The following is a 72,089-nucleotide window of genomic DNA, read 5'->3' as shown; positions in this document are numbered from 1 at the left end:
TTGTCATAAAAATATAAAAAACTTAGCCCCTGGCAAAGTATGGCCTCATGCACACAGGACATTAAAAAAAAACCTCCTAGAAGCTGTCCTCTGACGCTTTTACAAGTGTTTAGGCTCATTTACAAGTGACAAGCACTTGGGCGTTAATTCATTTAATTGGCCAGAATGATAATTTATTCTAGACATTAAAATTAAGTAATGCTAAAGCGATAAACACAACTAGCTGCTGGATGCACTGGCCGTGGGTTTTTGTTTTTCTGCTGGTAAATGCTACTGCTACTAAAAGCTTCTAAAATTCTATGTGTGCAGGGACACAGGATACCATGGAGGGCTGTTTAGAAGCAGTAAAAAAAAACGCCTGACACCCCTAAAAGTGGCTGCAAAAATGCCCTGTGTGCATGAGGCCTAAGTGTGAGAACACTTAAAGCTGAACTCTGGGCACAAAAGTTTTTCCAACTCTGGGAATTAAAAGAAGAAAATGCCCACACATGTGCTGCAGGGGTTAAATGGTCATTAAGTCTAGGAAATGAGAAATAATAGGGAATAAGGAATACTTCCAGTTTGTGAGCAGTTCTTCAGTATCATCACGTACAATGCAGGACTACTGGCCCTACATTGTATTGAATGATGGCATGGAGTGACCAAGAACACTTTATAAAAGAGGCTTCAGGGGTCTAGGGATAAGGTTCATGTTCTCCAGGAACTGTAGTTGCTCACAACTTGCCACACTAACGCTTTGCTTGACCTGTGAACAGTGGTCAGATGGTAAAGTATGGCCAGTACTGGGACCTGGCCATAAAAAAGCCCCCTGTCTAAAAAGTCAGCTCTCCCTTTAACCTTTTGTCACTGTGTGCTGGAGTTGGAGTAGCAAAAGACAGCTGCCAGTGACTGGAGGGAGAGATAGGTAATGGTATGGTACAGTACAGTGCTAATGTACTACTTACAGAGCTATACATTGCTATATAGTCACAAAGATTGCAACTGCAACATTAGTGTACCCCTATATTCACTGCACTGTTCAGTATACCGTTACTGTAAATTTTATTGTGGTGTCCATTTGTTATAGCGTTTTAAGGATGGTGTTTGGGATTTATGTTTTATTTTATGTATTTATTATTTGTTGGGAGGTATATTTTATTTCTATATCATGTTAATGAAACTTTTTTTTTTTCTTTTAGGATCAGCAGGGTAAACTGGCTGGTGGCAAAGGTAAAGCTAGCAGCACTTTATTGCAAACGATTGTGGTCAAGTTTACTGCACCAAATCATCAGATTTTGCTTTGCAGCAAAACATCACGTCCTAAATTCCACTGATACCATAGCTGTGAATGCAATTAGGCAATTCCCTGTTGTTGTCATGCATGGGAGGTTCAAAGGGAGAGGCAGAGGTTGTTCATGCACAGCTAGGGGCGGGCAAACAAGTTCTAAAAGCACAAACCAAAGCAGTGGCCGTGTCGCAGCTTTTGAAAGGCAGGACACATCTGGCCTAACTTTCAGATGAAGGTGGTGGAGTGGATAACCAATCTTTCCTCATCCTCCTTCTCCCAGGCACAGACTAGTGCAGTGTCATCAGCAGCTCTTCTTCCTCCTTGTATAGTTAAACTCCACTAACTGGCATTGAGAAATTGGTTGAAGCACACCATCAGTAATTTTCTGCAAAAAGACAAGCAAGAATTCATTTTATCAAATGAGGAGGAGGAAGAGTGCACCAATAGCAGAGGGAGGGGACAAGAGTCAGGAAAAACAATTGATGTTCCTGCAGTTGCTGCTTACTGTCAAGAGGTCTTGAGCGATAAGGATGGTGGGGATGATGAGGTGGCAGATCATACCTAGGTGCCCGAAACTGTAGTAAAGGAAAGTGAGGGATAGGCACAACATTTGTGAGGCAGAATGTCATCCTGGGGGAGCTTGCAGAAGAGTGGAAGGTGCAACTGCTCTATTGCACTGGATGGCACTGCTCCATGGCCCTGATATCCACGAGTCTGCTTTGCAGAGCTTAGAATTCTGAGCCTTTTTGCAGACCTTGCCTGCAGCGTAAACCTACCAGTCATTTTGGTAGCACATGCATGAGCAGACACATGACTGTGTATCATAAAGCTCATTGGGAGCAGCACATTCATGATGAAAGATCTCTTCCCCTACACCACAAGAATCTCGATCTGCATGCACTGAACACGTTAGGGATGGAAGTCTGACAAGGGATTTGAGAGGCATAGCTCATGGAACGTCAAGCAGAGAAGAGGGCTAGCATGAGGCCAGGCTTTGTAGGACCAGGCAAAGGCTTCAGACAATCTTTTAATCCTGCCATCTCAGCTACATACGTGAGCAGATAGGTGACTCTTCTTCATCTGCTAAAGAGTAAAAAAATATATTATTCCGGTCACCCCCCCATGCCAAGCATCTCAATACCAGATTGACAAAATTGCTGGCTTTACAGCTGATCATGTTCCAACTAGTGGAGTCTGCCCTGTCTGCAAATTTGTGCTGTACCATAGTGGAAGGTACCATGGCATTTTTTTTAGCCCGAAGGCAATCCTTGCCCTCCAAAAGCATATGGAAGGTAAGGTCAATGTGTTGCTGGACCATATGGTCAATGCTAGGGTCCACATGACACGCACCTATAGTCTAGCAAGCATGGGCAGTGATGTGGCATCTCCTTCATGACCCACTGCATTAAGGGAATGATGCAAGATAGGACACTGCACTGGAGCTGGTAGTGCCACCCTGGCTTCTGGGTGTCTGAGTTTATTTTTCATCATTTTAGTGGATCCTCATTCAAGATGTGTGTACTGTGGATGTGACTGTTCAAAGATTTGACCAGAATGAACAGCTGCATGATAACTCAAGCAAACAACTGCTCGAGCAAACATTGTATGATGTAATAGACTGAATACTGGAGCCGGAGCACAAGGAAAAAAAAGGAGGAATTTCTGCTGTCTCAGGGCCTGCTTTATCCTGTACTTGTGAGGTCGCACTGGCACAGGAGGAGCATGAGGAGGAGGTGGAGGGTTCAGGTGACAGCAGAGAGGAACAGGAGGACATGGGGTAACTTTTACCCCTCCCAAACAGCAGGAGTTGGTTAAATACACTGTTGCTCTCAGCAACATTAAGGATTGGGGTTCCTCTTCCATGGGTTAATTCATGCTGCAGTGCCTGTGGAAAGACAAAATGATTTGGACCATAAAGGAGAGGGACCATTATTGATTGGCCACCCTTTTGGCTGCAAGAGGAAAGCATCATAACTCATCCTGCCATGACAGAAGAAGTAAAAAATAGGACATCTGGTAGAGGTGCTGCAAAACAACTTCTTAACTACCTTTCCAGTGAGTGGCAGGATCCCCTTTCATGACCAATGTGCCTCAGATCCTCAGGTTGGCAAAAAGAGGAGCAGCAGTGGATGTGACTGCCTAAGTGAGGCTTTCAAGTCCTTTCTCATTATGCATCAGCTAGGCCTGGCTGTTGCCTAATCAATGATTATATTGGATCAAGTTTAAATGTGGACACCTCTAAAATGGACAATTCACTTACCTACTGAGTGTCGAGGATGGGTCACTAGCCAAAGCTTGCCCAGTATGCAATCAAGCTGCTAGCCTGCACTGTAGCAAGAGTTTTTCACAGTGGGCAATTAGGCCCATGGATGATTTTGTGAAAAAAAATAATCCATCTGTCCTAAAACACAGTTGACCGGTTAACCTTTATAACTATGAACCAGTCCTGGATCAGCAATGGGAGCCAAATTCCTGCAGCTGAAGTTAACAATTCAATTTTTTCTTTGACTTTGGCCTCAAAAACATTATACTAAACAGCATTATGATAGCCTACCACTGCTACTGGCCATTACCATCCTCTGCCACCTGCTTACGTGCCATTCATAACTATTTCCTGCCACCTATGCAAGTGTGTCAACAAAACTATCTTGTGCTGCCTCGACAGCTTTAGTTTGGTTCTTCGGCACTGAGAATGTGCCGCACCTAATTTTTGTACAGTTGCACCTCAACTGCCATCTGTCGCACGTAATGTTTCCATAGCTGCTCTTGTTGTAAAAGTTATAGTATTTGCTCTAGGCTAAATCGTGCTGCTTGTCTCTTATTTTCAGTTTATGCCAGTACTCTGTTATTCAATAATATTTGTAGCTATTGTCTCTCTGAAATAATAGTCTAACAGTGCTTTTACTTTAATTAGAACATGCCTTGTCTCCCCAAAATAAACTGTGGACTGGTAAACAATATTACATGCTGTGCACGTGGTCTGTAAAATACTTTGACCCTCTTTTGATCAAATCATGTACTCTCATTTAGATATTTTGCTACAAGCTGCCTTTGTGTATCTTCTGTTCAAAATGCAGACTTTTTTTATTATTGTGTAAGGAGTCAGTTGCATATTTTGCCATCTTTTTTTCTTGGGAAATAAATACTCTAAAGCTTTTTTCTTTTATTAAAAGCTGACTGGCCTCCATTTTGTTTAAAATGCAGTCTACTATTGGTCTTAAAATACTGAGGTTGTTGAATTATTTCATGTGAAATACATACATTTAAATGTTGAATTTTGGGATGCAAAACTGTATGTGGTCTGTCACATAGCGAACATTGCCCACTGCCTGCTGAGAGCTACTGTATATTAGGTAGATTGTCCAATACCTTTCTTCAACACTTGAGGAAGGGGATCCAGGAGGCACGGAAAATATTTTGGAGTCATTTGCTCAGGAGCTGTTGTAGATATTATTTTGCCATACCTACAGTTCTGATAGTTATTTGGAACTTTTTTACATCCCCAGAGGCATCTCGGACAAAGCTACTGAACCCTGGCTTTATATATTTCTGGGAAATCTGTAGACATTTGCACTTATAAAATTATGACACATGACTTCACTTAGTTGATTTGGGTAGGAAGCTTTCCTTGGTCAGGTATCTAATAATATGTGAGATTGGAAGTATATTAGCTTCTATACTGTACTCCAGTTATTGCTGTTATGGTAGACTGTCTAAGCTACAATAAGAGGGCTTAGGAGGAAAGGAGGGGCACGGGGACTGTTGACATGTCCATACAAGACAGAGGGGCTTCTGTATACCTGGGATACTTAGGGAAGGACTATTACTCACTGTGTAATACAGGGAAGGCACCATCCCAGACAGCCCTTACTAGTATTGGAGGGTGTATTCTTTCTTTGAATAACATAATGTGGTGTTTGTGAGCAATTATATTCTAGTCTTTTAAAACGCCTCTTTTATTTCTTGATAATACATGGTCTAGATTTGGACTGGTTCCCAGACAGGGCACACATACACAAACTATGGGGATGATATGAGACCCCACCTCAATATTTCTTGCATAGCAATTTGTCCCCTTTTAGTCAGGTAAGTAATAAACCCTCTAGATCATAGTTGGGAAACATTGTGGGGATTGGATCTTTAATATAAATTTTTTTGGACCTTTTAGGTGGTCTTGCATATTCTAGGAATTTCATTGTCAATTTTTTCTATGGAATAAACTATAAATATTTTAAAGGCAAATTTGTCTTTATTATTTTGCATAAATTTAACAGACATGGTATAAGATGTAAACAGAACATGTACAAGTAGATAAACGACAAAAAAAACATCACAGACGATATTATGATCCATATGGATGTAAGAAGAGGATGTAGTAAAATTGCCGTAGGAGAAGATCAATATTTTAGCAGTAATCAATATAGATGGATCATTACTGTATCTCTAAAGTCCCATGAATTACTCTTTCCTTGGAGTCATTTTCAAAATGCATATTATTCCAGCTGATTACATGCTGACTGTACAATTTTTCTGTCTGAATTTTAAATGACTGTGGAATATGTCAGAGACAACACTTGTGGCGTATATCTGTGTAATATTTTTGCCTCTTGTCTCTGACATAATCCACTATAACTTTTAGTTTATGTTTAAACCTGCTTAATTTCAGTTTTTAAATGCAGAAAACTAAAAAAGCTTACATTATATAAAGTGTGTCTTTATTAGATTTATTCTCCATGTTTCAGGCATAGTTCACTATGGTTTTTATTCTTCTTTTCCTCTTCTAAAAGCCATATTACAGCTTCTATGAATGACACAGGATCTCTGAATGGAGCGGGCAGAGCTACCAAAGAATTTTTCCTAAAAGAAGAATAATAAACACAAAGGGCACATCATACTAACTATACATTATGCCCCTTGTGCTGATTTTTATATTTTTATGTTTAGCTAAACTTGGGATATAACTATGCAAGGTGTATCTGCACTACCCAGGGGCAGACTGACAACTCATGGGGCCCCCGGGCAATAGGGGATCATGGGGCCCCTTTGTCCTTGCCCAAACTCAAAAAAGCCTATGAAAAAGGTACCGGGGCATCTCATGGGGCCCCCAACTGACCCCGGGCGCACGGGCAGTGCCCGAGTTTCCAAATGGTCAGTCCGCCCCTGGCACTACCCATACCAATTTATATTTCAGAGTGAAATGGAAACTAGTGCAGGCCTGCACCTCATTAACAGAAGGATGCAGCAGTTTTCCATAAAAAAAACTGCATATAGAAACTGCTGCAGATTGCATCAGGGCTGACCTTGCGGATGGGATGTGAGATGTAAGCAGACAGCTCACATGCCTCTCTGCCCATGCAGTGATTACAATACATGAGCAGAGTCTGCAAGGTTAAAAACCCTCCTCCTCTCTCCCACTCTCAGCTGAGCAGGTGATGAGGGCAGGCAGAGAGGTTGGAGCATCCAGTTCTCCTATTTTCTGTGCCTTGTTACAGCCACAATAGAATGGAGAATGAATCTATTCTAGTTATAAAAAAATATAGCAGCAGCTGCTCCTAATTTACAAACTTCTTTTTTTTTTTTAGTTTTGAAGAGTGCTGCAAGCATTACACGTACACCACTCTTTATTTCCTCCCAATGTATTAATTTATGTGCCATAATTATGGTGCAAAAAGAATGGTATGGAGTGCACTAATAAGCCTATTTGAGAGAATGCTCAGGCCTTGTTTGCCAAATTAAGTAGTCTGACTAGTACACCAATATATAAAAGTGTTGCATTTTACGTACCAAATTAACAATAGTCAAGCACATTGTTTCTTTAATAGCAAACCTAGAAAATGCAACAGATGCCAGCTGGTGTACAGAAATGAGAAGCAGAGTTTCATCAGGTGTTCTAATTTGTCTAAGAGTTTTATATTTGTCAGTTGTTTTATGATTTTCATTTTGAAAAAAAAAAAAATACATTTTGAACAAGTTTTTTTTTTTTATTCTGATTATTGAAGTTTTTGAATAAGAGTTTAAATTTAATAAAAAAAATTATTCAAGTGTCACATATAAATTTAAAAAATGCCTTCACTTCTACTTTAATTATATACCCCTATTTTATTTATGAGTAGGAGAGGTTCCGTTATACTGTATATCATTTTTTGGTTTTTTTTTGAGGGTGCATGTCCCTGAATGCAGACAGTGTGAGTTCAGGGACACATTACCACACCCACATGGATGTCAAATTGGGAGCAGTGGCTGTGTCCATACAGCCCCTGTGTTGTGTTGACATGAATTAGACTGTCTGCACAGAACACATCTCATGTGGGCAGCAAGGCCCTTCGCACAGGTGTACACATAAAGCAATTAAACGGTTTTAAAAAAATGTTACATTCCAGGCATGCTGGGAATGTAACTGTCACATTTGCTTGTTCTCTCCATCAAACAGTCAAGCCATCAAATGACCAGTGTCATAACTGATCACATGTGCAGCACCATGGCAGCAGCAGATCAAAGCAGGTTCCTTGACTGAAAAGGATGAGATGGATTAGTTTGGCTTTAAATACGCCTGTGTGAAATAGACCTAAATGAGATTGCTGATAAAATATTAAAGCCAGTGTATTTGTAAAGGTACAGAACATTATATTCTCTCCAAGAGTCTTTGCCTGTTCTAACTAAATCCTTTATGGAATTTGAAAATACTAATTTGCTATTACTATTACATAGCTATGGAGGAGCAGCATGGTCAACCTAGGACAAGACAGTGGTGTTCTGCAGTGACAACAGAGAGCACAAAGAGTTACCAGTTCACCGGATTTCTGTCAGGATCAATCGATATTTTTCACTTAATGAACAGATATAAAACCACTTTGGTATATATACACACCACATAAAAGGAGCACATAAGAGAAGGTCATTGTTAGGATTTATTTATGAGGTGGTATCAAAATGTTTTGAGACTAGCTCTATTTACAAGAAAGTACTTTATTTATCTACGGTTAAACACTATCACCTTCACAATAGTCCCCTTGCACATCAATACAGCACTCCCAGCATTTCTGCCACTTCTGGAATGTGTCCTGGAAGTTTTTTTTTTATTTGACGCATGTTAAGCACCTTCTACTATTTGCGCAGGATCTCTGCAATGTTGCAACCTGAGGACGAACTTGGCAGCAACATGGCGCATGATCAAATCACACGTGCCTGGACTGTTCCGTATGACACACCGACAATGGCAGCAATGTTGTGGATTGTTCTCCGATGATCATCATGCACAAGTTGCAGAATGGTTGCAACATTTTGACATTTTTGGGGGTTGAGCTCACTGAAGGTCTTCCTGATCTCTCGTCCTCCAGTGATGTTCTTCTGCTATTGAAGCATGTGTGCCACACAAAACACCTCAAATGACTCATTGAAGCATTGCCATAAACTTGCTGAATCATATCCATCATCTCTGTAGCAGATTTATCCAGTTTCACGCAGAATTTCATGTTTTCTCAAGTTCTAACTTGTTATCCATGATGAAATAGCAGATGTGGTAATGCATGTGGTCAGAATAGCACCTGTTGCACAGCTCCCCATATACCCAGGATAATGTCTTTTGGCACACTGACTTATGAAGGTTGGTGCTTCCTGTGACTGTGCATGCAGCTTTGTGCTGCCATCTGTTGGCGTGTTACAAAGCTAGTCTCAAAACTTTTTGATACCACCTATACTTTTAAAGGATAAGTTCACCTTTGGAACATGTTACATGCTCCACCTGTCTTTAGGGTAGAACAAGTAACATGTTCCAGCTACTGCCCCCTCTGCACCTGATCCCCCACCCCTCCCTGTGACAGTGGGCAGAGAATCCTCTCCCTGTACCTGTTGTCAGAATTTAACAGTAGGGCCATGAGGGACTCCACCCACTGGTGTATCATCCATGGGTGCAAGGTGTTCACTGCACATGGGCCCTGAGGGGGAGGGGACCCACTGTGCTCTAACCCACAGGGCACCCATGGATGAGCCGCATCTGTCATTCTCTGCCTCTTATCAGCAGCGCTTCATCCTGTTGCCTTTGCCTTCTCTTGGTGTTTCTCCCTGGGAGCTGGTGGTGGGCGCAATGAGACACACAGGATCAGCAAAGCAGAGAGCTACATGTGGTCGCCAGAGAAGGCTGAATCTGCCCAGCTCCAGACTCCACCCCCTGACGTGCCGCACTGCCAGTGAAAGGCAGATTTGAGCAGCTTTTAAACCTGGCTTCCTGAACCTCAGGGAGAACAGCCTGGGGCCATAACTGGGGAATGCAGGAGGCACAGCTGCCCTGCTCCAGGCTGACAAAAAGCAGAATACAGAGCTAGCACTGTCATCTATGGAGCAATCAGAGCAGAAGACAGCAGCAGGCTAGGTGGGAGAGGCACTACTGCCAATGGGAGGAGGGGCAGGGCCAGCCTCCGCAGAGCAGAGGATCACCTTCTTCTTTACTATCTGGCTCCTGTTAAAGTGTTACTAAACCCACAACAGTAAAATCAGTAAAGCATGCTTGTTATACTCACTGTGGAACCTAAGGGGTTAATCCCCTGCATTGTGTAAAGAGGCTGTTTGATGTATACCTGATAAGATAGACTAAGCCATAGTCACATGCACATGCTCATTTTAGTGTGTATTGCTAGAGAGGTTTTTTTTCTTGGGAGAGTGCATGCCAACCAGCACTGCCCAGACAGAGGGTCAGGTGTTCTGCATCCTCCTAGAGCAGAAAGAGAAAACTTCTGCAAGCTTTAACCAGTGCTCTGCTGAAGTCACAAGACTGCACTAACTGCTGATGAGAAAAGGTATTTAGTAGTTTATATTTACTAAACAAAAATGGGATTTGCTGCTGCCTTTGCTTACTCATTTGCAACTTTTGTTTTTAATGTGTGTTTTTTTTTGTGTTATCAAAGTCACTTTTCTATGTAGGTCACCTGAGAGCTGTGTAAAATTTGGATTTATATGATAAACACCTATTGCCCCTACATAATATGTTTTGTGTTCTTGGTTTTCATGTAAAACTATGCTTTTCATCAGTAAAATGGCCATATTTGATCTATCAGATCAGCTTAATGTGTCATCCCCTACATTGTACACGAGCAAACCTTAACAATCCATTTAGAATGTATCTGCCTAATTTGTATTTATGAGAAATAAATGTAATATATGAAATTCAATTTGATATACAATTTGTGTGTGTATAGGCTAGTATACACCAGCATTACCCTCTGAAGAGTGAGCTGTGCTGGATCGCTCTTCAGATGGTGTTTGGCAGGCAGCGAAGAAGCATTACCTCACTATCTTTTTCCACCCCTAAAAGCCTGCATGCAATTGCAGGGCAGTTGCAACAAGGTCGCAATCACTTAAATGGGCAACAATAGGAATAATTTTTGCTGTTCCACAATGCAAACCGTCACAAATGCAGCATGCATGTACACCCATACAGCTGCCTTTGCAGCTTAAGGGGAGCAGTTGGGAGGCAGTAAAAAAGCATCTCAACTGTGTGTTTTCAGCTCCCCTGAACTGCAGGTGTAAACGATCAGGTGTATACATCAGAGGAAGGGGGCACAATTTGGCATCCTTGCCCTGGGCACTGGATGACCTTGTGCAGGCATACTGAATACACTGTACCCATCTCCTGCACATACCACCCACCGCCATACACTCCGCGCCCCTCTCCTGTGCATACCACCCGCCGCCATACACTTCGCACCCCTCTCCTGTGCATACCACCCACCCATTTTATCTTTCTCAGTGCCTAGGGCCCACTTTTGGTCTTGCACACCGTCCCACTGCTTTCAAGGATACGATCCTGGCTTCGCCAACATGGCCACATAATTCATTCACAGTTCTGTGAATGAAAGTACTACAAGTACCATCCACTACTGTGGCTGACGGCTTGTAGTTATCAATAAATTACAAGGCACTGGTGAGCACTCTCGTATTTCACTGATTCTTCCTGCAATTCAGTAACTCACTGAGAGTCTGACAGAGGCTAGCAATGCCTTACAGGCTGCAGAGTAAAGAAAAATAATAAATGCACATTTTTTTTACCTTCAAAAATAGGTGCATTTATTTATTTTCTAAAAGGTGAACTTAGCCTTTAATATTCCACCAATCTGATATCCCCCTCTCTGTCATGTCAGCAGCCTATGGGTAGATTTATAATAATCAGATATTTTTCACATTTCATATCCTAACACAGCCCTTCCATACTCCGAATGCAGCATAAAGGGGCTCAGAGAAGGTTGTGGTGAAGGTGTGGAGGTGTCGGATCAGGTCACACATAGCCCAAAAGGAGATCCACCCAGCCTCATAATCCAGATAGATCCTGACTCTGTCACTGGGATAACTGTCATACAGTTGAATCTCTTCACTATTATGCATCACCCAATATTGATCATTAAATCTGTACAGACCCCAAGACTTCTGGTTATATCCAATCCATGACTGCACTCCTGTCCTGTCTATACTGGGATAGCACACCCCAACTCTCCACCACTGTGACCCCCCCACATCCACTTCCCAGTAATGTCGCCCGGAGGAGAAACAGCGACTGCTTATCACCTGAGGATAAACCTTAAACCTCTCTGGTGTTTCTGGCCGATTCTGCTTCGGTAAGTAGGATGCCATTTTTCTGTCATCTGATATACGTAGCTTATTGCAAGCCGTGTTTACATCCAGTATGAAGTTTGCAGGTTTGTCCATAGAAAAGCATACATTTACCTCTGTTACTATATCAGATAACCCTGTTTGTAATGCGTGAGTGGTCCCGGCTACATCCAGATCCCCTCTGTCATGGAGGAGATCATCAGGTCTCTCTCTGTCCTCATTATCTCCATCCTCAGAATCACACAAGTTACCTGGGACTGATTCCTGTAGGACAGTCAGGGGATCTGTGATTTTACACAGCTCCTCAATGTGACCCATCTTCTTGGACAGCTTGTCCTTCTCTATTTCCAGCTGGCAGACTAAATTATTGAGTAATAGCAAGATTTTCTCTGTCTGCCCAGAGATTTCTCTCAAGATTCTCTTCTCCAGGTCTTCCATCCTTCTCCTGAGCTCTCTAAACAGAGTAGTGACTTTCTTTGCTTCACTATCTGCTTTTTCTTCTACTTTCCTCCTGCGCTCCTGTAGCCTCTGGACTCTGTTCTCCAGCTCCCTCTTCCTTGTAATCAGCTTCTGCAGACCATTTGTCAGTTTCTTCTTCTTCTCCTCAAAGGCCTCATCCAGGGACTTCATTTGGTGTCCTTTGTGTTTCCCAGTCAGACAGCAGGACACACAGATACAGGCAGAGTCCTCAGTACAGTAATATTTGAAGAGTTCCCTATGGATGGAGCATGTTCTGTTGTTTGTGGTAGTGATGGGGTCACATAAGACGTGTTCTGGTGCCTTGCTGTGGACTCTCAGGTGTTTATCACACAGAGAAGCTTCACACAACACACAGGATTTAACAGCAGGTACAAGAGATTCCAGACAATAGGTACAAAAGACCCCGGAGTGCTCCTGATCTGGCTGAGAAGACAGGAAATTCTCCACTATGTTACGTAGAGTAATGTTTCTCTGCAGTGCAGGCCGATCCCGAAATTCTTCTCTGCATCCAGGACAGAAATAACCTCCAGACCTCTCCTGGGTATTCAGCACACACTCAATACAATCCCGACAGAAGTTATGTCCACATTGCAGCATTACAGGATCAGTGTAAATACTCAGACAAATAGAACATTCCAGCTCCTCTCCTATTCTAGCAGACGCCATCGCTGCCAGCAGGAAGTGAAAGTGAATTTGGCCAGCCTACAGGGAGATGGATGAAGTGCAGGCATTTGTAGCAGCGATGAACAGTAGTGGTGCATGCTGTGTATTATACAACTTTCAATGCATTTAGTGCTCTGTGAACATATGAGGTAAGCCACGTACACCACATGGAAACCAGTGTATATGTTCAATGTTCAGCATGCAGAGTTATTGTGCAATATTAAGAAGCAGAAATATATATTGTCTTCTTGTTAATGTGTGGAAGCTGTCATGTGCATTATTCCAGTTCTACAGCCACTGAAATAGCAGATTATATCATGTTAGCCATTAATCGGTGAGGAGATTATGAGTTTAACCCCTTGACACCAACATCACACAAATATGCGGTCTCACAGAACTGGACTTTTTTCTGTGGGGCCGCATATTTGCGTACTTGTCTTTGTGCTGGGAACGCACCACACAGCACACTCCCAGCACAAAGACGGGACTGTCACTGAGAGCCCCGGGTCCCGTTCTAACGATCGGGACCTGGGACGCCCGATTCTGGGTCACATGATCGCTCTGATAGGATATCACAGTGATCAGTAACTGTACAGCCCGGCCCTTGTTTTTGTTTTTTTTTCTCTCTATGAATGGAGGAGAGAGATTGCATCTCTCTAACTCCTGGCATAGAAAGGGAAAAAAATGTTTGTTAAAAAAAAAAAGATAAATAAATATTCAAAAATAGAGACAAAATACCTAGATCAAGGTTTGAACTACCGTATTTGCCGGCGTATAAGGCGACTGGGCATATAAGACGACCCCCTACTTTTCCTGCTAAAATGTAGTGTTTGGGCTATACTCGCCGTATAAGACTACCCCTCTTCCAATGCACACCAGTGGGAGGAATAGTGCCCCATCATCGGTGTCAGTGGGAGGAATAGTGCCCCATCATTGGTATTAGTGCCAGAAATAGTGCCCCATCATTGGCATTAGTGGTAGGAATAGTGCCCCATCATTAGTATCAGTGGGGGGAATAGTGCTCCATCATTGGTGTCAGTGGCAGGAATAGTGCCCCATCATTAGTATCAGTGGGGGGAATAGGTGCCCCATCATTGGTATCAGTGGCAGGAATAGTGCCCCATCATTAGTATCGGGGGGGGGGGGAATAGTGCCCCATCATTGGCGTCAGTGGGAGGAATAGTGTCCCAACATTGGTGTCAGTGGGAGGAATAGTGCCCCATCATTGGTGTCAGTGGGGGGTGGAATAGTGCCCCATCATTGGTGTCAGTGGGGGGGGGAATAGTACCCCATAGTTGGTGTCAGTGGGGGGAGGAATAGTGCCCCATCGTTGGTGTCAGTGGGAGGAATAGTGCCCCATCGTTGTGTCAGTGGGAGGAATAGTGCTCCATCATTGGTATCAGTGACACCAATGATGGGGCACTATTCCTCCCACTGACACCAATTACACTTGCTGACTCTGTTCTAGTATGGTGCAGCTGCAGCCAGCATATGTGGTTGCAGCAGCACCTCTACACTGAACACTTACCTGCTGCTCCTGCACTCGATTTTCACGGGGCCGCTCGGCTCCGCCCCCTCGCCGGTGATTGGCCGCCTGTGTGCCTTTCCTGAGCTACAGTTCTGTCGGCCAATCACCGGTGAGGAGGCGGAGCCGAGCAGCCGCGCGAACATCCAGTGGCCGAACTGAAGGAGCAGCCGCGCTTCCTGGACCAGATCATCGTGGGACCGGAGCCAGGTAAGAAACAGCCCCTGCCCACCCCTGTACTTAGTGTCCCTTCCGTTGGTGTCAGTATGCCGTATACCGGCGCATAAGACGACCCCCGACTTGAGAAGATTTTCAAGGGGTAAAAAGTCGTCTTATACACCGGAAAATACGGTAGTTCAGGGCCAGGGTAAGTCTTTGGTTCATGGGTTGAAGTCAAAAGGTCAGGATTTGTTTTTTTTTTTTTTAAATTGGTATTAGTGTCAGTCTGTTTTAGGTAAGCAAACAAAATGTGCACTATTGTTTCAGGGCTGTACTACAGGTATAAACAACAAATAACATACACATATATGGATATATGCAATCGGCAAGAGCTGGAAAATTTATTTTGGGTTGTTCTTTGGTGGTAGGTTATGGTAATAACAAGAAACACACAGCTAAATTAACAAAAAAAATTTTTTTACTATTTTGGGCCAGTTTTCCTTTGATAAAAAAAAATCAGGAAATATCCATTACCATTCACCACCAAATGAAAGCCTGAAAAAAAACAAGATATAATTCACCTGGATGTACAAAGTAGTTGTGATGATATGAACAGTTTTACTAACATGTCAAAGTTGCAAAATTGTGCTTCGGCATTAAGATTTGTTTTACCCTTAGGTGTGAAGGGGTTAAAACAGCCCTTTGTTGATGAGGGAATTGAGTGATTTGGAAGGAAAGAAAATCAAGCCATCACAGTGTTGATGTGGGAATGCCTCCCGCAGCACTCTTGTGTTCTGCTGGCAGTAATTGATGTAATCTGACAAGCTGTTTATACCCAAGGCGATTGTACCCAAGTTGATCTATCGATCAGCCTGCCCATACATGGATTGAATCTCAGCCAATCCCTGTTAAACTGGACAAACTTTGACCCAAGTATAGGAGATATCTATTTTTGCCTAGCTTAAAATGGATCTTAAGACTGAACATTTTTTACCTTAATGTGTTCCCAGCATCAAGGTAAAAAATGTCCCTGTATTTGTATTGCTTGTATTTGCCCCATCTCGATTCAGCACTGTGCCTTTCTGCAGCGGCTTTCTCTTCTCTCTCTGCTTAAAGAGGCAGCAGTAGGAGCCATTGACTCCTGTTGCTGTTAATCAAATCTTGAGCGGAGGGTGGGAGCAGGGCCAAATTGTGTGTGTCAATAGATGCACACAGCCCACCCCCCATAGGAAGTGGCTTGTTATGGTGGCAAACCAGAGAGGGGAAACCAGAGTGTCTGGGGGGGGACCAAAGAAGAGGTTTGGAGCTGCTCTTTGCACTACTACTGCACAGAGCAGGTAAGTATACTATTTGTTAATTTAAAAACAATAGCTTTATAATCACTGTAAAGTATCTAAATCTCAATCCATTTACAATGATGTACTATATAGCAGTTTACCAATCCTTAGATGTGCTGGCTACAATATTTTCTTTTCAGGCTGGAAACATACTTAGGGTGACAACACTCACCATATTGTGTCTATAAAGAAGCAGTGTTATCACCCTAGGAGAGAACTACATAACACCTCTATTTCTCCTTATCTACATAACAATGGAGTGAGGGTGTTTTGCAGTCCACAGAGATAACTTGGAACAATGCAACTTATAAGCATGCAACAGAGGCAGAGAACACAGAATGGTATTAGCGCATAAGATTTTTGGCAGGTTCAATAAGTATATGTTTTGTGCTTTTTGAACATATACAATGAAACACATATACAGGTGAAACTCGAACCATTAGAATATTGTGCAAAAGTTCATTTATTTCAGTAATGCAACTTAAAAGGTGAAACTAATATATGAGATAGACTCATTACATGCAAAGCAAGATAGTTCAAGCCGTGATTTGTCATAATTGTGATGATTATGGCTTACAGCTCATGAAAATCCCAAATCCACAATCTCAGAAAATTAGAATATTACATGCAATCAATAAAACAAGGATTGTACATAGAACAATATCGGACCTCTGAAAAGTAGAAGCATGCATATGTACTCAGTACTTGGTTTGGGCTCCTTTTGCAGCAATTACTGCCTCAATGCGGCGTGGCATGGAAGCTATTAGCCTGTGGCACTGCTGAGGTGTTATGGAAGACCAGGATGCTTCAATAGCGGCCTTCAGCTCTTCTGCATTGTTCGGTCTCATGTCTCTCATCTTTCTCTTGGCAATGCCCCATAGATTCTCTATGGGGTTCAGGTCAGGCGAGTTTGAACCAGGTTTTGGTGCTTTTGGCAGTGTGGGCAGGTGCCAAGTCCTGCTGGAAAATGAAGTCAGCATCCCCATAAAGCTCGTCTGCAGAAGGAAGCATGAAGTGCTCCAAAATCTCCTGGTAGACGGCTGCGTTGACCCTGGACTTAATGAACCACAGTGGACCAACACCAGCAGATGACATGGCTCCCCAAATCAACACAGACTGTGGAAACTTCACACTGGACTTCAAGCATCTTGCACTGTGCATTCTTCCTCCATACTCTGGGTCCTTGGTTTCCAAATGAGATGCAAAAAGTTGCTCTCATCAGAAAAGCAGACTTTGGACCACTGAGCAACATACCAGGTCTGTTTTTCTTTAGCCCAGGTAAGATGCTTCTGACGTTTTTTGTTGTTCAGGAGCAGCTTGACAAGAGGAATACGACATTTGATGCCCATGTCCAGGATCTGTCTGCGTGTGGTGTCTCTTGATGCACTGACTCCAGCCTCAGTCCACTCTTTGTGAAAGTCCCCAACACTTTTGAATGGCCTTTTCCTGACAGTCCTCTCCAGGCTGTGGTCATCCCTGCTGCTTGTGCACCTTTTTCTTTCACACTTTTCCCTTCCACATAACTTTCTATTAATGTGCTTTGATACAGCACTTTGGGAACATCCAACTTCTTTTGCAATTACCTTTTGAGGCTTTCCCTCCTTATGGAGGGTGTCAATGATGGTTTTCTGCACAACTGTCAGGTCAGCAGTCTTTCCCATGATTTTGATTCCTACTGAACCAGATTGAGAGACCATTTAAAGGCTCTGGAACCCTTTGCAGGTGTTATGGCTTAATTAGCTGATTAGAGTGGGACAATTTGAGCCTAGAATATTGCACCTTTTCACAATATTCTAATTTTCTGAGATTTTGGATTTGGGGTTTTCATGAGCTGTAAGCCATAATCATCACAATTATGACATCACGGCTTGAACTATCTTGCTTTGCATGTAATGAGTCTATCTCATATATTAGTTCCACCTTTTAAGTTGCATTACTGAAATAAATGAACTTTTGCACAATATTCAAATTTTTTGAGTTTCACCTGTACATTGACACTAGTAGTTTGCCACATTCACCTGGACTTGTTCTGTAATGATGAAGATGTTTAGCAGCTTCTCCAAGCCACTTCTTCAGTACTAATGAGTGTTAGGAACATACCCCCAAATCTATAACCACACAAGTAACTCAGAAAAAGTAGGAGTCTGTTTATGAAAAATGCATTCTTTTTCACTGTTGTTCAAATTATTATTTTTTTTTTTTTACATACTTACCTGTAAAGTTCATTTTTTGGAGTACATCAGGGGACACAGAGCAGGTTATTCATGACTATGTGGGTTATATGCCACCTATAGGTGAATGTACACCAGCCAACCAATCCGAGAGGAAGTCCTCTCCTATATAACTCCTTCTACACAGGAAGTATTTCAGATTTGTAGCAAGCAATGAAATTCCAGGAAGAGGGGAGGGACTGCGATGTCCCATGATGTACTCCAAGAGATGGATTTTTACAGGCAAGTATGTAGAAAAAATACAATTTTATTTATCATACATCATGGGACACAGAGCAGGCTATTCATGCCTATGTGGGATGTCCTAAAGCAATAAAAAAAAACTGAGGGGTGGATGACACCATAGTAGCTACCACTATTAATCCTAAAAGGCCTACTCAGCCATTAGTAATATGCTGTTACCAAAGGCACAATCCTTTGTGGCTCTGACATGCACCTGGTAGACCCTTGTGAATGCATGAATCATGTAGTGGCCTTGCAAACCTGAGCAACTGCCACCTTATGGCAGATAGCTTAAGACGCCCCCCCCCCCATTCTCCTGGTAGAGTGTGCTCTCACCCGAAAGGGTGGGACCTTATCCTTCAACCAACCAGCTTGAGTGATTATCTGGCAGATCCAATGAGAAATAGTTGACCTGGATGCCGGCTCTGGTTCTGGCAGCATAAACCAGGATTCCTGACCTATGTCACCAAACTCAAGTAAATCCTGACCACCCGAACTACATTCAGAGTATGCAACAATCTTTCTCCTGCTGACTGTGGACTAGGGAAAAAGATAGGCAAGACACTGTCCTGATTTCAAGTGAAAACTAAAAACCACTCTAGGCAAGAATATGGATGAGGATGCAACCAGGGGCGTATCTGCTGCGAGGCAAACAAGGCATTTGCCTTGGGCAGTATTTTTCAGGGGGGCGACAATTTCCCCAGGCAGAAGGGACCAGTGCCATCGCTACAAAGGGCTGTTCTTGGGCAGGGGGGCATGCTTGTGTGTGCTAGGGCGGGGGGGCATGTTCATGTGTGCTAGGGCGGGGGGGGGCCTGCTTGTGTGTGCTCAGGTGGGATCCTGGGTGCTCAGGCAGGGGGGACAAGGATGGGTGAGGAGACAGAGAACCTGTGGTTTCCGCAAGAACAGCCAAGACTAAGTTCAAGTCCAAAGGACACAAAGGTGGCCTGACAGACGGGATCGTCCATGTTACACCCTGCATGAATTATGAAGCAAGGAGTGAGAAACAACGGTCTCTGGGGAAAAAATGGATAGAGCCGAAATCTGACCCTTAAATGGTACTTAAGGCCAATTTTCATTTCCCCTCCTGATTGGAAAAAGGATAAAAACCTTTTAATCACACATTTCCGTGGGTGCCACTTCATGGCTTCACACCAGGCAAATAAGATTTCCAGGTTCTGTAATGGAAGCTCTCTGGAGCTCAAAAGTGCAGAGAAAACAGGACCCAAGACCCCCGATCTTACCAGACCTAGGCTTAAATAGCCAGGCCTTCAATCCTAGCGATTGTAAAGCAGGACCCAAGACAATAGGTCTGAGTGGACCAGAAGTGTCCAAGGAGCGACCCTTGCCAGATACATTATGTCAGTATATCAAGCCCTCCTGGGCTAGGCTGGGCTACCACTATTATTAGTGTTACCTTATCCCGCTCTTCTGCCCCAGAGAGAATGTGGTTCACCTTTTATTGAACCGTATGACTCCTTTTGCCGCCCTGGTGGTTGATATATGCCATTGTTGTGGCATTGTCTGATTGAGCCTTGACCACAAACCTGTACCTATAACCTCAAGTAACACTGAAGTAGGGATGCAGCGATATCTGTTTTTTAAGACTAAACACAAGTACCTAGACTTTTTGTCACGTACTCACTGATATCAATTACCGAAACCTATTTTTAGTGTCATGTACTTTTTTTTATTAGTTTAAAACTGTCACAAGTACGCGTAAAAATGCTTAGTATCAGCACCAATATTAGTATGTTGCAATGCATAAAAAATAAATAATTGAATGTATAAGAAGAATATGGAGTTAATTAGGGCTGATTGTAGTAAACTAAGGTTAATAAGGGGTTAAACAGAGAAACATTTTATTTAAAATAAAAAAATTTTTTTTAACTTGTCAGGCACTTCATCTACAAATTGAAGTTTTATGCCTTTGATCTGCAAATGAATAAACAGGATGATACAAAAGTAGCAATATGCTACATTGTATCTTTCTGTAGCTCTGAGCAAGTGCCATTTGTAAACACTGTCAGACTGCTTTTTTGACAGCTTAAGCTGCTCACCTTCTCTTTGCCATTGATTAATCAAAGCTGTCATTGCCTTGTACAAATTGCCCTTTAGGCTCCATTCCCACTAGAATTTTTCAATATACGGGGATTGCTGCAATTCTGCCCCCCACAATTTGAAAACGTGCTGTAAAAGTGTGAAAACACACAATTGCGTTGTCAGGTGGCATTCATTTCAATAACACCTGAAAACACAGGGCGTTTTTGCCGTGATTATGGAATGATGTTCCGCATGCCAAACGCACCGCGATCGCGCAAAAAAAAAAAAATCCCCGACACCTATATGTAGACACCCAGGGGTTTATTTACTAAAGCTGGAGAGTCCAAAATCAGACTCCCTTCTGCATAGAAACCAATCAGCTTCCAGGTTTCATTGCCAAAGCTTCATTGAACAAGCTGAGGTTAGAAGCTGATTGGTTTCTATGCAGAAGGGAGTCTGATTTTGGACTCTCCAGCTTTAGTAAATAAACCCCCCAATGTCTGGAACTAGTAAAAATGTTTCCTCCCTACTCAAAAAGATGTGTATACTTGCCCATTTTTAGTCTAATCCAGTCTGATCACATGATCCTGTAGCTCCACCTCACATGTGTCAATGAGCAGTGGCTGCAGGGAAGAAGGAGCACATGACAGTTTTTGGAAATCCGAGCTGTTGTCCAGCACTCCCTTCTCCCCCTTGTAGACGCTGTTTACTGGCCCAAGGGATCAGGTGACTGGACTGGAGCAGACTAAAAATAGGTATGTATTGTGACGAACAGCCCCTGTCAGTTGTGGATGGAGTGTGATTGCTGCGTAGGATTTTGCAGTTCATGAGATAAATGGGTTGTGATGAAAGGTCTGTAGCAGGATGCAGGGGGTGTACCACTGGCCACACCTTGTTCCCCACCTGGGGTATTCATCTTTTCCCTGGGTTAATCAGAGTTGCTGAGGAAGGATACAGACAGCCTGTGATGAAATATGTTGGAAGGTCTGTAGCAGACCCAGGGTGGTCTCACTACTAGCCAGGAGGCTTAAAGTCTAATTTCACCTTTTCAAATAGAATTTAACATTTCATAATAAATCCTTTTCTAATGTATTTTCTGCCCAAGCCATCCTAATGTGCATATCTTTCACTTATCTTGTCCATGGCAGCTTTGAATATTCACCTCTCTGTTTAAAATGAAAAAAAAAAATGCATTCTGATTCCATCACTTCCTGCATAATCATGTGACAATGCAGCAAACTTCATATCCCATCATACATCATACACATAGCAAATAGTCCAATGGGCAGGAATCAAAGGCACCAATCCCAAAGTGCAGATAAGATACACAATTTAAAAAAATAAAAAGGGATTTTTTTAGGATACAAGAACATGATACTAACCAACCATGTAAAATTTCACAATTTATATAAACAACATATAACACCAAAACGTATGGTATTATTAAAATCAACTTTTAGTTACACTGGAAGTCACTGTGACTTTTTAGTGGATTATTGCAGCAGCTTCCACTCAACATGTTTCACCATAAACTGGCTTCTTCAGGACTCTTATGAGTACTGCAATTCTTGTCACTATCAAATACATATATCAATGCAATACAACAAATTTTCTTTGTGATTACACTCGTGTTAGAATTGACAGATATACAACATCATGATTACAAGTTGAGTTCCACAGGGGGCTTCATACCAGAGGGCTTTGAGCAGATCCCACTATAAACAGGACAGTTATCTTGAACCATGCTATAACAAGTCCAGGCATACAAGGCGTATGACATTTTGGCAGAACCTGTGACTTGGTAAGAGGCCAGTAATATTGAACGACTGTGGAGTATTTAGAGAGAGTCACACTACTCTTGGAATGGCTGCCGTCATTGCACCTAAAGTCTGTATGATTTGTCCGATGGATACCTCTGGGAGAATCTTGGTCTTCCTCACCAAGGAGAGCTAGCCATACAGTATACAGATCAAAATTCTCTCTATGCAGCAGGGACCACATGAATTTTGACCAGTATGTAGTTGTCCCTGTGTGCCAGGAGAATGTTGAAAAACCTTTCTTGATCAGCAGCTTCAGCTCTCAGAATACAATGTCCTAGCAAGGGGGACTCCTCTATCCACCTCATTTGTGTGTATGGAGGAATGTGTTAGTTTTTAATGTTCAGCCCACTGGACAAATGATATCTTTTGAAGACATTAAAAGCCCATTACATAAACCAGCAGCCTTTGGCAGATTGTGGGAAAGCACCCTGAAATGCTAGCGTTTGAGGCCCCTTATGCTTGCATTGAAAACCTTAGGAAACGTTGATAACTTGGAAACATGCAGGATGCCTGCCTGCATGTTTCCAAGTTATCAACGTTTCCTAAGGTTTTCAATGCAAGTCCAAAGAGACCATGAAATGACAGGTTTCTCACTGACAAAATGCTTTCTATGTGATATTTCCTGTACAGGAGGAATTTTATTCAAATTTAAAAGGTCATTCTAAATTTTCCAGGGGGTTTTGGACAAGGATAACATGGGATGAAAACATCTGAAATAGTGGGTCCTCTGGAACCTGTTCCTCCTTCAGATGAGACATGCTGTTAATTATGGATTCTGCTTTCCCTTGATGTCCTGGAGGATGTGAGATGAAAAAAATAATCGGGACAGGGGACCTGTAAATTCAAAACACCCATTTAAGGTCGTTGTCCTGTTCTTAAAAGATAAATTTGCCTTAAAATAAATGAATAAACATGTTTTTGCAGGTGAAATAAAAAAGCAGTTTATTATTTTTTTTCTAAGGAGCCTGCAGAGCATTGCACTTGCGATCAGGGAACCACAGGTGCAATGTCAGGCTCCAACAGACTCTTCATACAGCTTGAACCCGTACCTCCATATGGGCTTTCAGTTTCTCAGCTGCAGGAAGAGTAAATGGGACTATGGGTGTTCTGATCAGCACACTCACAGTCCATTGAAACTACAAGTTTGTCCTGGAAGTCCCATCATCCACCACAGCACACAGATTCCTGTGAATAAATGACGTGGCTGTGTGGGCGGAGCCCCACACACGTGTGCGGTTTTTAAAATGTGACAGCGATTACAGGACAGGTGGTATTACTAAGAGTGCAATGCAATGGAAATGATATGGTCTGTGGTGCCCATTCACATCAATGCAACATGGTGCATAGTGATTTTGAAAAGTTGGAGGTGCCTTCTTTGGTGCAGCATAGTGTGTTTTTGGCACCATAGACTTTAGGGGGAGCACATGTAGTTTTTGGTGCTTTTTTTGTAAAGATCATAATTATATAAGCTTGAGCACTTGGAATTACAAGTATAACACTCGCTTAGGCTTAACAATTTTATCCATCAAGTTAGTCTAAGAAGAAAGGAAGGATATACATGCCTAAACTATGCTCAAGCCCACTCCTTCCAGGGAGACTTCTTGTTGAAGAGTGGGGTCGCCTTGCTTTTTAAAGTAGTTCCAAAGGTGCAAGGTTTATTCTATGCACGAAGGTAGAAAACCTTTTCTGTGCAGCATGCCCCTCAATACTCACCTAAGCCCCCTCTCGAACCAGCACTGGAGTCTTGGCTATTCTAGGACTCACTGTTCTCATTGGCTGAGACAGAAGCAGGAGCCATTGGCTCTCACTGCTGTCAATCACAGCCAGTGAGCCAATGAGAAGAGAGAGGGGGGCGGGTCCAAGCTGCAACTCCATGTGTGAATGGACACACGGAGCAGCAGGTTCCTCCATAGCAAACTGCTTGCTGTGGGGGCACCCAACAGGAGGGAGGAGCCAGGAGAGCCTGTGGGGGACACAAGAAAAGGAAAACCCCATCTTGGTTCACCCTTGTGTGCACCATATGCCACCCTTAAACTGCTGACTAGTGAGCAGCAAATTGCCCCAATGACAGCCAAGACACACTAACTTATCCTGGAATCTAAAGCTTGGTTCACATCTAGCCTTATATCTTTTCTGACATGCACAGAAAAGCACTTCTCTGCTTGTCCGTTTTTAACCTAATCCTGCCAACATAATGGACAGATTTGATGTCATGGTCTACTAAGTCAGGTGATGTCTGAAAAAAGTACATGTTGAGCAGCAGTCAAAAGCCATTTTTCGAAAATATACCGTACGCTGTCTTTAAACTGTTACTAAACCCCGGACCCTGCATTTACAATATCTGGTCTCCCACAGTACACAGAAAATGAAAGTGCAATTATTTTAGTAAATATAAACTGCTAAATACCTTTTCGCATCAGCAGTTAGAGCAGTCTTGTGACCTCTGTCAGTGTCCAGCAGAGCACTGGTTAAAGCTTGTAGGATAATTTTTCATTTTGCTCTAGGAGGATGCAGAACCCCTGACCTCTGTCTCGACAGTGCTGATCGGTCCTGTGCTGATCATAAAGCACTCTCCCAAGGGAAAAAAAAAACCCTTCCTAGCACTACACACCAAACTGAGCATGTGCATAGTGACTCCATATGATATCCTATCAGGAGATAAGAGGGGGGCACTGGAAGAAGGGGAGGCTCAGAGAAGTCAGGATCAAACTGTATTTTTACAAAGTGCAGAGGATTAACCCCTTAGGTTCCACAGTGAGTATAACAAGAATGCTTTACTGCATATACAGAAGGATTTTACTGTTGTGGGTTTAGTACCACAAGATTCATTCAGCGGCGTAAAGGATGCACATAGCACAATGAAATCAAGCACACATACAATGGACATTTTACGGACTTTCACTACTCTAACTTATGTGGATTGTTCTGCCCTCTGGTGATGAGGCTAGCAATTTTCCAATCCACCTTTGTATTTATAAATACTGTAGAATCCTTAGAGAAGTAAGGAGGACTTACAACTTCAGACCATATTTTTAATCAATACTTTCCTGTTCCACTGGACTCCAGCATCCTTCATTTTTTATATGGGACTGGGAGAAGGAAAATCTCCCCAATGTGTCACAGACAGGAATTAAAACCCACGCTATTAAAAAAAACAAACAAAAAAACAAAAAAAAATCCCCCTTTTTTTTTACCATTTTAGTACTGATCTCCTCCAGCCACTTTCAGTCACTTGCTGTCTACATGCCATCGCTGCAGCATCAGGGGCACATCATTATTCTGGATTGGCTCTCTGATCGTGACAATGATGGACTATGCCTGCACAATGTGTGTCAGCTCTTTGTAGTCTTCACCAGGGTGACAACACAGGAGCACAACTCAGTGACATGAGGAGAACATAGTCACCTTAGAACAGTAAACACCTGGACAAAGACCCTTATGGTAAGATCACCAAGGATCAAACTTGTAGGGTTGACATTTATGGAATTACATAAAATCTCATCTATAAACTTGAATGTGTTTAATGACTGATATCAGATCTTCTTTAAGACCACTTTGCTGCACCTCTGGTGAGGTTCATAACAAGGTGTTCATTCCATTGAGGTAAGAGTACAGATAATAGAAGAACATGGACATGTGAGGGTGGCTGCAGAGCTCTTTCAGTGTCTTTTCACATAAATCAGTCAACAGTGCCACCTAGGGACAGCCTGTGAAACTGCAGGTATCTCCAATTTTAAATGTGAACCTGTCACCAGCCAAAGTCTGAATCTTTTAGTTGCCTGGCTGGCCAAGATCTTTTGATTTGCTGAGCAAGAACAAATGTGTTGTACATTAGCAACAAAAGTTCCTATCTCTGTGCTGGTTTGGCAACTCTTCATTGAAGCCAAATAATCAACATGACTGCATAAAAACTAGCAATATCAAAAATAGAGGTCAGCAATGCCAGCCTCCATTATTATGTCAAATTTCCTTTAAAAATTGTCCTTATTTTACTAAGCAATGTTCAAATTGCAGGAACATAGTTCACACCAATCAGCCTATTGTAATTAGCGAGTTCTGATTGGTTTCTCTGAGTCTCCACATATCCTCCTTATTTATTTTATTATGTTATTGTATATGTTCCCATATAGGTTTTCTCACTAAAGTCATGCAATGAACAACAGTTGCACTATACACCAATGTGAAAATGCTTAATGAAATCATTGCTTATTAAAAAAATAGGAATTTTGACTGACCTGTAAATTCCATATCCTGTAGTACAGATCCAGAGCACAAGAGGTGATATTAAAGCTGGGTACACACATCAAAATCCAGCCAGTTAGCACTGCAGCATGTCTTCGACATATCCAAGTTATCATCCAACAAGATACAGTGGGGTAAAAAAAAACTACTTGATCCCCTGAAGATTTTGTAACTTTGCCCACTTACAAAGAAATGTAGGATTTATATTTTTTATCATATCAGAAAGACAGACTGGTTCCTCCTTTCCATTCTCATCAACCTGCTAATGATACTTTTGAATAAAACCTTTTGCTTTTCATTACATTCCTTATTTTAGACCCATTGGTGTCATCATTTGGTCTCTGTGCTTCTCTATACAATGCAGGCAGATCATGGCTGGTGGGAGGGGTCAGCAACGTGCTGTCCATAGTTTTCTGAAAACTTCACAGCACCATACCTCAGTACTTCTCGCAAAAGCCCTGATGCAAGCAGTGGGGTGGCGAACATCAAAATTCCTTGATGGGGGGGAGATGTCCGTCTGGAGAAGTGCATGTTCCTTGGCAGACTACTTTTGAGAAGACCACCCAAGGTAATGCTAAATCTCTGCAATTGATGACTGAAATTTGATGAATGAGATGAGCCAAGGACACTCAGGCTGGGAAGGGAAGTGACAGCTGATGCTGGATGTTGTTAAGGCAAGAAATAACAGGATCTCTCTAACCTGCTGCAGCTTTTAATGCACATTTTGAGAAGCTCACAGTGTGCAGTGAAATCAGAGTAAGTAATTTCAGTATGGGAGAGGCGCCTGCACAACTGTGCAAGACTGAAGTTTGGCTATAGGGGCTCTATCACATTTGCGTGCCCTTTAAGAGCAATCCATGTTTAGAATATTAGCAAGACCACAAGAGAAAGTAAGGACGGCTTGAAGAAAATGTAGAAAAAGATCATAAAAAACAACTGTCACTGTAAAAACTTAGCCTACCTTAAAAGCATATACAATGAGTGTGAATGAGACCCTTGGCATTCACTTTCAGTCACAATTTTTTATACGTCTGGAGAGTAAGGAACCATTTGCTAACATATGTCCAGTGATGATCACTGCAGGTAAATCGCTGACTCTGCGAACTGCCTCTCATTACACTGTATGGGCTCAGTCAGAGGTGTATTTACAAGGCATTGCCTACGGTGACATTTTTCAGGGGGCAGCACTGCACCTCGAAAGAAGGGACACACGCGGCATGGGGACCTGGTGGGTTCCAAGAGATGCTGTGGGTTTCATGACGGTGTATGCACAGCCCAACTCTCGTTCCCGGGGATATCCGGCGCTGTGAAGGGGAGTGTCTCTCTCTCGATGTGGGCAATGGTGGCTGGTGTATGGGGGGCAGGGGTAGTAGAAGGCTCTCTCAAGTGGGGGTCAGGGGGGTTGTTGGTCAATGTTAGGCTCTCTCTATGGGGGGGTGCTGATTTTTGTGTTGTCTAGGGCAGAACAAAACCTAGATACATCACTGGGCTCAGTAGCCGCTGCTATTCGCACACAGCTGTCAGTTTCAGCCACAGTTGAAGAATTCAGTAGATTAATGCCACTGGGATTCACAGATGGCTAAACACCTCTGCAAATGATACCTGACTGGTCACCCCAAGTCGTGTACAGGAGTCCATCATAAAGGCAGACTAGTTTTAGGACTGGCTGTCTGGTCTGAGTTGAAGTCCAGCTGGCTAGTTTATGTTCTACCCCCCCACCATGTGCAGAGTGGCAGTGACATATTGCTACCTGTTCTGGCACATTGATCCTACTGGCCTTCCTCTCTCCTCCATTCCAGAGTTATGTCACATACAGGAGAGGAGGGGTGAAGGGGACCAGTTCCAGGCACGTAGTGATGTTGCTTCCCTGTGCCGGTCTGCATATGGCAGAAAGCAGTTCAGAAAGAGGGCTGGCAAAGTAGCGATGCCATCTACCCTTCACCTTTCCACGATTGACGGATTGCTGACCCCCACACTAAAGGATTCCCAGAGAAAATCCCTTTAACCACTTCCCACCCAGCCTATTAAAATAGCCAAGAGGGAGCATTGTTAACTTGGGTGGACTTTATATAACGCGCTCCAGGCATGGGCCATGCAGCAGTATGATCTCTCACTTGTTGTGTCCAATGGAAGACAGATCGTTGTACTGGGCCAGCCCTGGTATCATGTGATCATTGTGATTGATTACATGTCAATTATACACAATTACTTTCATTCATAGCCATTCATTGTGTACCACTGTCATCTCTGCAATTGGTCACAGTGATCATATGGTAGACACAGGGCCAATCACAGCTCACCTGTACCATGTGATAGTTGTAGCCAATCACATCTATCACAATTGTATACATGAATCTCATTCATAAAAAAGGTTGCCTATAACCATGATCATCACTTTTTTTAAATATACTGGCACCAGTCAGTGTCTCTGATCACCACTACACCAGTGTTGATGCTGTACTGCTTTGGTGACAGTATGTAAAAAAAAAAAAAAAAAAAAAAAAATTGGATTTTCTCTACAAACTAACCTGCAAAATCCATTTCTCGGAGAACATCATGGGACACAGAGCAGGCTATAATAATGACTGTGTGGGTTATATGCCACATATAGGTGAATGGACACTGGCCGACCAATAAAACAGGAAGTCCTCCCCCATATAATGCCTCCTACACAGGAAGTACTTTAATTTTTGTAGGAAGCAATCAAAATCCAGAAAGAAGGGAGGGACCTCTGTGTCCCCAGATGTACTCCAAGAAATGGATTTTCCAGGTATGTAGAAAAAAAAATTCCAATTTTCTTTATCGTACATCATGGAACAGGGAGCAGGCTACAATAATGATATTTTTATTAGGCAAAACTTTAAAATTTTGGATAGAGTGGGGGATGGATTAGACCCTGTCAGGTTTTTATTGCTGTATCACCGTTTCTGTTTACAGTTATCATTGAAAATGAAAGAAAATCCCCAATTTTGGGTTGTCTCGGAAAAGTAACAGATCTGAAATCTTTCAATGGGGAAACAAGTTCTGGTGACCTGAGGGTCCTCAAGGGATTCCCTCTCACTTATGATTTGGTGAAGTGAAGGGAAATCTTCTCAATGACATTGTTGTATTTTACATCGGTGGAAGAAAGACATTTATGTGTGCGATTTTTTTTTTTTTTATACCATTTCCATTCAAAATTTGACTTACTACGTGTGTTCTGTGAAGGCAGATTTCCTTTGACTGGTATTCCAGTCACCTCTTTTCTTTTGTCTTAATCCATACACTGCAGGGACTGCACGGATTTAGTGAGTTGGTATATTTCTACAGTTTAATCCACTTTATCTCTTTATTAGCACTAAACACTGATGGTTCTAATCCTTCTCCGCTGTATGTATCCCACTGGATATCACATCATGAGATAAAATACCGCATGGTTTCAGAAGTAAAATGCCTTCCAATTTGCTGAAAAAAATCATGCTTTATTTTAGTAGCGATCATTGTGTGAATTCCAAAAAATTTTGAAAAAAGCTAGGAGTTATTTTATCTCAGATTTTAAGAGGAATTGAGAGCGGTCTCTCTGGAGAGTAAGGCAACAGGTGAGACAGCAAATGACTACCTTGTACCATCAGTAGAAATGCCAGCCGGAACTGTGAAGTCACTAGTCAGACAGGAACTTCTGGTAATTAGTTGAGGGAAAAGGAAAAATAAAAGGAGGACTGCCACTTTTTAAATAAACATTATATTAACATTACCAGTAAAACAGAGTAAACAAGACCATAATAATCAGGGTAAAAACAGGACAAGTGCAGTACCCCATAGAGTTTGCCCTCCAAACTGCTTGTGTGCTTAGCACTGCAGTGTATCTTGCAGGTTAAAAAAGACATAGTGTAGTATCTACTACCTATTCAGGAAATAATCCAACAAAATATTTGTACACTCAGGAAACCTGGTATGTAATGGTTCAAGGAAACCCTGTCTGACCTTGTCCACGTCACTGGCCCCATACAGGGTCCAACGTCACAGTGGGCATATCTCTGAATGGAACTTTAGCGCCTGGGTGCCATTGGAATGGACCCTGGCCCAGGGACTGGGTGCCATTGGAATGGACCCCAACCCAGGACCTGTAGAGCACCCTGCATCTAACTCACTCATTGCACCACGTGACAAATTGAACACCAGAACACATGATCCACTACCCATAGTGTCAGTTGAAGAGATGGAAAAATCAGTGACAAGTAGAAAGAAAGGAAGGTTTTCTCCAACAAAATAAGGGGTCCAACACATAAGAACGCTAGCAAAAAACTGAAGCCTCATGGAGTGGGTGGGGTTGTATGGGTACACCAAGGGGTGGTTCCCATCTAAGCTTTTGCTAGTGTATAATCACCCAAAAGGTAGCGGCCTATAACCAATGGTCAAATAATCAACTCCTGTGTCTTGAACAATACGATTAAGATATACCGTATTTTTCGCTCCATAAGACACCATTTTTTTCCCCCCAAAAAAAGGGGGGAAAATGTCAGTGCGTCTTATGGAGTGAATATGGAGCGGCCAGTCCGGTATTTCCGCCGCCGCCACCATGTCAGAATACTGGGCCAGTCGCTCAGGTCTTCTCTCCTGCAGGACCTTACCTGTTCCTCTGTCGAGCGCTGTAGTCTTCCCGCGCCGGCTTCTGTGACAGCCGGGTGCCCGCTGCGCTTTGTGAATGATCTGGCGACTTCTGGGACACGACAGGTCCCTGAAGGCGCCGAGCCATTCACAAAGCGCAGCACGTCTCGCGCATGCCCAGTGGGCACCCGGCTGTCACAGAAGCCAGCGTGCCCACGCTAAAGAAAGGACAACTTCAGATACCCACTCCCCCTCCCTCCCCAAAGGTCCGCAGTCTCTTGGTCATCCTCTGTACTATGTCCGCAGTCCCTGGCATTTTCCCTGTACTGTGTTCGCAGTCTCTGGTCATCTCCTGTACTGTGTCTGCAGTCTCTGGTCATCTCCTGTACTGTGTCCGCAGTCTCTTGGTCATCCCCTGTATTGTCTGCAGTCCCTGGCATTTTCCCTGTACTATGTCCGCAGTCTCTGGTCATCCCCTGTACTGCGGCCGCAGTCTCTTGGTCATCCCCTGTACTGCGGCCGCAGTCTCTTGGTCATCCCCTGTACTGCGGCCGCAGTCTCTTGGTCATCCCCTGTACTGCGGCCGCAGTCTCTTGGTCATCCCCTGTACTGCGGCCGCAGTCTCTTGGTCATCCCCTGTACTGCGGCCGCAGTCTCTTGGTCATCCCCTGTACTGCGGCCGCAGTCTCTTGGTCATCCCCTGTACTGCGGCCGCAGTCTCTTGGTCATCCCCTGTACTGCGGCCGCAGTCTCTTGGTCATCCCCTGTACTGCGGCCGCAGTCTCTTGGTCATCCCCTGTACTGCGGCCGCAGTCTCCGGTCATTCCCTGTGCTGTGTCCGCAGTCTCTGGTCATCTCCTGTACTGTGCCTGCAGTCCATTGGTTCAGAATATTTTTTTTTCACCTCTTAAACCTAGGTGCGTCTTATGGAGTGCGAAATACATTATATCTGATGACATGTCCACTTATAGAGTTTCTTGTTAACTTTTAAAGAATTCATCTCATGGAAACTCCACAAAAGGTCATGTTCTTATGTGGACCAATAAACCTAAACTACAAAATCTGGTTACTTTAATAACTCATAACGGTTTCAGATATATACCAGTGGGGAAAATAATTATTTGATCCGCTGCACATTTTGTACATTTGCCCACTTACAAAAAAATTAAGTGTCTATAATTTTAAAATACACCTATGATAAAAATGATACAGACAGAATATCAACCAAAAATCCAGAAAAAAAAACAAACACATGATACAAATGTTATAAATGGAGTCGCAGTTCAGCAAGATAAATAAGTATTTGATCCCCAAGCAAAACATGACTTAGTACTTTGTGCATTCCAACAAGGGTTCCTCCACTGAGGTAAGATATTTCTTGTAGTTGGTTTCCAGGTTTTGACACATCTCAGGAGGGATTTTGGTCCACTCTTCTTTACAGATCTTCTCTAAATCCTTAAGGTTTCCTGGCTGTCACTTGGCAACTTGAAGTTTCAGCTCCCTCTATAAATTTTCTATTGGGCTAAGGTCTGGAGACATTGTCATGCTGGAAGTCCCATCCACAGTGTTCTGGCTCAGGGAAGAAGGTTTTCATCAAGATTTTACAATACATGGCTCCGTCCATTGGCCCCTCAATGAGGCAAAGTCAGCCTGTACCTTTAGGAGAGAAGCAGCCCCAAAGCATAATGTTTCCACCTCCGTGCTTGACTGTAGGGATGTTGTTCATTCGTGTCAGTCAGCATTTTTCTTTCTCCAAACACTGAGTAGAGTTAATACCAAAGAACTCAATTTTGGTCTCATCTGACCACAGCACTTTCTCCCAATTCTTCTCTGAATCATTTAGATTTGTAATGGCAAACTTCAAACGGGTCTTTACATGTGTCTTTTTGAGGAGAGGGACTTTGTGGGTGCTGCAGGATTTCAATCCATGGCGGTGTATTGTGTTACAAATGGTTTGTTTGGTGACTGTGGTTCCAACTGCCTTGAGATCATTCACAAGCTCCTCCCATGTAGTTCTGGGCTGATCCCTCACTTTTCTCACAATCATACTTACTCCAAACGTAAAATCTTGCATGGAGCTCCGGACCTAGGGCAATAGATGGTTATTTCGCATTTCTTCCATTTATGAATAATCACTCCAACAGTTGTTATCTTCTCACCAAGCTTCTTGCTGATGGTCTTGTAGTCCATTTCAGCCTTGTGCAGGTCTACAGTCTTGTGCGTGATGTCCTTGGGCAACACCATGGGCAAGACCAAAGGGCTGTCAAAGAAAGATTCTGTGAACAGGCGTCTTTTATACACCTAACGAGTTGTTGTTAGGAGCACCTTCTTAATTGACAGGACAAATCTGTGTACTAACATAGCCAGTTTGTGGGAGCCAGAATTATTGTCAATTGGTAGGGAATCAAATACTTCTTTTACTCACGGAACTACAACTCAATTTATAACATTTGTTGTTTGTCATGTGTTGTTTCTGGATTTTTGGTTGATATTCTGTGTCTATCATTTAAAATACACCCATGATAAAAATTATAGACCCTTAATTTCTTTGTAAGTAGGCAAACTTACAAATTCTGCAGGGGACTAAATAATTATTTTCCCCACTGTATGTGTAAAAGATTTCAAGAGTTTATTAAAATTCAAGATAGCCATAGCTAACAGGGAAGACATTTTCCTAATCTCATGCACAACAATCCCTCATTGGTGGGCCCCTGCAAAAGCCTTTGCTGAGCTTCCTCTAGTCTAGAATGGCTGACAGTGGATAAGCATGTAAGCATCATTCAAGAGTAAATGGTGAGCGCTAAAGAGCTGGAGCTGCTTGCGCTTCAAAGGAAGTGATGAGCCTAAAAACTTACATGTATCAAGCCAGTGCAGTGCATAAAACACTTATTTGCATAATTAGGATAGATATGTGATCCCCAAAATCAATAAATATATATATATATATATATATATATATATATATATATATATATATATAAAGTATTGCAAGTCAATATTAGTACATGAATAATACGCTTTAAAGTGCCAAGTGCAATAATATAAAAAGTCCTTGTAGTGACAGTCCAATAAAAATCTCCAGTGAAAACTATTTCAAGAGGACAAAAAGGATGAAGGAGTCACTGCTGACTGGGCAATCATTGGAGGAGCTGCCACCTGGCATTTTTCTTTAGGCTCCAGGCCGTACTGATATCGATATTGAGGAGTGAAAAACGTAGATTCCTTACTGGGTGAGCTACTGGCCATTAACCAAGTGGCTTTCTGGTGAGCGCATGGTGGTGGAGGGCCTTGCTCAGGAGATGAGCACTATTTAGGATCGAGCACAGCTTGAAATAGTTTTCACTGGAGATTTTTTATTGGACTGTCACTAGAAGGACTTTTTATATTATTGCACTTGACACTTTAAAGAGTATTAATCAAGTACTAATATTGATTTGCAATACTTTATATATTGATTTTGGTGATCACATACTTATTTGCATAACTTGGATAGATGCCGTATGTGCTTCACTGGCTTGATACATGTATGCATCATTATCCCATAGATCTTAGATCTTTTACAGATGGAAATAATTTACATAAAGATTTGAGACCGGGTCGAGGGACTCATTTACATCTTAGTTTTCTGGCCTTTATTTGATGAAAAAAAAAAAAAAAAGGCCTAAACCGCACACGTACAAGAGAGCAGATGGGATATTTAGTGGCACTGGAAAATCAGGTTTCCCCATTTTCTTTCCAAACAAATAATTTGTTAAAAAAATAAAATAGAAACAAACCAAAAAAAAAAAAAAAACTAGTTAAGAAAGATAAAAATTCCCTTCATTGCCAGAGGAATTTATCCACCCCATACATACATTTGTAGTATTATTGTCTTTTTTTTCATAGGAAAAATAAGTGTCTGAGAAGGTGGCAATGATGATAGGAAGTGGCATAGCGCATAAACAGGAAGTAATGCTGAATGAGAACGGGCCAAGTCGCAGCCCGCCAGTTATAATGTCACAAGTTCAAGGCTGCAGGTGGCACCACATGTAAAACAGGTAAAGTAGAAGATATGTAGTTAAAATGTCTCTAGTGCAATTTACAAGTGATGCAAAAGATTAAAGAAACATGTTCAGAAAAAAAAAAAAGCGAGGGCAACGCATGGAAAGAGTCCCAATGCGGCCATCACGGTCACAGTGCGTCGTCCGAAGTAATATTCTCCAGTGCAAATACTTCCAAAAATATGATTTCTGCAGAAATAAAGTCAGGACTAATTTCATAAAAGAAAAGGGACTCGACAGGTGCCGAACTGCATCCCTCCCTGAGAGTACCAGAATCCAACTGCGTCTGGAGAAGTTACCCCCAGCAGCAGCCAGTGTGTCCATTTTTCAAAGGGAGGGCGTGTATTACTGCACATTGTCAGGGTGGGTCCTTTAGTGGATCCACCTCCAGCCCTTCAGTGACTCCAGGCTAGTCGGCTACTGAGCAGGATCTGTCCTTATCAAGAAGGGTCGCCACTTCAACATTCATCCTCCTGATACATTGTCTCGTCCAGCTCCTGAGATTCCAGGTGTTCTAGTCTGTCTGTCCTGCCACTCATTATCTCTTCTGGTGTTTTCATAAACCTGCCAGGAGGGGAAAATGAATAAATAAGAAGGTCTCAGAAGGCAAAGATTTTCTAGGTGATTAATATTGAAGAAATTTATTTTACTCTCCTATTTAAAGAAACCAAAGGGGAGCAAAAAAAGTAAACAAAAACTCTTTAAACTGTATAAGTAAAAAAAACTACCCTGTCAATCGAGCCAAGATCAGCCGCTCCCAGTTCTCCTCTGAGCTATAGTACACATTCATTCTAACTTTTGGAGAGGACAAGGGCGTTTTGTAGTCCCAACACACCTTCTGTCCTATGGGGACAACACTGCTCTTGCATGGATGCAGTACTGTGAGCGGGTAGTCCCCTAGGACAGGAAATGTGTTACTGGCAGGATCACCAGGTAAAAGAGGAAAAAGCTTGAAAAAGAAAAAACTAATACACCACCATATCCAAGGACTGCTAAGCTGCAATACGTTGTGTCTTGTGAGTTGATTTCTTAGCACACAGGCTTTGTGGTGTCATGGCCTACTATACTACCGGAGTAAGGTGTGTGCATTGGGTTTGAACAGCACATGGTATGGGGCCAGATCTCTGGCTGGGGAAGCATCCTTTGTTACCTGAACAGTAACCTCTGTCCTGGCTCCTTGCGAATTATGTTTAGTTTGTAGTAATGGCGGAGTGCCCTTGACATTTTTTCATACGTCATGTTCGTTCTGTTCTGTTCATTAAAAAGAGAATAAAAATGAGCAGTGACGAAAAATAGAGGTTAATGAAGCAAGAGAGCAACAGAGAGAGAAGAAGCCCACAAGAGGGAAAGAGAAGGAAAAAAACGGTCAAGAACAAAAAGGAGAAAATATATAAAATATCAGAAAATAACCTTTGCCATTCATTGCCCCTTGGCCCAACATTGTTCTCCATATATTTCTTAGTAATGGTTTGCAATGGGTAATTAGAACATGAAAAAGTATTAACAAATTAAACTTTTTGGGTAAGAAAAAGGGGGGGGGGGGGGGGGGAGGATTCAGCCATCCCTTTAAAACCCATATCATGCCAGATTGAGGGTGGGATAAAAATTAGCAAGTTAAAAGAAAATGAATAGAAGAAACTTTATAAACATTGGTGATGTTAACAGCAATTCAGATTGTTTGTTTTCAGTTAGTTTATTTTCATAGTAGTCAAAGGAAAAGTGCAAATGAGTGACTGAAACTGCACAGGGCAGCTTTATAAACAAGCAGGGCTGTTGACTCCAAAAGACAGAGGAGGAATAGAGAATTTAAATTTTGGTGCTGCGTACCTGCATAATCAGCTATTTTTGGTGACAGCCTGCCTCATGCAGCTAAATAGATCGTTGTAGAGGAAATGTCAGGAATGTCTCAGATACCTTATGATTCCCCCACAATCTCGCCAGGCCATTGGGGTCCATGATTCGGAAGATCATCGACTCTTTATCTTCCCAGCGGATGAAGTTCTCGTATCTGGTGTCAGACAGGAGCTGGTACACATAATCCCAGAGTAGCCGACAGTCTAGGAAGGAAATTAAAAAAAAAAAAAAAATAGTTTGCAGTGATTAAATCCTCAGCATATGAACTATTTTCTCTAGGTTGCCAACCACAAAAAAATTTGTCTATACACATATCCAGATTAAAATATATTATTAATAATAATTTTATGCTTGCGTTTGTACCAAGATGAATAAAGACTTGAGAATACTGCACTCATTGCAGAAACTTATTTTGTACAGAGTGGAACCTCTTTCTTGCAACTGGCACACATAACGAAGGAAGGCACCTCACACGCATTTCACCCAGTGGACAGATATTCATTTGATTATATTCACTCACACGATTGGGTTGCATATGGCGGCAGTACTGCCTGCCAAACACGACATGAGGTATACATTTGTGACATGGCAAGTGTACAGCCATGAGCAGCTGCATGTTTTCTTCAAGATTGACATTATGGAAGGGGGGAGGGTGTCAATTGTCTTAAAGCTGAACTCTAGAAATTATTTGTATGTCATACTTCATTGATCCAGCTTGGCACACTAAGTATGCATATCTCATACCTGATGGGCCACAGGGGGCAGCTGAAAATCAGTCTAGTAGTTGTCACTACTACAGTAACAGCTGCAATGTTTCAGTTCCTGTAGGATAGGCTGCACCTATGCACACTGACCACAGGGGATTGCTTGCTTACCACCGCTGCCATTCATATAATACAGTGTACTTCTTTCACTGAATACAAGCTGTTCTCTGATTGGATGAGGTGGAGAGCAGGGATATCACAACTTCCAGCAGGAACTGAAGATTGTGGCTATTAGTTTAGAAGTGCCAACTACTATAGGGATTGTCAGCTTCCCCAGCAGCACACAGATATGTATAGTGAGAGCGGAGATATGTATACGTACACTGGCCCAGCTTGTAAGCAAGTATGCAATACAGTTCATTTTTGAAGTTCAACTTTAACACTTTCATGACCAGAGGTCACTAAAGCCTAGTTGCCCACACCAAATTTAGTATGCCTTAGTTAAAGTAGAACTACAGGCAGAACGGTTTTTTTTCCCCCCAGAGAGTAAGGAAAGGTTATAACCAATGACTGAAGGGAATTCCTTGGGGACCTCAGGTCACCAGAACTAGTGTCCCCATTGTAAAATTTTTCCTCTATTACTTTTCTGGGAACAACCCAAAATTTGTTGTTTACTTTGTGTTCACCTTTGATGATAATTGTAACAGGACAACTAGAGAGGGTGAATCTCTCTATAATGGGGGCACAGACAGCAATAAAAACAACAGGTGTTGCAATCTCTCAACTCTATAATAAAAGTTTTGCCTTTAGTTCTACTTTAACTTTACAAAATTACTCTATGACTTAATTTACCTTTCGTAAAGCCAAAACTTTTCTCTTTTGGATAGCGTAGGTAAAAGGTTTCTTTTTTGCCAGTGTCCCATTGGGTAGATTTCGCTTCGCAACAGGAAGTGAAAACATTATTTTTCCATAGTGCATGCTTTTGCCCGTTTGGTCAGTGGTTACCAGAGAAGGTTTTGCCCTTTGGGAAGAGTTCTCTTCACCTCTCAAAAAGCATTCCCGCACCATAATGCTGCCACCTTTTTGTTTATCAGCAGGGACAGGAAAACTGGTAACGAAGGAAAAGATGGATGGCACCAAATACAGGGCAACTCTTGAAGAAAATCTATTTCAATCAGATTTGAAATTGGGTTGGCGGGTTACCTTCCAAGCAGGAAAATGAACCTAAGCATACGGCTAAAGCTACATTGGAGTGGCTTAAAGTGAAACATTTACAAATAAATGTCTTTGAATAGTTTAGTCAAAAGCTCAATCCAGTTAAGAATGTTTCAAGCTAATTGAGATACACCCCCCCCCCCCCCTCCTTCTATACACAAAACGCACACTGGACACTCACCAGCTATTCTCCCTATAGGCATGGACTGTCCCTCAGGTGGAGACATGGACACCATCAAATGATTCATGAATGCCATCTCCTCACGGTGTGATAAATTCATAGGCTTCCCTTCTCTTTGTGGACCATCTTCCATGCCCAGTCGTGGCTGTTTGAACTCCAAGGTGTGGCGTGGGTTAAGAAGCAGGGGGTGCATGATGGGACTAGGCATTAGCTGAATAACCCGTGGGTTTTCCTGCCGTGGGCTGCTTGGTTTTGGCTGCGTTTCAGCGGGGCAATGATTGGCTTCAGCCGGGGACACAGATAAAGGGTAGGTATCATGATTGTGGTGGTTGGTTTCATTCTGCAGGCGGTGGAGACGTTCTGCAGGGGAGGGGCGGCGTACACTGCTCTCCAGTGGTGAGCGGAGTGGGCGAGGTTCAGGATCTGGTGAGGCATGGTGGTTAGTGGGGATAGGGGATAGAGATCGATGTCGTAGCTCAATAGTTGGGGTGTTCTGTGGAAGGACTTCAGAGTGGGCCCTTGGAGGTCGGTGTTGGATATGGTCTAAAAATGAGCAACAGATAATACATATAAAAAAAAAAAAAGACAATCACCTGACAAATGTGGAACATCCTGATGTCTGACAAACAGTATAAAATGCGATTTTGGTGCCTATGCTTTGTGTTCCACAGTATATTGCTTTTCAGAGTGCAGCCAAGTAGCCACTTTTTTTGCTATATGGCAAAACTCAACTGACTGGTAGGCTTTAGGCAAATAAAACCACAGCTCACCTGCCTGTTTATTTCGCCCAACTGACACATCACTGCACTAATCATTATCTGATAAGTCCAGTTAAGTTATTAAAGATTCAAGCTTTTGAAACTCTTTTGGGTTCTTGGTCAGGTCATTATGTTGATGCCTGATGAAATTTGATTAGGATTAGGTTTCAAAACTTTTATTTTTTGCAACTTTAAGAACATTACAGATACCTTATTTTCTGCATTAGCAAAATGTTATAATCTAGCCAGTTTTGAAATAGAACAGATATATATTCATATAATATTTTTTATCATTTCAGAATTCTTCCACATGTGCTTGATGAGCACCTACCTTCTTGGTGGTTGTGGGCAATCATTAGCTCAGGCTGACCATGCAGAGAATTTCCAGTGTGAAAAACAGATGGGTGCACCGCTCGCAGTTTGCGATGACGCAGGATTTGCTGTAGAACCTCGTACAACACGTCACCTGCAGAAATAGGTGCTTGCGTTATTGGATTGGGCAAATAACCAGAGTAAAGCTGTCCCAGGCCCGTTTACACTCTAATATATGCCATATAAAACTGGAATTTACTGATTTTTTTTTCTTGCATTTGTCATTTTCCCCCAATTCCACACGTGGGTAGATATTTCACTAATTGAAACACGTGGTAGGTCCGCCAATTTGGCTGACGGTGCACCTGTAGTCATTTTTGTTAGTCTCCTTAGCACCACCTCATGCAGAAATTAGCCAACATGCTGGAGAATCTCTATGTTTGCCATTGAGCACTTTCAAAAAGGTCAGAGATGCCATGCCGGTTACGGCCTCTGCACATCTTTATGGTTAAATTTTTTTTTTTCTTTATTCACTGCTTGTACTGTGTTGAGATTTGGTTGTGTATGGACACCCTCAAGACCCATTCCTGCTTGTGCGTAAAATCTGCATGTATTTAATTTTTAAGTATTTTTTGAAGTTGCTATGTGGCTTTGTGTAGTTTTACATATTACTATGAAAAAGCAGGAACAGAAACCCTGACCAGAGGGTTATTCTTACTCTCTGTATCCTCCTGCCCCAGAGCCAATGGGAAAAAAGGGGATAAGAGGGAATCAGCTCCTAGTCAAAATTTCACTTTCTGGCCTAGTGAAGAAAAAAAATAAAATAAAAAAAAATTATGACTTTCCCATCCTTTTCTGTCCAATAACCAACAAAGGTCTGATTTGGATTACATTGCATACTGGCCTGAAACTGCTATAATCAGCATTCTGCAGTGCCTAGATGAAACAGGTCACCAGCACACTAACAAGCTTGTTTCAAAGGTCAAAGATCTTTATTCTTGTACGATCGCATTGAAAAATCAATGTTTTGGAACTCTCTGGGGCATGTGAGAAAGGGTTCTTGCATGGTCCCAAAATGTTGTTTTTATGTGATCATAAAAGTATAAAGAGCTTTGTAGTTTGAAACAAGCTTGTTGGAGTGCTGGGTACAGATTTCATCTAGGTTGTATACTGTGACCAGACATTAGTTGTTGCAGCACCCTTTTAGTAACATGGCCAATTCCAGTATGGTGTTGAGAAATATACCACATGTCTTCAGTGTCCAAGCACTAGAACTAGACAGAGCAGCCATAGAGGAGGTACTCACACCCTCACACTGCTTGTTCTCACTGATCTGTGGTGTGTTTGTCCACCCTCACTGTTACCTCCATGGGGTGGTTAACTCCTTCCTTTAGGTGGAACATCCTGATGTCTGACAAAACAGTGGGTTACAGCAGGACAGAACATGGCAAAAGTGATTTTCACCCTGTAATATATATGGCCTGATATTCTGAAAGATTCATATTACTATATATACTATATTGATTTTCTTTCTAGACCCAATTTTTTTGCTGAACTTGCTGTCTTCCCTAGACCTCTTAATGATATCTTCCAGAGAATACATTTCAATAAAATGATTCCTTTGATAAGATGGGCCATCATCTTCTGGCTTATATTATTTATGGGTTATAAGCATTATTAAGGATACTGCATTAGCCATATTTTGGCTCACTTATGTAGCAGTTGCCTATTTGAATTGTATTAAGAGTGCTTTGCGTAAAAAGCATAGTCCACTTTTTTGACCATACTTAAAAACGTATACCCATGTTTAGGGTGTAACATGAAACAGTCATATGCAGCCTCCAACTCCCGCCTACTGAATCTTCCCACAAGCTGTTGCCATTTGTTGAAGAGCCCTTTGAATAGAGAGACAAGTGCCATCTGCCACTACAACAGAGGGACTTGTTCTAAACCAGTGGTTCTCAACCTGTAGGTCGCGACCCCTTTGGGGGAATCGAACAACCGTTTTACAGGGATCGCCTAAGACCATCGGAAAACACATATTTCTGATGGTCTTAGGAACCGAGACACCACTTCTCTATCAGTCTCCAGGCGGGTCCGCCCACATGCAGATACGCCCACATTTCCCTGGACCGCGATGTGTGGGCGGGATGACATGCCACCCCTGTCATCTGGCCACACCCCCGGATCACTCACCAGCTCCACCTTTTCGTCAGGTGATTGGCCACTGGAACTGTAGCTCAGGAGAGGCACACTGGCTGCCAATCACCGGCAAGGAGGTGGAGCTTGGAGAGGAGGAGCCGAGCGGCAGCACGAAGATCAAAGAAGATCGAGGGAGGGAGCGGCCGGAGAAGGAAGACAGCTGACCAGTAAGTGTCTGTGCCGTGCAGATGTTGCTGCTGCAGCCAGGTATGCTGGCTGTAGATGGGAGAGGGAGAGAGCGAGCGCAGGCTGGAGCAGGGGTCAGCAAGGTAAGTATCATTGGTGTCAGTGGAAGGAATAGTGCCCCATCATTGGTGTCACTAATACCAACGATGGGGCACTATTCCCCCTCCCCCACTGATACCAACGATGCCCCCACTGACACCAACAATGGGGCACTATTCCCCTCCCACACACACACACACACACACACACTGACACCAACGATGGGGCACTATTCCTCCCACACTGACACCAACGATGGGGCACTATTCCTCCCACACTGACACCAACGATGGGGCACTATTCCTCCCACACTGACACCAACGATGGGGCACTATTCCTCCCACACTGACACCAATGATGGGGCACTATTCCTCCCACACTGACACCAATGATGGGGCACTATTCCTCCCACACTGACACAAATGATGGGGCACTATTCCTCCCACTGACACCAACGATGGGACACTATTCCTCCCACTGCAAAATTACAGTTATGAAGTAGCAACGAAAATAATTTTATGGTTGGGGGTCACCACATGAGGAACTGTATTAAAGGGTCGTGGCATTAGGAAGGTTGAGAACCACTGTTCTAAACAAAGTACAAGTGTGGCGATGGCAATGCACTCATAGTCCACTGATACCTCCACTATCCCTGCAACCAAAGGTCCGTATCTTGGGTATGAACGTACAGGATGGAGGAAAAGTCAGCTAGAGCTCAAATACAAAAAAATTAATACAAGCAGAAAAAAAAAAAAAAAAAAAAAAAAAGGTGGAATGTGCCTGGGCAGAAGGGGGTATAAGTGCCCAGTATTGAAGTGGTTAATGTGGCTCATTGTTCCTCAGTTGCCTTGCTCCTTTAATAATCTGCAGTCTGTTCTATGTTTTCAGGCAGAGCTAGCACATATCTGCGATTCGACCCACCTGAGTGCGGACAGCGGTATCGGAAGTCTTCCTTCGTCAAGAGAAGTAGTGCTTTCCCGTTCATCTCGAAGGTGTTATTCTCGATGTGGTGAAGGGAGAATTCATGCTCTGCCCAACGCAGCCACTGACACACATCCTCCCGCAACCACTGTGAAGGAGGGAGACCTAAAAGCAAAACCAAAAAAACTTCTTTAAGCATTAAAATATAAACCCATCTAAAGTCCATACAAGCTGAGACTCTCTCATGAAACCTTTCACTGGTTTTAATTAACTTCAGTTTCCTGAAGTCAGGTGAACCAAACTAATGTGTAAAAATACAATGGGGGAATTTAACAAAACTGGAGCAGGCAAAGGCCGATTGGTTGCCATGCCCAACTGCTGCAGTTTTTATTAAATTACCCTCCATGCGTCAAACATTTTCAATCCACATCAAATATCTATAGAATCAAAACATGTAACAGTTAAAGATAAACATCCATATACAGTTGCAAGAAAAAGTATGTGAACCCCTTGGGATTACGTGGAGTTTTGCATGAATTGGGCATAAAATGTGCTCTGAACGTCATCTAAGTCACAACAATAGAAGAACACAGTCTGCTGAACATAATACTACACAAACATTAGATGTTGCCATGGTTTAATTGCACATAACATGTAAACATTCACAGAGCAGGGAGGAAAAAGTATGTGAACCTTTGGACTTAAATAACTGGTTGACCCTCCTTTGGCAGCAATAACCTCAACCAAAACTTTTCCTGTAGTTGCAGATCAGACCTGCACAACGATCTGGAGTAATTTTGGACCACTCCTCTTCACAAAACTGTTTCAGTGTAGCAATATTCTTGGGATGTCTGGTGTGAATCGCTCTCTTAAGGTCATGCCACAGCATTTCAATCGGGTTGAGGTCAGGACTCTGACTGGGCCACTCCAGAAGGCGTATTCTGTGCTGTTGCAGCCATTGTTTTGTTGAATTACTTGTATGCTTTGGGTCATTGTCCTGTTGCATCACCCATCCTCTGCGGAGCTTCAGTTGGCGGACAGATGGTTGTACGTTTTCCTGCAAAATGTCTTGATAAACTCTGGAATTCATTTTCCCCATCAATGACAACAATCCGTCCAGGCCCTGAGGCAGCAAAGCAGCCCCAAACCATGATGCTCCCTCCGCCATGTTTTATAGTGGGGATGAGGTTTTGATGTCGGTGTGCTGTGCCTTTTTTTCTCCACACATAGTGTTGTGTGTTCTTCCCAAACAACTCAATCTTGGTTTCATCTGTCCACAGTATATTTTGCCAGTAGTGCTGTGGAACATCCAGGTGCTCTTTTGCAAACTTCAAACGTGCTGCAATGGCTTCCTCCGTGGTGTCCTCCCATGTACTCCATTCTTGTTTAATGTTTTCCTTATTGTAGATGTGTCAACAAAAATGTTAGCATGTGCCAGAGATTTCTGTAGGTCTTTAGCTGACACTCTGGGATTCTTCTTTACCTCATGCAGCATTCTGCGCTGTGCTCTTGCAGTCATTTTTACAGGACGACCACGCCTAGGGAGAGTAGCAACAGTGCTAAACTTTCTCCATTTGTAGACAGTCTGTCTTACCGTGGACACATGAACATCAAGGCTTTTGGAGATACTTTTGTAACCCTTTCCAGCTTCATGCAAGTCAACAATTCTTGATCGTAGGTCTTCTGACAGCTCTTTTCTGCGAGGCATGGCTCACATCAGACAGTGCTTCTTGAAACCAGCAAACCCAAAACAGGTGTGTGTTTTTTTTTTTTGTTTTTTTTTTAAGGGCAGGACTGCTGTCAGCAACACATCCAATATCATCACACTGATTGGAGTCAAGGTTGGCTCACTCCTGGCTCCAATTAGCTCTGGGAGAAGTCATTAAGCTAGGGCCTCACATACTTTCCTCCCTGCACTGTGAATGTTTACATGTTATGTGCAATTAAACCATGGCAGTATCTAAGGTTTGTGTAGTATTATGTTCAGCAGACTGTGTTCTTCTATTGTTGTGACTTAGATGTTCAGAGCACATTTTATGCCCAATTCATGCAAAACTCCACGTAATCCCAAGGGGTTCACATACTTTTTCTTGCAACTGTATACTCACTGGCCACTTTATTAGATAAATCTGTTCAATTGCTTGGTAACACAAATTGCTAATCAGCCAATCACATGGCAGTAACTCTAGGCATCTAGACATGGTGAAGGCGACTTGCTGAAGTTCAAACAGAGCATCAGAATAAGGAAGAAAGGGGATTTAAGGGACTTTAAATATGGCATGGTTGTTGGTGCCAGACAGGCTGGTCTGAGCATTTCAAAAACTGCTGATTCATTGGGATTTTCACACACAACAATCTCTAGGGTTTACAGAGAATGGTCCGAAGAAGAGAATATCCAGTGAGCAGCAGTTCTGTAGATGAAAATGCCTTGTTGATGTCAGAGAAGAATGGACAGACTGGTTCAAGACACACTGCCGAGCACATGTTAAAGCTTGTAGGAGGAGTTTTCATTTTGCTCTAGGAGGATGCAGGACCCATGACCTCTGTCTGGAAAGCACTGATTAGACCTGTGCTGATCATATGCACTCTCCCAAGAAAAAAAAAAAAAAAAAAAATAAATAAATAAATAAAAAACACCTCTCTAGCAATATACACCAAGCCTATGCAGAGTGACTCCAAACTATAGGACTTATCAGGAGATAAGAAGGGGACACTGGAAGAAGGGGAGGATCAGAGAAGTCAGGATCAAAACAGCCTTTTTACACAATGCAGAGGATTAACCCCTAAGGTTTCACTGCATATAGAAACAATGGAGTACTGTCCATGGTACTTTTTTCATTTGCACCAACATACAATTTTCAGGACAAGCTTTCGAGGTATGTCCCCTTCTTCAAGGTCCAAGCAGTACTACCAAGGTACTGCTTGGACTTTGGAAAAAAAGGGGACATACCCCGAAAGCTTGTTCTGAAATTTGTATATTTGTGCAAAAAAAAAAAAGTGCATCACGGACAGTAATCAGTTGTTTGTCGCAAGTGCACTAATAAAGCTACAATCACCTCACTGCATTTACAGACTGATTTACAGTTGTGGGCTTAGTAACACATTAAAAAAAAGAATACGTTCACCTTTGGGAACATGTTACATGTTCTACCCTACAAACAGGTGGAACATGTAACATGTTCCCAATAGCCGCAGCCGCCCCCCTCCCTCTGACAGATAATATGGGGAGAAGTCTCCCGTACTTTGTCAGATATTAAAACAGCGTGGGCGGGCGGGGCTGCGCCAACACAGCCGCATCATTCATTCACGGACTTCTGTGAATGAATGAACTGCAAGTCCCAACAGCCTTAGTGGCCTTAGTGGCTGTGGGCCTGTAGTTTTAAATGAACAAGCACAGCGCTTTGCAGTGCTGTGGTAGTTCAATGAAGCTTCCTGCCAGGATATCCCATACAGCAAGCAGATATTCTGACAGGTCTGCAGGAGACCTGCATGGCATCAGCCATCTACTGATCGCTGATGCAATGCTTTCCAGGCATTTGGGCAAAAATAATAAATGCACCTTATTTTGCCTGCAAAAAAATGTGCATTTATTATTTTTGTCCATAAGGTGAACTTAATATATTCCATCGATTAGTGGTTTCAGTGAAAGTGATCAAGTGCCCATATATATTCCACTGATTAGTGACTTCAGTGAAAAGGGTTCAAAATCTTCCTTATAATGACTAGGAAATGAACTGCCGGATTAGTCCATCAGATCTGGATTTGGTCGACAAGGTCACTCAGAATACCACACCTTTGTTTACATTCCGTGGTGGGGACTGGGAGTCAATAGCAGCTGCATTCAGTTGGGAGTAGATTGTGTCGGCTTTTTATTTTGGAGAGTTGGTGGGTTTTGTTCATCATAACTAACACGGATAAGCGTCGCTGGACACCATGATCAACAATGGATTTACATTGTGGAACTTTAAAAAGGTATTGAATTTGTTAAGCAGTACAAACAGACATACATATAAACCTGGTAAAATGATCAGTGAACAACAAGACATACATCATTGTAGGGAACATGAAGGGTCAAAGAGTCGTTATGTTTGTTGGAGAGGTTCTATGCAATGGTGAAGGAACAACACGAGTAAGTGTAAGACAAGAATCAGTTATTGCTACAAATATGGCGCTTCGCTTAAAAAGAGAAATGGGGGGGCGCAGAAGGAAGGAAAGGTGAAAAGGGAGGCATGAACGAAGACAAGGTAATACAGATAAAAATAAAGTATCTAAGCACTACCAAGCCCCCAGATGTACACCCACGAGGTATCAATAACTTAAACCACAAAACCCTTGTGCCTCCACTGAGCCAGCCCAAATTTTGCTGGACAATTTCGGCTTGTGGATGTGAGCTTATACAGGGGTTGTTGAGCCCCGTTATTTCCCCCCTTCCAGCCAGAGACCGTAGGAAGGGACAGTAGTTTCCATCTCAGCAATATTTCCCTTCTAACATATTAGTAGGAAGGAAGGAAGGAAGTGTGTGGGAGTTTCTCATTAAAATCCATACCAGACCCTCATCTGGATAAGGGTCTGGTATAGGAAGGGAATTCCCAGGTCTTTCATAGCACTGGAATCAAAAACAGTTTTTAATAAAACTCACATTCTTTGAGTGCAGAAATAGCAGTAAACTTCATGCACATTTAAACATATTTCCATATGACAACACCAACTATCATTATTGTACATACTTTTTACACAATAGTTTGTTTAGTTAAGCACTGCAAATTATTAATTGATATTGTATACACCCTCTGTTAAAGTTTCCATTCTAGGTGCACAATCATTTTATTTAATCATATTTTAGTTCGATTTAAATCAAAAAATTGTCTGGATCTGACTTCAATTCCCTATGACCGACCAGGTATTTTATGTTTTTGTTTTTTTTTATTTAATCTACATTAGTTAAAGTGGTTCTAAAGGCTCAAGGCTTTTTTACCTTCATGCATTCAGGAAAAAAGCCTTCTGTGCGTAGCGGCCCCCCCACCCATACCTGAGCTCCTTCTGAACCAGCAATGTTCTCTACAGCCTCTGCTGTCTGGGGACTCTTCCTCCTCATTGTCTGAGACTGCAGCGGGAGCCCATTGGCTGCTTTCAATCACAGCCAGTGAGCCAATGAGGAGAGCGCGGGGGGGGGGGGGTGGTCAGTTCTATGTCTTATGGATGCATAGAGCAGCTGCTCAGGGACAAACACGTAGCGGTGCCCCCAGGGTGAGCAGCTTTCCCTGGGGGTACTGCTTGAGGGGGGGGGGGGGGGGAGGGGTTAGAGCCAGGAGTGCTGGCGGGGACCCAAAAAGAAAAGGACTGGGGCTACTCTGTGCAAAGCCACTGCACAGAGCAAGGTATAGGCATGTTATTTTGGAAAAAAAAACAAAAAAAAAGACAAATCAAATAAACAAAACAAATAGCATGGGCACAAGTTAGGAGATCCATAGCCATGATGGACCTGTATTCATGATAAGTGCAGTTTGCTCATTAATAGGTCAGTATTACACGAACAGATCTCTCTTTCGGCTCATGCAAGGTCACCATCTACCTCCTGGACAGAGATGTGGATTCAGAGAGGACAGTCATGTAAATCCTGGTGCCTGCGTAGTTCTTGGCTGTGCCCAAATGTCTGACACCGATTAGGTCCTGCTGCTGTGTGTCACCTTGTGACTTGCTATAAAAAAGGTATATTGCTGCAGTATGATCATCTGGGGAGAAGAGACTGAGGACATGCTTCCTCTTGCTTGCAACAAACTAATGACACCATCCAAACTTGTCACTGACAGGACCTCAAGGATAGCTTTTCAATCATAAAAGGTGGGAGTTATTCTATTAAAAAAAAATTATTAAACATTGTTGCTGTACATTGTGTGAAATGTAAGGAATTTATTCCTGTAGACATGTAAAATTAACTGGTCCACTTTAAAAATCTTGGCAGTTTTGTTTCTTGTGAAGTTGTAATTCTAATGGGAGCCAATACAGACAATTATTTTGAGCGCATGAATGAATGAAGCTCACCATTCACAGAACAGGGAACTCAAGACTCGGTCTGCTGGTTGACTGACTGCAACCAGATTTATCAGCCCTTGAACAATACAGAAACACCCAACAGCCAGACTGTGTAGAGTGTCCCTTTTGGGAAATTACATGACTGACTTTCTCAGGGGAAAAAAAAAAAAAGAAATTAAACAAGATTTCCCATTTAGTTCCCAGTACTTCAACACTATTGGGAAGGCTAATGAAATTCAAGATCGAAAAAATTTACATCATATCGTGAATTTAATTTTCCAAATATCTACAGACAGTACAATACATTGTGTGTTACACACCAAATCAACACAATTCAATATTGAGTGGATTAACACACAATGTGCATCAGGCTGGACTCCAGATCGGTCTGTAAAAATGATCAGTTTAAAGCAACTGTAGACAATTTTCAGTTAGCACTCCTAGTATAGAGTTACAACATTATTCAGTGATTATTTATAATGGTCTATACCAGGACTTGAAAAATTTGCTTTGAATCTAGGAGCTAGATTAAAAAAAAAAAAAAAAAAAAAGTTAGGAGCCAGGTCTTTTTTTAGCATAGGCACATGCACCCGGGGCAAGGCAACTTTTGGGCGACAAGCCTCACACAATGCGATTTCCCATGCAACAATCAGGCTGCGCCACGTTTATGGTGCTATTGAAAATAATGGCACCTGAACCTGCGTTTTGTAATCACAGCAATTCTGCTGCAATCCCAAAAACACCCAGGTGTTAATGGAGCAGCCCTGGTTCATGCATATGTGATTCTGGATGTGTTTTCAAACTCACAGATTTGCATGACAGGCTAAATATTTTGTGTTCCTATTGAGGTAGTTCACACAGATGTGATCCACACACATTTGTGTTTTGAGTGCCATTACGAAAAGGGTCCTGTGTGAGTTTGCAGAGGTACGTTTCAGACTCGCAAGTGATAGAGAAGAGTGGCATGCAGAGATAAGGGTTTACATAGGATTGCTATTGACAGGAGTTTTTGCACTGAAGTCAATGGGAGGCAGTGTGTGAACCCAGGTGCCAGTATGCAATTTCTAATCACCATGGCGACCTGCCACCTGGTCTATACAGACCTTTTACCCACATATTTGTGATATATAAGCCACATGCATATAGAGCATATCTTTGGCGAACAATGAAAGTACTGCTGTTGGTATGAATATCAATTGCCACTCCTGAAGTACATTATGCTATGGCTGCATCTAATATATGGGGATAGAGGGATTCTCTCATACGCAATTGACATCTGTAATTTTATATATCATTTATTATTACCATGTGGAGTTTTTTTGTAATTCCTGGTTTGTCCCATTCGCTCTCCTGGGATTACTGGCCACTTCCTGGATTTTGAGATAAAAGACTGACATTTTGTTTTCTCCCATAGGCTGACAAAGGTTGACTGAACTTGTATACAGCCCTGGTCAAAAGTTTTGAGAATGACACAAATATTAAATTTGCCTGCAAGGAAACATGTGCAGTCATTGCTTTGCACAAAAAGGGATTCACAGGCAAGGATATTACTGCTACGAAGACTGAACCTAAATCAACAATTTATTGGATCATCAAAAACTTCAAGGAGAGAGGTTCACTTGTTGTGAACAAGGCTTCAGGGTGCCCAAGAAAGTCCAGCAAGAGCCAGAACAGTCTCCTAAAGTTGATTCAGCTGTGGGATTGTGGCACCACCAGTGCAGAGCTCACCCAGAAATGGCAGCAGGAAGTGGATGGCCTGATGTCAAGAAGGGCAGGAAAGAAGCCACTTCTCTCCAGGAAAAACATCAGGGACAGACTGATATTCTGCAAAAGGTACAGCAAATGGACTGCTGAGGACTGGGGTAAAGTCATTTTCTCTGATGAGACCCCTTTCTGATTGTTTGGGGCATCCAAACAAAAACTACCATTAGTCCTCAGTCATGCCAACTGTAAAGCATCCTGAGACCATTCATGTGTGAGGTTGCTTTTCAGCCAAGGGAGTGAGCTCACTCACAATTTTGCCTAAGAATACAGCCATGAAGAATGGCACAAAAGCATTCTCCGAGAGAAACTTCTCCCAACCATCCAAGAACAGTTTGGTGATGAACAATTCCTTTTCCAGCATAATGGAGCATCTTGCCATAAGGCAAAAGTGATACCCAAGTGGCTTGGGGAACAAAACATCAAAATTTTGGGTTAATGGCCAACTCCCCAGACCTTAATCCCATTGAGAACTTGGTCAATCCTCAAGAGGCGGGTGAACAAAAGAAAAACCAAAAACCCACAAAATTCTGACAAATTCCAAGAATTGATTATGCAAGAATGGGCTACCATCAATCAGGATGTGGCCCCAAAGTTAATTGACAGCATGCCAGTAAGAATTGCAGGTCTTGAAAAAGAAGGATCAACACTATAAATATTGACTCTGCATACACAATGAAATTGTCAATAAAAGCCTTTGACACTTATGAAATGTTTGTAATTATACTTCAGTATACCATAGTAACATCTGACAAAAAGATCTAAAAATCACTGAAGCAGCAGACTTTGTGAAAAATAATATTTGTGTCATTCTCAAAACTTTTGGCCACGGCTGTATGCGAGTGAGGCAATTATGTATGTATTGTAATTATCTGTTTATATTATAGACAATGCTTATTACCTCCAGCAGCTGAAGAGGTTTACAAAACATGTCAAGCGCACCCCACATCTACAATGACTGTACCCAACCAATACTTGATATTGTATAAGGATATTGCTTGTGAGGTATTGAAGGGATTGATTGATTGTGTGTTTGTGTGTTTGTTCTTGGCAATACATTACAACACTATCAGCCTTTCAATGTGGTTTATGATGTAAAAATACGTTTATGCACTACAGCCATCTTTAAAACCCAAGTCCAGAACCTCATACCCCTTACGCAGCCCATCAGACAGAAACAAATTTGGGAGTTTTTAGACCAATACTGTCCAAAGTTGATGCCCACACAAAAAACAGGCTCCAATCCCCTAGAGGAATGTACCCTGGCACCGATCTAAATGAAGCCCAGAAAGAGCCCAGAGCCGGACAGCCTTATGGCTCAATACTATAAAATGTCTGCCAAGCCTTTTGGCCAAAAGATTTCTAGTGGCTTTCAATTCCCTAGCCAAGTTGCAGCACTCGTCACCCAGCCTCCTGGAGGCTTACTTGACTGATACCCAAAGAGGGGAAGGTCTCTAATTATAGGCTCATAGAGTTATTAAAAACATAGATATAAAAATATTTGCAAAACCTCTGGCAAACCTCCTAACCCCATTCCTTGACTCTTTGATTTCCCAGGGCTTTATCCCTGAAGAAGAAGCCAGAGAAAACACGGTTAAGGTCAGTAACCTCCACACGCAAACAAGGGATTTTTCAGTCTGTGAATGCTAAGAAGGCATTTGATAGGGTGATAGGATGGCTGCAGTCCTGCAAACTTTGGGCCTTGAGCATAATATGTGCAATTTCATACGGTCACTCTATATTACCCCCAGGTGAGAGCTAGGGTGAACAGCCACATATCAAATGCCTTCAGAATCATTGGAGGTACTAGACAGGGTTGTGATGATGCTAGAGCCCCTCCATACAAATCAGACTGTTAAGGGCATTTCAGTTGGGAATAGGGAGTACAAGCTTGCAGGTTTTGTGGACAATTATCTTTTTGCTCCTTTCTGAACCATCCACCACTCTGCCTAATCTTGCGTGGAGCATTTCCAACCTCCAAATTATTTATGGGAAATACTATGCCCTGAACTTCTCCCTTCCCTTGGACGCAATTTAACATTGCGGAGATACTTTCCCATTCTAATGGCAATCAGAGGCCATATCAATCTGTAGATCCAGCTTCTAGCCAATTTGCCCGAGCTAGTCACTTTCTCCCAGAACTACAGGAGTATGCAACAAGACCTAAAAACATGGAACAAACCTCACTTTTATTACTGAAATTTTTCTATAAAAACTACAGACTTCCCCAATATGGTTACCATCATCCTTCTCCACGGCTAATAAGGCGATGTATGTGAAAATATATCTGGAAGGGACAGCCCTTGACCTGGTATGGGGAAATAGGGGTCAGAAGCAGAAGATCTTCCATATGTCCCCATGGGCATTCAGTCTTCTCCTTACCTCCCCTGAACCCCCCTTCCCACCACCTCTTCCTTATTCCATGACACCCCCCCCCCTCTTTTTGTTTTTTTTCTGACCTGGTCTCTGCCCTTCATTCCTTAACCAGAAATAGATGGATCGAATTTCGGCCAGTTCAACAGGGACTGGCAGAGCTTCGATCCATCATTTGCAGGCTGATGGTTATAGCAGATCAGATTTTTAGTCTACGCTTATTGCCAGTGGCTATAGCCGCTAACAATCATTGTGTTCTCCCAGCAGGGAAGGCTTTCCGTGCACCCACTGGGAGAACACAAGAGCTCAGCGGGAGGGATTCCCACATCAACACTGACCTTGTTGATGGGCAACTTAATGCCTTACTATTCTACTCCCTTCCGGGTCAGGCTCTAGGTATCAAAAGACATCTATAAGGCCTAGCCTACCCATTAGATGAGCGCACAGAACCTTTAACGGTTCAGTACATCTTTCTTTCTGGCTGTTTCGGTTCCTAGGTTTGGATGTGATATACTTAGCTTTTCTGGACAGTATACATGAGAGCCGCACAGTTAGGAGGGTTGGGAGCTAGGTGCCCATGGTCAACCAATATCATGTAGTACCTTTATTATTACTTGGGCTACTTCCTCCTTTGAGGGGTATTTTTCTGACTGAATAAAGCTTCTTACTGCGGACCCTTGCATAGTTGGTGATATAGGTTTTGGTTCATTTTGTTTTTTTATGACAGCATTGTATATCTGTTGAACTCTGTCGGACTTCTCATAAGAACGTTTTCTGGTTGATTGTACCTTATAATTGTGAAGTTCCAATAAAGCTTTTGTAGACAGAAAAAAACATGTTTAAGAGCTAAGGAATAAGAACATTTAATTTGAATCGTTATGGGTTTTAAGTATAGTTTGTGCCCTGAAGTCCCATATACCTATCATAATCTCTTTTGGTTCAAGCTTACAATACAGGGATGTTGGCACTCCTTATCAACGGTACCTCTTATTTATAATACTATAGGGACAAAAGCGTTGTCCCCCCTGTCATGGCAGGGACACCAAGGATTATATTGAATGAACGCTGCAATAAAAGCAAAAACCTGTATGTGATTTTTTTTAGTGAATGGACTTTCATCTGCTTCAAGGTGACGTGTTTCACACTCCAGCACTACGGAGGTTAAGGGGAGGGGACAGATGTGTCTGGCAGTGAATGGCGCTCGCTCGTCACCTCCATTAGGAAGAACAGGTCCTGTCCAAAACATTTGCGGCAGGAAACCTCATCAACCCACGCAGGAAATTCCTTCCACTTCACATCCTCAAATAGGAAATTTCCCCTCGTGCAGAAAGTTTAGGGAGGGGGGTGTAATGCGGTGCACCCACGCTTCACTCCGCCAAACAGACTATTAACCCTTTATAAGCAGATACTCACAAGTAGATCCGTTCATTTGGATGTACTCTGCAAGCTCTAGTTTTATAACTTTTTTTGTATGTAAGCTGCCTGCAGAACAATCCCGATAGTTTCAGAAGACCAGACTTTCTGTGGCGCTCGTTTCAGCAGTACATATATTAAGATTGTAATTAGAGATGAGCGAATCGAAGTATCCGAAGTGGAATTCGAGTCGAATATCGGAAAAATTTCGATTCGTGCCGAATCCGAAAAATAGCCTAATTCGGAAGCGCGAATCGAAATTTTTCAGAAAATGGCGGCTGACATGTGCGGCGACGGAGCGGGGATGTCTGGGAAGGCGCGCAGACAAGGCGCGCTGACCCATAATGCATTCCTCAACTACATGTGATCGCATCAGCCAATCAGCAGCCAGCCAGCCAGCACTGTGTAATGGTCGAGCTATAAATAGCGGCCATTTTGGAATTCTTCATTTGCCTGCAGTCATTGAACAGAGGCAGACCGCTCTGTACTAGGGACAGGGACAGAGTTAGGGCCACAGAAACGATAATTGGGGACAGAGAAAAGTTACTTAGGGACAGAGAACCATTACTCAGGGACACAGACTTGTTAATGAGGGCCACAGAATCGTTATTTAGGGACAAAGAAACGCTAGTTAGGGCCACAGAATTCATACTCAGGGACAGACAGAATTGTTACTCAGTGCCAGAGAATTGTTACTTAGGGCCACAGAAACGTTATTAGGGCCACAGAATTTTTACTCAGGGACAGACAGAATTGTTACTGAGTGCCAGAGAATTGTTACTCAGGGACAGACAGAATTGTTACTGAGTGCCAGAGAATTGTTACTTAGGGCCACAGAAACTTTAATTAGGGCCACAGAATTTTTACTCAGGGACAGACAGAATTGTTACTGAGTGCCAGAGAATTGTTACTCAGGGACAGACAGAATTGTTACGGAGTGCCAGAGAATTGTTACTCAGGGCCAGACAGAATTGTTACTGAGTGCCAGAGAATTGTTACTTAGGGCCACAGAAACTTTACTTAGGGCCACAGAATTGTTACTCGCACAGACACAGAATTGTTACTCGCACAGACACAGAACTGTTACTGAGGGCCACAGAACTGTTACTCGCACAGACACAGAATTGTGACTCAGGGCCACAGAACTGTTACTTAGGGACAAAGAAACGCTAGTTAGGGCCACAGAATTCATACTCAGGGACAGACAGAATTGTTACGGAGTGCCAGAGAATTGTTACTCAGGGCCACAGAAACTTTAATTAGGGCCACAGAATTTTTACTCAGGGACAGACAGAATTGTTACTGAGTGCCAGAGAATTGTTACTCAGGGACACATAATCGTTGAATTAAAGAGTATGTCAGACAACATGCAGAGGAGTGGCAGAGGAGGCAATTTTTTAGGAGCGAGCAGACGTGGCAGCAGAGGAAGGGGTCGAGGCAGCACTATTCGCAGCCAGAGGCCAGTGCTCCCGGTGTCATCCAGCGGTCGTGTCTCCACCGACAACCCTGCCGTCATTGATTGGTTGGCTCGGTCGTCTTCCTCTTCCCAGGTCACCTCTGACACCTACAGCCAACGGTCGGTGGGTACGTCAGACACAACCGTTAGTTGGCATGGCCCGGGAGCAAGCCCACTGAAATCACATGTCCTCTACCTGCCCCTGTCCTTTGCTGTTCCCTCACCAAGCGAAGTATCGCATGCTGTGGGCTCAGCCCCACTGTACAGTGAGGAAGAGCTAACAGAGGGCGGTCAGGAACGGGGGGGGAGACATCGGCCTTTTCAGCAGCCAGGCGAAGAAGTACTGGCGAGGAGAGTGACATAGGGTGCTGGCAGATTACGGGCCCCCTATAGCTGCTGCCAGGCCCCTAATCTGCCATAGGCCCCTATATACCGCCTCCTCATGCTACTGCCAGGTCCAGAGTCTCTCATGGGTCCCTGTACGGCCTCCCATTGCTGCTGTCTCCATCGCCACACTCTGCCATGTGCCACTTTCAGGTCTCCTCACACACTGCTGGTGTGTTGAATTTTTTGACATAGGGTGCTGGCAGATTACGGACCTCCCATAGCTGCTGCCAGGCCCCTAATCTGCCATGGGCCCCTATATACCGCCTCCTCATGCTGCTGCCAAGTCCAGAGTCTCTCATGGGTCCCTATACGGCCTCCCATTGCTGCTGTCTCCATCGCCACACTCTGCCATGTGCCACTTTCAGGTCTCCTCACACACTGCTGGTGTGTTGAATTTTTTGACATAGGGTGCTGCCAGATTACGGGCCCCCTATAGCTGCTGCCAGGCCCCTAATCTGCCATGGGCCCCTATATACCGCCTCCTCATGCTGCTGCCAGTTCCAGAGTCTCTCATGGGTCCCTGTACGGCCTCCCATTGCTGCTGTCTCCATCGCCACACTCTGCCATGTGCCACTTTCAGGTCTCCTCACACACTGCTGGTGTGTAGAATTTTTTGACATAGGGTGCTGGCAGATTACGGGCCCCCTATAGCTGCTGCCAGGCCCCTAATCTGCCATAGGCCCCTATATACCACCTCCTCATGCTGCTGCCAGTTCCAGAGTCTCTCATGGGTCCCTGTACGGCCTCCCATTGCTGCTGTCTCCATCGCCACACTCTGCCATGTGCCACTTTCAGGTCTCCTCACACCCTGCTGGTGTGTTGAATTTTTTGACATAGGGTGCTGGCAGATTACGGGCCTCCCATTGCTGCTGCCAGGCACGTAATCTGCCATGGGCCCCCGTACCGACTCCTCATGCTGTGACGTTGCAACAAGGTGGAATTCAACCCTACATATGTTAGACCGCCTTTACGAACAGCGAAAGGCCATCACAGATTTCCTGATGTTAAAAGCGGATAAAGGTACTCCCTGTGTAACTTAGATGTCAGCCATTGGCAGCTCATGCGTGACACCTGCCGCTTGCTCAGGCCCTTTGAGGAGGCCACGCTATTCGTGAGTCGGCAGGACTATGGGATGAACGACGTCATTCCTCTGTTGCACGTCCTGGAACAAATGCTGTTAACAATGGCTGGTCAGGGTGCGGTAGACGTGGCGCACAGATCTCAACGCCACATGACCCCTGTGGGGGCAGGACAGGAAGAAGAGGAGGAGGTAGAGGAGGACATTGGTGCTCAGGAATTATTGAGTGAAATGGGTGGTTTTTCCACTCAGCGGACAGGAGTGGAGGAGCAGGAGCATCTGGTAGAGGAGGAGGAGGAGGAGACAGAGGACCCAGACGCACCGTGGCAGTATGCTGTGGAGATGGAGGCAGGGAGTCCCTCGCATTCCTTGGCACAAATGGCCCATAGCATGCTCGCTTGCTTGCGTAGCGACAGCCGAATAATAACCATCAGACAGAGGGATGACTTTTGGCTGTCCACCTTGTTGGACCCTCGCTACCGGTCCAAAATGGTGGCCTTTTTCACACCTGCTGAGAGGGAGGCCAAAATTACGTACTATAAAAACCACCTATGTAGTCAGTTGGTCTCTGCCTTTGTGCGCCAACGTCCATCCTCAGACACTGTGGGCCCTGTGCGCTCGCGTTCCGCTGGCATGGCAGCAGGGGAGGGGTGGGGTGGTAGGAGCAGTGGCAGCTCCACCAGCAGCGGCTGCCTCAGTCTGCAGTCGATGATGAGTAGCTTTCTTCACCAGCGCAGTGAGGAAACTACTAACCAGCCGCAGCAGCAGCAGCAGCAGCATCAGGTGGACCTGGAGCAGGAGCTCAAACAACAGGCTTGGGCCTACTTGGACAGCACCCTGCCAACCGAGGTAGACAATCCCCTTGACTACTGGGCAACGAAACTTGACCTTTGGCCCCAACTAGCTGAATTTGCCCTTGAAAGGCTGTCATGCCCGGCCAGTAGCGTGGCATCGGAGCGCGTGTTTAGTGCGGCAGGAGGTATTGCAACTCCGGAGGACACGACTGTCCACCCAAAGTGTGGAGAGACTCACGTTTGTGAAAATGAATCAGGCGTGGATTAGTCTGGATTTCAAACCACCAGTTCCTGACACAACTGACTAAATCCGCCATGAATCATGCCCCAAACATGTGCCACTTTCAGGTCTCCTCACACACTGCTTGTGTTTTCAATTTTTTGACATAGGGTGCTGGCAGATTACGGGCCTCCCATAGCTGCTGCCAGGCCCCTAATCTGCCATGGGCCCCTATATACCGCCTCCTCATGCTGCTGCCAGGTCCAGAGTCTCTCATGCCATGTGCCACTTTCAGGTCTCCTCACACACTGCTGGTGTGTTCAATTTTTTGTCATAGGGTGCTGGCAGATTACGGGCCTCCTATAGCTGCTACCAGGCCCCTAATCTGCCATGGGCCCCTATACCGCCTCCTCATGCTGCTGCCAGGTCCACAGTCTCTCATGGGTCCCTGTACGGCCTCCCATTGCTGCTGTCTCCATCGCCACACTCTGCCATGTGCCACTTTCAGGTCTCCTCACACACTGCTGGTGTGTTCCATTTTTTGTCATAGGGTGCTGGCAGATTACGGGCCTCCCATTGCTGCTGCCAGGCCTGTAATCTGCCATGGGCCCCCGTACCGCCTGGTCACGCTGCTGCTGGGTCCACAGTGTGACATGGGTCCCTGTACCGCCTCCCATTGCTCCCACTCTGCCATGTGCCACTTTCAGGTCTCCTCACACTCCTGCTGGTTTCCATTTTGTCATAGGTTGCTGGCAGATTACAGGCCTCCCATAGGTGCTGCCAGGCCCCAAATCTGCCATGGGCCCCCGTACCGCCTCGTCACGCTGCTGCTGGGTCCACAGTGTGACATGGGTCCTTGTACCGCCTCCCATTGCTCCCACTCTGCCATGTGCCACTTTCAGGTCTCCTCACACTCCTGCTGGTTTCCATTTTGTCATAGGTTGCTGTATGGCCTCCCATTGCTGCTGCCTCCACCGCCACACTGTGGCTCCAAACACTGGTTTTGGCCCCGTGACTGGCCAAATGAGTGAAGTGTGCGGTGATTCTAAGATCGACGGCACTCATCTGCATGTCATACTGAGTGACAGTATTATTTCTCTTCCCCAGCAGACTCCAAGGGCATTTAAATTAAAGGTACAGTGTTCTGCACTAATATTAAGTCTCTCTGAAGCCTAGAAACACCCTTTAAGTTAAATTCACAGCGAATTTATTCGACTCGAATATTGTCCACGAATTCGCCGAATCAGTCGAATCGAATTTTTCATTTCTTCGCTCATCTCTAATTGTAATGACACTTGTAACGAGAAGATTAGCATGGCCCCTGCACAAGGGAGAAAAAAAAAAAAAAGCCTGTTGGGGTTTCCATACTATCTGGTACATGTGGGAAATTTAAAATAATTAGTAGCTGTATTTCTACACTCCTCAGCATGTCACAGCTGCCAGAGGTGGGGCTGGGCAAAAATAATCCACACTTCCCTCCAAACGAGCAATAGTGTTAAAGCAAGGTAGAAAAATAGTCAAGGTCTAGGAGGGTGAAAGACTGAATCTCAGACACAGATATCAAAAAAAGGAAAGAAAAAGTGATCAGTTTTAGCCCTTCCATACTCTAATAAAAAAAAAAACCAAATATAGTATTTTCACACACTTTGATTATTTTGTTGATTTGGGGGACAGAGAAGGCCAGATTTACGATGATTCAATTTCTGCTTCAAATTATTGAACAAAACATGGGTTTCATTACATGTCTTATTTTAGACTTGGTAACATCATCACTGGGTTTCTATGCTCCTCTATGCAATGCAGGCAGATCATGACTGGTGGGAAGTGTTGACAGAGTGATGTACGCAACGTTCTGAAAATATACACTGCTCAAAAAAATTAAAAGGAACACTTTGAAAACACATCAGATCTCAATGGGTGAAAAAAAAAAAAATCATGCTGGATATCTATACTGATATGGACTGGACAATGTTAATGCAAGGATGCCCCATCGTTTGATTTTCGGGGCGTCTTTAATGGAAATGAAAATTAACCTACAGAGGACTGAATTCAAAGTCAGCAAATTTGACTAGCCTGCTACATCATTTTTTCAAATTTCATTGCAGCAACTCAAAATGGTCCTCCGTAGTTTGTATGGCCCCCACGTGCTTGTATGCATGCCTGACAACATCGGGGCATGCTCCTAATGAGATGACAGATGGTGTCCTGGGGTATTACCTCCCATATCTGGACCAGGGCATCACTGAGCTCCTGAACAGTCTGAGGTGCAACCTGGCGGCATCAGATGGACCGAAACATGATACCTCAGAGGTGTTCTATTGGATTTAGGTCAGACGAGCATGGGGGCCATTGAATGGTATCAATTCCTTCATCTTCAAGGAACTGCCTTCATACTCTCGCCACATGAGGATGGACATTGTCGTGCACCAGGAGGAACCCAGGACCCACTGCACCAGTGTAGGTTCTGACAATTGGTCCAAGGATTTCATCCCAATACCTAATGGCAGTCAGGGTGCCATAGTCTAGCCTGTAGAGGTCTGTGCATCCCTTCATGGATATGCCTCCCCAGACCATCACTGACCCACCACCAACACAGTCATGCTGAATGATGCTACAGGCAGCATAACGTTCTCCATGTCTTCTCCAGATCCTTTCACGTCTGTCACATGTGCTCTGGTGAACCTGCTCTCTGCTCGAAAAAGCAGTTTAAAAAAAAAAAAAAAAAAAAAAAGAGAGAAGGTGGAAAGAAAAAAAAAAAAAAAAAGTTCTAAAATTATTTTGGTCTCATTTTTTTACATCACAGAAAGCTGACATTTTAAACAGGGGTGTGTAGACTTTTTATATTCACTCTATGCACACTAATAAATATAATAACATATGTAGAGAGCTTCATGGAATGGGATTCCATGACCGAGCAGCTGCATCCAAGCCTTTCATCAAGTGCAATGCAAAGCGTCGGATGCCGTGGTGTAAAGCACACCATCACTGGTCTGTAGAGCAGTGGAGAAGTTTTCTCTGGAGTGACGAGAATGGTACTTGCCTGACTTCATTGTGCCAAGTGTAAAGTTTGGTGAACGGGGGGTTATTTTTCCATGGGTTGGGCTTGGCCCCTTAGTTCCACTGAAGGAACTCTTAAGGCGTCAGCATACCAAGACATTTTGGACAATTTCATGCTCCCAACTTTGTGGGAAAAGTTTGGGGATGGCCCCTTCCTGTTCCAACATGACTGCAGTCCAGTGCACAAAGCAAGGTCCATAAAGACATGGATGAGCGAGTTTGAGGTGGAGGAACTTGACGGGCCTGCACAGAGTCCTGGTCTCAAGCCGTTATAACACCTTAGAGATGAATTAGAGTGGAGACTGCGTGCCAGGCCTTCTTGTCAAACATCAGTGCCTGACCTCAAAAATGCGCTCCTGAAAGAATGGTCAAACATTCACACTCCTAAACCTTGGACAGCCTTCCCAGAACAGTTTAAGCTGTTATAGCTGCAAAGGGTGGGCCAACTCAATACTGAACCCTACAGACTAAGACTGGGATGCCATTAAAGTTCATGTGGGTGTAAAGGCAGGCGCCCCAATACTTTTGCCAATATCGTGTGTATATAACACAAGGCAGGTACCAGGAGCAGACACATACTTTATGAGGGTGTTAGATATTGTGGAGTGTATGTTAGCTGTAAAATGAACATGGGGGGGGAGGCGAAAAATTTAAAAGTATTATTTAAATGTTAATATTGTTTACCAAAAAAAAGAAAGCAATGAGCAATGGAACCCTAGGATTATAAAATAAGGGAGCAATGGAACCCTGGTATGAAAGGAAAAAGAGAAGAAAAACAAAGCACGGTGCTGTTCAGCGATCCCTTGATGGGATCAGGATGCCAGTACAGTTCTTGAGCCTGTGCTCTACAGTGTGGAAGGCTATTAAACGTGTAGCTAGTCACTTAAGTAAGCGCTTCTGTAAGATATACAAGATATGTAAGATACAACAGTGGCACACACCGAAATCTCACTTAGTCGTGTGAATTCCTTGCCACTACAAATCAACTAAAATGGCCATTTGTTTACCAACTATGCTAGCAATTAACAGTTCTTTTGTAAGCTAACAATTAATTCACCAAGTTGTTGGCGATTTGTCGTTGCTATAGCATAAGGTTGGCGTGCTATGCTACAATTCGCTCGGTTTCAGCAATTTGTAGCTGAATAATGTCCAGACACTAGTAGAATTTCATTACAAAATGTTTTTTCGAGAACGATTATTTGATTTTCTATTCATTTTGCTCAAACAGTGCATGTGATGTTCATTCGGGTACATCTATTTACTCCAAAATCAAATGCTAAACGCAAACAAAATTGACATACTTTCGAATGACATTCATCAAGTCCGAGAATGTACTAAGTTTTGTACAATGAATGTACAAAATATTTTTGAAATACTAGTGCATGGCCAGCTTTAGCCATAGACATCATTGAAGAGAAGTGAAACACTGGCCAAACTCAATCATTAAACAACAAATTAATGTAGGATTAGCAAGTTGGCGATTTCATAGAAAATAACTAGGAATTCCTATGGGAGAAAAAGAAGTAAAGAGGGTCTCTGCAAATAAATTAACTATGACACAGCCCTAATAAACAAATGGCATTTTAACAGATGCTCCCCACCCCCCAACTGTCCTGCTAGGTTAGATAGTTAAGTAGTAAGAGGAAAAAAAAAAAAAAAAAAAGTTTCCCATTAATTGTGCAACTCCCCTGACTATAGAATTCCCCTTTCTCTGCAAGCTCAGCTGCGAGACGTTCCGGATACAACGGCTGGATGTTTTGCAGATGACAATGCAGACAAGTAGCGTGGGTTTTCAGCACAGGGTTACTACATTTGACTGGGAGCACATACTAGCTGAGACTTGTTCCCCACAGTATACACAGAGCATGGGCTTACAGCAACAAAAATGTCAGAAGTAGTATCAGCCTCAAAAATAGTATTCATTTTGTTTTAAGGAAACCAGTCTTGAGCTAGGCATTGAGGCTTCTACTGCTAGTGTCCCTCAGTCCAAGATGCCAGGCAGACCAGTTGTTTTAAGAGGACCGGTCAGCAACGTTACAATATTCTGAATTCCTGAACCATCACAATATACAACAGGATCATTTTTCAAATAAGCAGCACTTATTAGATATCCACCATTTAGCTTCAATCAGTGACTATACCTAGGCTGAAATGTCATTGCCTACTGCAGGCAGAAGGAAGCAATTCCTTAGTCTCCTCTCCCCCAGTGATCATACTGCACCATTGTAACAATTCACAAGGAACAAGGCAAGAGGTTGCAGCAGGGTCTGATTTGCGTCAGATATTTGTTAACACAGCCAAGAACTGCACAGGCACCAGCATTAAGGCTAGCTAGCTACACAGCTCACATTTTGGCCAATTCCTGCTAAATCTGTTGAAATTTGAGCAGTGGGTGACCCTGTTGGCACGACCTGGCTCAACCAATTTCAAGAAAAAGGTATTGAAGGAGCCTGATGGAAAATGCTCACTGAACAGAAACTGCATCCAAATCAGATGTAGGCACTCTACAGGTACTCAAACATCTGTTGGTGCTACAGCTGATTACAACAGCTGGTAGTACCAATTCCTCCATCCACTCTTTTTAGCATGAATTGAGAAATAGGGTGGCTTCTCCTTTCTGGCTGAACAAGTGAAATCTACAATGATATGGCCAGCTTTACGGCGACTATCATCTCTGATCCCGCATCTCAGGCCAGAATGTAGATGGTGACCCTGGTTGATGTCTGAGCAAAGATGACTCCAGCCCCCTGGAGAGAAAAGCAGATGAAAGCATTGTCAAGGGGTGTATTGTGATCTCTGTGAGAGGGAATACCTAGAAGTGTTACAATAACACACTGGGCATATTTCATGTTAGGATGTGCATTAACATAGGCTGTGTTAAGGCGGCTCATTCATTGTGGCTGTGTTACAACCCATTGGAGTGAAAGGGCCCCGAGTCACTAACCTAGAAAAAAAAAGTGTGGCTCAAAACAGCACTCTTTTTTTCTAATAGATTTAATGGCCTGTTTATATTATATTAACCCCTTGGTGCCGAGCGGAAGCAGATATGGGACCCCACTGGACTTGGCTTTTATATCATGGCACGCTCCCAGCACAAAGACCAGGGTCTCACCAAGAGCCCCAGTACTGACGATTGGGACCTGGAACTCCAGATTCCAGGTCACATGATTTGCACTGATTGATTATCACAGCGATCAGTCACTGTGAAGCCCTCAGCCGTGTTTTCTTCTGAGTGGAGGAAGAATATACATTGTTTTTTCTTCCCTCTGCAAAGAGCTACAAACAAAACAAAACAAAACAAAACGAAGAAGGAGTGGTTTTCTTTTTACTATTTTCTTTTAATTAAAATAAATTATATACACACACACACACACACACACACACACACACACACACACTAATATATATATATACACACACACACACACACACACACACACACACACACGGTTTTACTAACACATGTCAAAGTTGCAAAATTGTGCTTAGGCATTAACAGTTGATTTACCCTTAGGCGCAAAAGGGGTTAAGATATGCTCTTACTAGCATTGAAAGGTAGCATCCATCATGAAAAGCAGTTTTATTTTATAAAGTGGTCTAGATTATATGGGCATAGTGAAATAGGGCAACATTGACAGAGACTTGTGTCTGTTATACCAAACCCCTTGGAAAAGAGTGACCCATCATTACAAGACATCACAAGAGACTTTTAAGGACCGCTGACATTTTCAGAGATTTTTTAGCCCTGGTTCACATCAGTGCGACTTGTCATGCAACGCGACAGTTCAAACATCACGACAAGTTGCACCCTATTAGTGGCAATGGAACAGTTTGAATTGCTGCAACTCAAGTTGCAGCAACTCTGAAAAAGGTTCTTGCACTATTTCATTGCGACTTGCATTGACATCTGTTAAAATGAACTTGCATAGATGTAAGCAAGCCACACATGAAAATCGCACCGATAGGTCGGCTTTAAAAGTTGTGCATCTTCAAAGTTACCCAGGTGTGAACCAGGACTAAAAGACTGTCCAAAGGATTAAGCAAACAAATCTATGGCCATGCTAGAGATTACCCTGAAGTTAGGCTGGCCATATACTAGCGGCGGCTCTCAGAATATCCGAACAATGGCTGCATCGGACTTGATGTAGCCACCGGTCAACTGACAATTTTCTACCCAAACTCCTTTGATTTTTAAATATATGTGCACACCCCTTCAAAATGATTGAGTTCAAGTGTTTCCAATAATAGAGAAAAAAAAAAAAAAAAAAACACACAACATCCTCACTGCTCAGGTCTGTTGTGGTGCAGTTAATGTATGTCAAGTGTGTGCTAATGTGGCTTGCATTAAGGCAGCCCAGTCATTTGAATATGCTGCCTAATGCACCACAGTGGACCTCAAATCGTACTTGACTTTGTTTTTCTTATGCAATGCACAGTGCAGTGTGGAGGTGTGTTGGGGTGTCTCACCAAGTGAATGGCACCGCAGTATACCAAGGCATGGTAAATACCCCTTATGGTAATGTGTTACCACAACACAAATATCCCCAGTTGGACACTGCCTGCAAAATCATACCTTTATAAAAAGGTGATAGGGGAGTTTTAACCCTTTATCTAAAAGTCATTTAAAATAAAAACACAAAGTTGTTCCTTCTCCTGCTCCTCCCTGTATGAACACACTTTACTTTTTGACATTTCTTTAGATCACATAAAAAACATAGTAGGTGTATTTTGCATAGTCACACAATGCTTCATTGCTCCAGACTAAGGAATATATGATGAGATGAAATAAGACCAGCTCACTGCGCCCTGGAATTTTAGCATCCTAGGTCCCACCTTGAATTGCCTTCTCACCAATCATGGCTTATTCATGACTTGACCTCAGACTGGCTGGGTAAAAGTTGAAGACAACAATACTCACGCAGGTGCGCTGGCAGCCTGACGGGCTCCTCTTCCATTTTGTAAGCTTGTGGCCCCGAGACATGGAGAAAGGAGGGGGATTGCGTGGCACAGTTTGGCCCCGGGCTCTCCGGGGGCGAGTAGGAAATCTGCTCCTGCTGTAACATGCAAGAAAGAAGAGAAGGAACGTGAGAAGATCTAAACAGTTGTTCCATGAAAACTCGTATTAGAAGGCAACACAAAACATTTATTTTGGAGTATTTAACAACAAACTTTGTGTTTTAGGTTTGGCTAGAGTAAGGAATGGTTATTTCTGCTACTAGAATCATGCTGGGAGATTTCTTGTCCTGGGGATGTAATAGGAAGTGAGAAGAATTCTCTTCATTATATAACTATAGCTTGAATAGGTTTTGGTAAATACCTGAAAAAAAATAAAATAAATATGTGTCTGTGTCCAAATATATATGGACCCAACTGTACACACACACACACACAAAGTCTATATAGGCAGCATTTTTTTGTGTCATGTGTGCATGAGGCCCTAAGGTGATAATCTTCTGTCCTCCTGTTTTGTCACCCGGTCACGTGCCCCTTGCGGAGACTGCAAACAGCCGTACTGACACACATTGCTCAGGCATGGTCAGTTGTCACTATCCGGAAGCTGGTCCCCAGCACTGATCTGCAGGAGTTGCTGTACCGAGTGCTTGTAGACAGAACAGCAGCATTGAGATGAGGAAAAAGGAAAAAAAAAAAAAAAAAAAAAAAACACCCAACCAAAACACAGCAAATTAAATAAAAAGGTTTTGACCGCAACCAAAAGTGCCGCACCTTGGCGCCGCCAGTTCTCACCAGCTCAGCAATCATGAGATACATTTTTCAGAGTTAATGACTATGTTCTGCAAAAAGCATGAGTCAAAAAAAAAAAAAAAAAAAAACTGGACTAACTTCATTTTTGTCCCTGCAGTCTGGGAACAATAATTCCTTTGATTGGTAGGGCTAAATAACAAATTAGGGGATCACTTATAATTGGGGGCGATGTACTACATAAAAGTGCCAGTTCTTCAGGATTTCATTTAGAACCTGCTCCCGGCATCCCAGCAGCTGTTGCCAGTGCGTTTCTTTATATAGCGTCCTGTCTGCCTGTCACCGTGCCCCTCCTTTCACCGGTTTAACGCTTCCTGGGCTGTCCCCATCCAACTAATCCTTGAGAAATTCAAATACAAAAAGGAAGAAAAAAACCACACACTTGATAAAGTCCAAATAACTTGGTAATAAGTTTGCGGTTAACCCTTACATTCCCAGACTGCCCTTCACGCCGGTCCTCAGTCACCTGTCCACCGGCTTACCCCTTTCCTCCATCCTTCCACGAGCCTCTGCATGTCCTGCTATCAGTCCCTCGCTTCTGGTTTTTCCTCTCTCCTTCCTGTCACCCTGAACGCTGCTCGCTTCCTGGTGACCCTCCCACCTCTCAGGCTCACCCTGCATGAGGTCTGTGTACTTCCCTCTGGAAACCGTCTCTTCTCTGTGTGCAGTCTTTCCTTCCTCCTACGTCTCTCTCCTCTTGCAACAGGAGCGTCTTAACCCCATCAACGCCACTGCACTTCCTTCGCCAATCCGAGGCAGCCGCTGCTCCCGGGCATGGAGGGGTTAATGCGTTTCCATACATCTGGGAGAGTCTGTGCATCTTTCAGGGCTTTGGATCCGGCCCAGAGGAGAGCGGAAGTGGAGAAACCAACCAAACTGGTCGGACGGATTGTGAATCGACGTGGAAAAGCCCAGTAGCCTCTGGAGAGTGACAGCAAACAAGCTTCACGCAGGCACCTGTGATCTCAGGTAGACGGAAGCTGACACGGGAAAACTGAACAAAGCATACAGCCAGGCATTCAAGGCAGATCGTGCGCAAAAGGACTCGAAAATGCTACGCACCATCCCTAGGATCTTGAAAATCAGGAGTTAACCCTAACTGGATACTTTGCTTTCTCTGTGCCTTGTAGATCATAAACAACTGCCGTGTTTTTAAAGAAAATCCTTGTTTCCCCTTAGCGCCCCCCCATCCTCTCATCTCAGTGCTGCTGAGCCTCTGCAGTCTCTTTACAGCCACTTCCTGTCTACACGCAATCCAGCATGACATATCTCAGAGCACCTTGACCATACAACAGTAGACCAGGTCTGCATGCAGTTTCGGTCAGAAGCCTGTGTGATGGGGTGAGAACAATTGAGAGAGACAGGGACAGAACACAGTCACCCTATAACAGGAAACGCGTGAATGTTTTTTTTTTTTTTTTTTAATAAGTTTAATGAAAGCTGCAAATTTAAGATTGAAAAGAATTTTTGAAATTGTCTTAGCATGTTAACGCTTATACACTGCTCAAAAGTTATATAAAAAGACTTTTTAATCAGGAGTATAGCATCAAGTCAATTACACTCCTGGGATATTGATCTGGTCAGTTAAGTAACAAAGGGGGTTGTTAATTTCATTACTACCAAAGCAGCTGAAACTGATTAACAACAGGTGCACTAGATTGGCAACAATGAGACGACCCCCAAAAAACAGGAATGGTTTTACAGGTGGAGGCCACTGACATTTGTTTCCCCTACTCATCTTTTCTGACTGTTTTTTTCTAGTTTTGCATTTGGCTAGGGTCATTGTCACTACTGGTAGCATGAGGTGATACCTGGACCTTGCAGAGGTTGCATAGGCAGTCCAACTCCTCCAGGATGGCACATCAATACGTACCATTGCCAGAAGGTTGCTGTGTCTTCCATCATAGTCTCAAAAGCATGGCGGAGATTCCAGGAGGCAGCCAGTTACTCTAGGAGAGCTGGACAGGGCCATAGAAGGTCGTTAACCCATCAGCAGGACCGGTATCTGCTACTTTGTGCAAGGAGGAACATGATGAGCACTGCCAGAGCCCTACAAAATGACCTCCAGCAGGCCACTGGTGTGAATGTCTCTGACCAAACAAACAATTAGAAACAGACTTCATGAGGGTGACCTGAGGGTCCGAAGCCCTCTAGTTGGCCCTATGCTCACTGCCTGGCACCACAGAGCTTGATTGGCATTTTCCATTGAACACCAGAATTGGCAGGTCCACCACTGGCGCCCTGTGCTTTTCACAGATGAGAGCAGGTTCACCCTGAGCACATGTGAGACGTGAAAGGGTTTGGAGAAGCCATGGAGAATGTTGTGCTACCTGTAACATCATTCAGCAGGTCCGTTTTAGTGGTGGGTCAGTGATGGTCTGGGGAGGCATATCCATGGAGGGACGCACAGACCTCTACAGGCTAGACAATAGCACCCTACCATTCCGTATTGGGATGAAATCCTTGGACCCATTGCCAGACCCTACTCTGACAAAGATATTTTTTCCCATTGAGATCTGATGTGTTTTCAAAGTGATCCCTAAATTTTTTGAGCATTATTAGAATTTAGCTATTAGGTTTACTTCTAAAAAGCATTCCCTTTGTTTCTATAACACCACACACTGCTTGCATTACATATTTTGGACCCAAAAAATTAGCCCGCACATTATCAAAGAGAAATCACTCAATATATACAAAATATAGCAGATGTACAACAATCACACAAATGGAATACATAATCTGATCAGATAAACCTTTAAAAAGGTTTCTACCTATCTGATCATACAATTATCTTTTAATTTTTGCTACACAATTTGTAACTTTTTACATTGAATGAAAATAGAGTATAAAAAAACCCCCAAAAAAACCAAAAAGAAAACGAAACACTACTGTGCACTACTAAGTAGGGCCTACATAGGTAATGAGTAGCTATGGCTGCCCCATGTACATAAATGATCGCACAGTATACAAAAAGGAACAAGTCTTCCACATATAGCACCAGATTTCCCATTTAGGTCTGGTTTTAACTTGTTGCATAAAAACAATTTAGATTGTATGTAGACATGCGGATGTTATAGGTGTCTGACACCCCATGTAACTGCTAGAATTTCTTCTGTCTTGTGCACCATTGTAAGGAAATAATGGGAAGGAACAGTGCAAAGATAGTTCAATGCTGGAGCACATCCTTGTCTGAGCCTGCAGAGATCCCAGCACTCCTCATCCTGAACATGATCTGGTTAACCTCCAATGTTTTTGTTGGTCAGTCATTGGATTAAACTGATGTCCACACTTATGGTCAACTACACACAGCTGAAGAAGAAATGTACAAAGCATTAGTGCGGGTCTCCTGCTGTGGCCCAAATTGACGTCTAAACACCCTTCCAGCAGAGACAAGCCTCACTTTGTTCTGGCAAGGAGTCTTTAGCACGAGACTGAAAATTTGTGCCGACTGCTTTTAGGAGTTAAAAAAGCAGACAAAGTTAGATAAAAACCATAACCAAAAATAAAACACCACTTCAATATTCACCTTAAAAGAGGATCTTCAGTGTTTAATTTTTGTTTTTTTTTTTTTAAGTCGACAGCTAGAATACTGGAGTTCTCTCTTTTTTTAAAGAACACTTACCCGTCGAGGGATCCAGATCTGTCCACCTCTGTACCAGTTCTTCGGGTCCCTAGCACCAGCATGTTTACTAAAGTAATATCGCTGTGACTTCTTGTGGCTTCACATGCGCTGTAGGAGTGGTCCTGTATCCTTGGTTTCAGTTGGGCGATGGGTTTAGGGCTTGTTTTGAGAACTACCACTCTGATAGCCTAGGCAGTTGGAGCAGATACCTGCTAACTAGGTACCCACTCCCAAAAAAAAAAAAAAAAAAAAAAAAAAAGTGTTAAAAAGTGGAACTTCACCCTAAAAAGGGAAGTTCTGCTTTTTAAGTCCAGAGATTTGCCCCGCCATACTTTTTTTTTTTTTTTTTTATCTGCCACTAGATGTAATCAGAGTGATGGCCAGCATCATTTAACCCACTTCCCCTGAGTTCAGATTAAATTTGGACCTGGTCCCAGCCTGTAACTGAATAGTGAAAGGAGATGAGATGCGCTCATCTATCACTCTACTCTCTCCTCCAAGCAGCTTCTTGTCAACACATGAACCGATTGGTTCCTTGTGGCACTTCT

The 72,089-nt window shown here is 43.3% G+C and overlaps 2 protein-coding genes across 4 annotated transcripts; both read right to left on the bottom strand.

Moving 5' to 3' along the window:
- Positions 1–5,496: 5,496 nt before the first annotated feature.
- Positions 5,497–13,049, bottom strand: LOC149436146 (E3 ubiquitin/ISG15 ligase TRIM25-like). Its single transcript, XM_089661949.1, has one exon. It carries the CDS (start codon positions 13,010–13,012, stop codon positions 11,444–11,446), a length of 1,569 nt encoding a protein of 522 aa, XP_089518075.1. The 5' UTR covers positions 13,013–13,049; the 3' UTR covers positions 5,497–11,443.
- A 21,743-nt stretch (positions 13,050–34,792) lies between these two features.
- LOC149436145 (transcription factor ETV6-like) lies at positions 34,793–68,765 on the bottom strand. 3 transcript variants are annotated; one of them, XM_089661952.1, is made up of 8 exons: positions 68,534–68,765; positions 67,078–67,213; positions 43,588–43,752; positions 40,259–40,393; positions 39,170–39,712; positions 37,130–37,272; positions 36,366–36,466; positions 34,793–35,779 (listed from the first exon to the last, which is right to left on the bottom strand). In XM_089661952.1, exons 2-8 carry the CDS (start codon positions 67,112–67,114, stop codon positions 35,674–35,676), a joined length of 1,230 nt encoding a protein of 409 aa, XP_089518078.1. In that variant the 5' UTR covers positions 67,115–67,213; positions 68,534–68,765; the 3' UTR covers positions 34,793–35,673. The 3 variants fall into 3 exon arrangements, with proteins under 3 accessions (XP_089518078.1, XP_089518076.1, XP_089518077.1); XM_089661950.1 differs by lacking the exon at positions 68,534–68,765 and adding an exon at positions 68,402–68,474; XM_089661951.1 differs by lacking the exon at positions 68,534–68,765 and adding an exon at positions 68,350–68,461.
- Between the last annotated feature and the right edge of the window lie 3,324 nt (positions 68,766–72,089).

The sequence above is a fragment of the Staurois parvus genome, unplaced genomic scaffold, assembly GCF_062004578.1.
Source record: "Staurois parvus isolate SC_StPar_1 unplaced genomic scaffold, SC_StPar_1.0 ptg001417l, whole genome shotgun sequence".
NCBI lineage: Eukaryota > Metazoa > Chordata > Amphibia > Anura > Ranidae > Staurois > Staurois parvus.
The sequence above is the reverse complement of the archived record's forward strand: the minus strand, read 5'-3'. Positions and strand labels throughout refer to the sequence as shown.

Excerpts from the sequence above, each read along its gene's own strand:
- LOC149436146 (XM_089661949.1), bottom strand. The coding sequence starts at position 13,012 with ATGGCGTCTGCTAGAATAGGAGAGGAGCTGGAATGTTCTATTTGTCTG.
- LOC149436145 (XM_089661950.1), bottom strand. The coding sequence starts at position 68,434 with ATGCAGAGGCTCGTGGAAGGATGGAGGAAAGGG. Across the intron at positions 40,394-43,587 it reads ATACCGCTGTCCGCACTCAG|GTGACGTGTTGTACGAGGTT; the intron begins GTGGGTCGAATC and ends CTATTTCTGCAG. Across the intron at positions 39,713-40,258 it reads TGCCCACAACCACCAAGAAG|ACCATATCCAACACCGACCT; the intron begins GTAGGTGCTCAT and ends GCTCATTTTTAG.